General features: G+C 59.5%; 3 protein-coding genes across 5 annotated transcripts; all 3 read left to right on the top strand.

Moving 5' to 3' along the window:
- Positions 1-13,969: 13,969 nt before the first annotated feature.
- TMED4 (transmembrane p24 trafficking protein 4) lies at positions 13,970-17,925 on the top strand. Its single transcript, XM_065584288.1, has 5 exons — positions 13,970-14,322; positions 14,714-14,814; positions 15,112-15,237; positions 15,690-15,836; positions 16,517-17,925. Exons 1-5 carry the CDS (start codon positions 14,004-14,006, stop codon positions 16,664-16,666), a joined length of 843 nt encoding a protein of 280 aa, XP_065440360.1. The 5' UTR covers positions 13,970-14,003; the 3' UTR covers positions 16,667-17,925.
- A 2,918-nt stretch (positions 17,926-20,843) lies between these two features.
- Positions 20,844-29,583, top strand: DDX56 (DEAD-box helicase 56). Its single transcript, XM_008171918.4, has 14 exons — positions 20,844-21,004; positions 21,845-22,006; positions 22,620-22,780; positions 23,483-23,653; positions 24,048-24,138; positions 24,377-24,621; positions 25,129-25,257; positions 25,860-25,973; positions 26,621-26,715; positions 26,990-27,063; positions 27,444-27,533; positions 27,975-28,080; positions 28,593-28,693; positions 29,190-29,583. The coding sequence occupies exons 1-14, from the start codon at positions 20,951-20,953 to the stop codon at positions 29,274-29,276; spliced, it is 1,680 nt and encodes a 559-aa protein (XP_008170140.2). The 5' UTR covers positions 20,844-20,950; the 3' UTR covers positions 29,277-29,583.
- An 11,439-nt stretch (positions 29,584-41,022) lies between these two features.
- Positions 41,023-65,205, top strand: NPC1L1 (NPC1 like intracellular cholesterol transporter 1). 3 transcript variants are annotated; one of them, XM_005304421.3, is made up of 19 exons: positions 41,023-41,172; positions 45,603-47,140; positions 51,080-51,180; positions 52,502-52,674; positions 53,227-53,355; positions 53,983-54,165; positions 55,160-55,274; positions 55,541-55,668; positions 55,808-55,945; positions 56,365-56,454; positions 57,206-57,396; positions 57,999-58,117; positions 59,259-59,385; positions 60,254-60,309; positions 60,787-60,937; positions 61,677-61,908; positions 62,552-62,665; positions 62,780-62,942; positions 63,873-65,196. In XM_005304421.3, the coding sequence occupies exons 1-19, from the start codon at positions 41,047-41,049 to the stop codon at positions 64,034-64,036; spliced, it is 4,038 nt and encodes a 1,345-aa protein (XP_005304478.2). In that variant the 5' UTR covers positions 41,023-41,046; the 3' UTR covers positions 64,037-65,196. The 3 variants fall into 3 exon arrangements, 2 of the variants coding, with proteins under 2 accessions (XP_005304478.2, XP_065440357.1); XM_065584285.1 differs by lacking the exon at positions 62,780-62,942 and having other exon boundaries at positions 63,873-65,205; XR_010598581.1 differs by lacking the exons at positions 60,787-60,937; positions 62,780-62,942; positions 63,873-65,196.
- The last annotated feature ends 2,789 nt before the right edge of the window (positions 65,206-67,994 follow it).

Genomic DNA, 67,994 nt, shown 5'->3' with positions numbered 1-67,994 from the left:
GTTACCATACGTTCGAATTTTCCCGGACATGTCCGGCTTTTATGGTCCTCAAATCCCGTCTGGAGGAATTTCCAAAAAGACCGAACATGTCCGGGAAAATAGGGAGGCATGGTAAGGGGACCGCCTCCTCCCCGGGGTTCAACTTTCCCGGCTCCCGCTGCTCTCCACTGCGTGCCAGGGCCGAAGCAACTTCCCCAGTGCAGCAGCGGCCGGAGCCCGGGAAGGAGGCGGCTGCGCGCTCGGATGCCTCCCGCTGCCTCTGTGCCCCCGCAGATCCGGGGAGTTGTTAGTTTTGCTGCAGCCACTCGCACTCGGGTAAAATAGGGTTACCATACGTCCGGATTTTCCCGGACATGTCCGGCTTTTGGGGGCTCAAATCCCCGTCTGGGGGGAAATCCCCAAAAGCCAGGCATGTCCGGGAAAATCGGGAGGTCAGCCGGGCCGCGGGGAGCCGGTCAGCCGGGCCGGCGGGGAGCCGGGCCGGCGGGGAGCCGGGTCAGCCGGGCCGGCGGGGAGCCGGGCCGGCGGGGAGCCGGGTCAGCCGGGCCGGCGGGGAGCCGGGCCGGCGGGGAGCCGGGTCAGCCGGGCCCGCGGGGAGCCGGGCCCGCGGGGAGCCGGGCCGGCGGGGAGCCGGGTCAGCCGGGCCCGCGGGGAGCCGGTCAGCCGGGCCGGCGGGGAGCCGGGTCAGCCGGGCCCGCGGGGAGCCGGGCCGGCGGGGAGCCGGGTCAGCTGGGCCCGCGGGGAGCCGGTCAGCCGGGGAGCCGGGCCCGCGGGGAGCCGGTCAGCCGGGCCCACGGGGAGCCGGGTCAGCCGGGCCCGCGGGGAGCCGGTCAGCCGGGCCGGCGGGGAGCCGGGTCAGCCGGGCCCGCGGGGAGCCGGGCCGGCGGGGAGCCGGGTCAGCCGGGCCGGCGGGGAGCCGGGCCGGCGGGGAGCCGGGTCAGCCGGGCCCGCGGGGAGCCGGTCAGCCGGGGAGCCGGGCCCGCGGGGAGCCGGTCAGCCGGGGAGCCGGGCCCGCGGGGAGCCGGTCAGCCGGGCCGGCGGGGAGCCGGGTCAGCCGGGCCGGCGGGGAGCCGGGTCAGCCGGGCCCGCGGGGAGCCGGGCCGGCGGGGAGCCGGGTCAGCCGGGCCCGCGGGGAGCCGGGCCGGCGGGGAGCCGGGTCAGCCGGGCCGGCGGGGAGCCGGGTCAGCCGGGCCCGCGGGGAGCCGGTCAGCCGGGGAGCCGGGCCCGCGGGGAGCCGGTCAGCCGGGCCGGCGGGGAGCCGGGTCAGCCGGGCCGGCGGGGAGCCGGGTCAGCCGGGCCCGCGGGGAGCCGGGCCGGCGGGGAGCCGGGTCAGCCGGGCCCGTGGGGAGCTGGGCCGGCGGGGAGCCGGGTCAGCCGGGCCCGCGGGGAGCCGGGCCCGCGGGGAGCCGGTCAGCTGGGCCGGCGGGGAGCCGGGCCCGCGGGGCCGGGAGCCGGGGGGTGCGCCGGGCCGCCGGGGGCCGGCAGTGCTGGGCGGGCCGGGGGTGGTCGGCCGGGGCCGGCACCCCAGGGCCCGAGCTGACCCAGGCTGGAAACGCCGGGGGGCCAGCCTGGGCCGCGCCTCCTCCCCCCACACCCCCCTTACCTGCTTCAGGCTTCCCGCGAATCAAATATTCGCGGGAAGCAGGGGAGGGGGCGGAGACTTTGGGGAGGGGGCGGGGTTGGGCGGTGCTGGGGGCGGGGCCGGGGGCCGTGGAGTGTCCTCCATTTGGAGGCACAAAATATGGTAACCCTAGGGTAAAAGATGCTCGGGGGACCCCAAGTGCGAGTGGAGTGGCTGCAGCAAAACTAACAACTCCCCCAATCTGCAGGGGCACAGAGGCGGCTGGCGGCATCCGAGTGCGCAGCCGCCTCCTCCCCGGGCTCCAACTTTCCTGGCTCCCGCCGCTCTCCACCGCAGCGGGAGCCGAAGCAACTTCCCCAGCGCAGCAGCAGCCGGAGCCTGGGGGGCGGGAGGAAGGAGGGGGAATGCCGGGTGCTCAGGGGAGGGGGCGGAGTTTGGGCAGGGGCGGGGTTGGGGGGGGCCAGGGCCCCGTGGAGTGTCCTCTTTTTTCAGTATTGAAATATGGTAACCCTACTGAATCCTGTCCCAAAGAGACACAGTCACCCCTCAACAAGGCCTCACAGCCGATATCCTGGAGAACCCCAACTACCAGCCAGCCCGACCCCTCCTGTGTCTGCACAGGGATCCGGGCCATAGGCAGGGCGAGGGGCTTCATCCTGGGGACCTTCACCCAGGTCACACAGCCCCTCAGCATCTGCAGCTGCACCACCCAGGGCCTGACAACAGTTCTCTCTGTCCCAGGGTCACGCCACCCTAGGCATGTCTCCCCATTGATTCCCACCTTCCGCTCCCACTGGGGTTCTGAGGGGCCTGAGCTCAGGAGAGTCCACGCCAACATATAGGCCCGGGCCTGAGGTGGGAGCCTGTCCATCATCTCACCCATCTGGCTGACAGCGTCTATGGCCTTGGGACCCAGCAAGGGAGCTAGATACCGGGGCTTTTCCGCAGGGTCCCCCTGGTTCAAATCACCCACCTGCTTGAAGGCAGTGTGGTGGGCATCCACATCCCCGACCCCTTCTTAACCAGGGGCAGCAATTTAGTATCGAGGTTGTCTGCGGAACTGGCAGTCCGGGGTCTATCCCCACTCACCCCTGGGAAGCCCCCTATGCCTTTCGGCTCCACCATCGCCAGTCCATGCTGCTGCTGCTTCTCCTGCAGCTTTTTCTTGGGCTCTTGCTCTCTCTCACTGTCCTCTTGCTTTCTCGGACTCAGCTCCAGTCCCATCTGTGTCCGACCCCCCTGATGGGGAACCCGATCGTGAAGACCCCCGTCTGGTTGGGGACCAGACTCTTGGGGATGCCTGGCTACTGCTCCTGCTGCTTCCAGATCCTCTTGTAGCCCCATCTGGGTCAGGAATCTGCTTCTTAGAGCGGTCCTCGTCCTCCAGCTGCACGATTAACTGGGCCTTGGTGAACTTCCCAATGCGTAACCCTCTCTTTTTGCACAGGATTACAATGTCCTTCTTAAGGAGATGGTGATAGGCCATCACTCCATTGTTCCCAAGTTGCTTTGGACTCAGAGGCCTGTGTGCTCTCAGCTCCCCCATGGTTTCCAGGAAGAACCCCTAGTGTGCCAGCCCTTCTCGAGGTCACCACCTCTTTGCCAGGGTTGAGTTGCAGACTCCTCCACTCCTGGGACGCTCGCTGCAATCCCCAGGGGAACCCTGTCACTGCAAAAGTCCTTCTTTCTCCCAGGGTCGAGCGGCAGGCTTCTCCGCCCCTGAGACTGCTCGCTGCAGTCCTCAGGGGGACCCCGTTACTCCAACAGTCCTTCTCGCTGGTCACACACTACCAAAGGTTAATCGCCCCCTGAAACCGTCCCTCTCTGAGCCTTCAGCACGCCTGGTCCTCATTATCCCTCCTTTGTTTTACTGCTCCACAGTCACTTACAGCAAGCAGCGCCATTCACAGGGTGCTGTACATCCCACCGGTGCCACCAGTTGGCACGGAGTCCCCGGGCGATGCTCTGGAACTGCTCCCCACAAAGCCAGTCAGGACATTGGGGAGCCTCCTCTCCCTCGGAGCAGACTGTCTTCAGGGCAAGAAGCTCACACGGCTTCACCTCCTGGGTCTCTCCTTGGAGCATTCAGCATATGCCCCTCCGTGCGCTTCCCACAGCAAGTCCGCCCAAGCGGGGTTCTGGGGAAGCCAGAGGGTCCTGCACCCCCACTTCACAGTCAGATGTGACTCTCAGCCAGCCAGTAAAACAGAGGTTTATTAGATGACAGGAACACGGTCTAAAACAGAGCTTGTAGGTACAGAGAACCGACCTCTCAGCCGGGTCCATTCTGGGGCCCTGCGAGGCAGACACCCACGTTGTTGTACTTAAAGTACTGCACAGGATCTTTTCAGGGGGAATAAGACAAAACGCCACATTTATTAGTAATACATGTATTCATTAACACTGTATTATATGCATATAATATATTACACTTACACTTACACTCACACACTCACACACACACACAAACCCATTCCGTCTTGTTGTTACCAATTAGTTGCTCCCCTTAACTTCACTGGCCAGGTGAGTTAGATGGGGGAGGGGGTGGAGCCGGGCTTCTGCCGATCCGGATCGATGCTCCCATGTTGACAAGACGAGACCCGGGGTCCTCTGCAAGACACCTCACTTTTATAGCAGCTTTCCTCTTATGCAAATCTATACCAGATTCAAACTCTGTGTCTGTGTCCATTGGTCCTTTGTGCTGCTTTCTTTTGAGTGTTGTCCCAATGCTGCAAAGAGGGTGTTTCCAAAAGAAGGAGCTTGCTTCTAACCCCCGAGGCCGTCAGTATGTCTGCTTGTCTTTAATGAGCCCACTTGACACCTTTATTGTCCTTGGGTCTGGCTCCCAGCCCCTCTCCAACAGTTGAGGCTGTCTGGAGGTGCTGCCTTCCATGCCTTGCTCATTCACACCTCATTCATTCAACAGGGCAATTGATTAAGAGTGTGGGGGGGGGAGAGCTCTTGTTCTACTGCTAGCAAAAAGAAATTTTTCTTCTATCTTATTCTATCCTTAGGGACTATAATATTATACCAAGGGCAATGCAAAGTTTCTAAATGAGGCTTTGATACAAAGTTCCATGAAAACAGAGGTCACACGTGGGTAGACCCACCACAAGGTTGTATGAAGAGGCACAATGTAAAGTCATATGAAAATTATCAGAGATTGATCTACATTGTCCCCCTTTTGACCTCTCAAGAACAATTCTTGAGTGGTCACCATATAAATCTTTTGTATTTGTTGCAAACAAACCAAACAATTATAACCAGGTGAATATAACTAAAACCATTACAATTGACTAAACACCAGATATAACATAAACACAAATGCAAACAATTATAATTATAATATTTGGACTTAAACTAACATTCAGTTGCTAAAATGTTGTAGAATCTCCTGTTTTTAACAGTTGTTCTTAGAGGTTTCTGGGGACCTGAAAGATGGTGCACTACAATCATGGGCCAAGGTTTTACAGGTTATGGGGGCCCAAGAACTACCCTTCAGGGCTTGGGGAAATAGAATCAGAGTGCATAGAGGAAAGTGTGGAATTAATAATAATACAAGCAAATGTAACTAACAATACAAATGTATCAAGAACAAAAATTAACAACAAAATGATTATTAGAGAACCTAACAAAACAAAACAAAATAACCCTGATGCACTGGGGACCAAAGTCTTTTGGACACAAGGGGTGATTGATAAGTTGGATGGAGATGGGGGAAGTAGAGAGAGGAAAAGACATTTACCCTGTCTAGTGTAGTATTTCCTCTTTTTCTGGACCCAATGCTAGCACAGGACACCACTAGAGACAGACACAGAACATGCAACACAGAACACTGAACACAGACTTTGTCATGACACTATAACCATGGTATTTTATAACTCTTCAGCTGGTACCAGCTCTCCTGATGTTCCGGTTTAGAGCCTGAAAGATAGAAACTTGGAAACAAATTAGCACAGTGCTTTTACCCTGGCAGAACCTGCTTGGTCTCTGCCACAGTGTGTTTGGTACTTGGGGCTGCACAAATGCTAATTAAGTGGTGCATTTCTTGTGAGTGTAAATTCTCCCTTTCTCTCAGTAAAAGGGCGTTAACACTCCATCTAGAAAAAATAAAATTCTGTTTTAAAATTTTCAGCCATTTTGCCATGGCCTGGAGATCTGAGGCAGAAGCAGGCACTGTTGTTAACTGTTTCAATGGCATTTTGGCCCTGGGAGGAGGAATTTACCCAAATATTTCAAATATCCCCCTTCCCAATCTCCAGAGGGGTCCCAAAGGTCTGCCCCCTTCTGGGGTCTTAAATGTTTCTTCTCCTGATGTTACTGCTGCTGTAAGATTTGAGAGTGCTGTTTTAACTCTCTGTACCCAACCTGTTTTTCAGTTTCTCTATCTGTTGCTTGCCTGGGCCCAATCCTGCTTTTTCCAATAAACAGTTCCTTTCCATGGGCACAAGCCTTGTTCCACTAACAATTTAGCAAGGAGGGTGGGCTTTCCAACTAGCCCCCACCCTTCCTGGTCCCATTCCTTAAACATTTTCTTCAAAATTGTGAAATTACCACAATATTACTTACAAAAAACAAAACAAAACAAACAAACCACACTACACTGCCCAAACTCCTATATCCTTCAGAGTTTGGTTTAACAGAACAAGATCTGCATCTTATGTTTTTAACCCACTCTGGGCCAGAGGGAGAGACGCTAAGCTTCCCTCTGTATTACTCGGTCTGCTACCACCGAGGGTTCATACACCAATTATACAAATCCTTCCCCGGATTAGATCCTTCCCCGGATCAGAGTGAGAAACACTAAGTTCTCCTCTTTAGCTCAGTCATGAACACAATTTAAACCTAAACTCCTATATCCTTCAGAGTTTGGTTAATTAACTGAAAGTTTACGCTCTTTTTCCTCTAGTGCCAGGCTTGCTAAAGCTGGCAGTGTGCACACCAGTTTTATAATAACTGTGGGTTCTATGCTTGCTCCCCCTTTCGCATTCTCCACCAAAATGTTGTACTTAAAGTACTGCACAGGATCTTTTCAGGGGGAATAAGACAAAACGCCACATTTATTAGTAATACATGTATTCATTAACACTGTATTATATGCATATAATATATTACACTTACACTTACACTCACACACTCACACACACACACAAACCCATTCCGTCTTGTTGTTACCAATTAGTTGCTCCCCTTAACTTCACTGGCCAGGTGAGTTAGATGGGGGAGGGGGTGGAGCCGGGCTTCTGCCGATCCGGATCGATGCTCCCATGTTGACAAGACGAGACCCGGGGTCCTCTGCAAGACACCTCACTTTTATAGCAGCTTTCCTCTTATGCAAATCTATACCAGATTCAAACTCTGTGTCTGTGTCCATTGGTCCTTTGTGCTGCTTTCTTTTGAGTGTTGTCCCAATGCTGCAAAGAGGGTGTTTCCAAAAGAAGGAGCTTGCTTCTAACCCCCGAGGCCGTCAGTATGTCTGCTTGTCTTTAATGAGCCCACTTGACACCTTTATTGTCCTTGGGTCTGGCTCCCAGCCCCTCTCCAACAGTTGAGGCTGTCTGGAGGTGCTGCCTTCCATGCCTTGCTCATTCACACCTCATTCATTCAACAGGGCAATTGATTAAGAGTGTGGGGGGGGGAGAGCTCTTGTTCTACTGCTAGCAAAAAGAAATTTTTCTTCTATCTTATTCTATCCTTAGGGACTATAATATTATACCAAGGGCAATGCAAAGTTTCTAAATGAGGCTTTGATACAAAGTTCCATGAAAACAGAGGTCACACGTGGGTAGACCCACCACAAGGTTGTATGAAGAGGCACAATGTAAAGTCATATGAAAATTATCAGAGATTGATCTACAACGTCTGCACTCACTCCTAGTCCCCAGCCAGCTCCAAACTGAAACCCCCTCCAGCCCCTCCTTTCTGGCCTTTGTCTTTTTCCCGGGCCAGGAGGTCACCTGATCTCTTTGTTCATCTTTAGCTATTCCCTTGCAGGGGGGAAAGGCCCCAGCCATTTGTTGCCAGGATACAAAGTGTCAGCCATGTATGCACACTGGAGACTTAAGAAATGCATAGGGGAAACTGAGGCACCCACACAGTATTCAGAGGAAAGATTAAGAACAGTCCCACTTTGTCACACAAGGTTCCTCCAGAGGCAAGAAGCAGGATTGAAGACAAGATGGAGGGGTTTCCAAGGCCTTTTATATCCTCTGAAATGTGGAAGGACACCCCTTTATTCTTACTGTGGAAATTACAGCAGCAAGATGGAGTTTGGAGTCACATGGGCAAGTCACATGTTTATGCATGACTCAGTTCTTTACAGGCTGACGCCATTGTTTACATGTTAGTTTGACCGTTCCCAGGAAAGCTCAGATGTGGATTGGCGTCTCCCAAAGTCCATTATCAGTTAAGTGTTTCTTGTTTGGGCACTTACTGAGAATAGTCCTTTCTCAAGAAGCTGACCAAATGCTTCACTGAGGCTACTTAGAATCAAAACACATTGAGATACAAGTACATAGCCAATATTCATAATGTCAACTACAAAAATGATACACCCATACAGATAGCATAATCACAATCAGCAAATCATAACCTTTCCATAGACACCTTACATGACAACCTTTGTACAATATTTGCTGCAAATATATAACAGTGGTTGCAACAATGATCTATATGGTCATAGCTTATGTCAATAATGTCACACACTCCCCTTAACATGGACCACCTCCATATCGTAATCCTGCAGGAGCAGACTCCACCTCAGGAGCTTGGCGTTGGCTCCTTTCATCTGGTGTAGCCAGGTCAGGGGAGAGTGGTCAGTGTATACAGTGAAGTGTCACCCAAATAGACATGGCAGTAGTTTCTTAAGGGCCCACACCATGGCCAGGCATTCCTTCTCCATGGCTGCGTAGTTTTGCTCCCGAGGTAACAACTTCTTGCTCAAGTACATGATGGGGTGTCTTTCCCCTTTTTCATTAACCTGCATTAACACCGCACCCAGCGTCGGTGAACACCATAAAGGGCTTGTCAAAGTCTGGGTTTACCAGAATTGGGCCACTGACCAGAGCCTCCTTCAGCGCACATAGAGCCTTCTGGCACTGCTCAGTCCAGACCACCTTGTCTGGCTTTCCCTTCTTGCATAGCTCAGTGAGGGGGTGGCTATGGAGCTAAAGTGTGGCACAAATCTTCGATAATACCCCGCCATTCCAATAAGGGCTTGGACCTGCGTTTTGGTTTGGGGAGCGGGCCAGTCTCAGATCACCTCCATGTTGGCTGGTTCTGGCTTTAGGCAGCCCCTCCCCACCTGGTGGCCCAGGTAAGATATTTCAGCCATCCCCACCCTGCACTTCTCAGCTTTTATGGTCAGCCCAGCCTCCTGGAGTCTGTCCAGCACTGTTTAACCTGGGACACATGGTCCTCCCAGGTCTGGCTAAAGACACAGATGTCATTAATGTACACCACAGCAAAACTCTCCATCCCCCTCAGTAGCTGATCCAGCAGGTGCTGGAAGGTAGCAGGCGCCCCCTTGAGGCCGAAAGGCAGGGCCAGGAACTCATAGAGCCCCAGAGGAGTGATAAAGGCAGACTTCAGCCTGGCATCTGCATCCAGTGGCACTTGCCAGTAGCCCTTTGTAAGATCCATGGTGGTAAGGTACCGAGCTCCTCCCAGCTTGTCTAGGAGCTCGTCAGGCCTGGGCATGGGGTAGGCATCAGACACGGGGATGGCATTAAGCTTCCGATAGTCCACACAGAACCGGATTGACCCGTCCTTTTTGGGGACCAGCACCACCGGCGAGGCCCAAGGGCTGGAAGAGTGCTGGATCACCCCCAAAGTCAGCAAGTCACTGACCTCTCTTTCCAGGTCCTGAGCGGTTTTCCCTGTGACTCAGAAGGGGGAGCATCTTATAGGAGGATGTGATCCTGTCTCTACCCAGTGGACAGTCAGATTAGTGAGTCCAGGCTGGTTGGAAAACAGCTGTCGGTACAAATGCAGCACCCCTCTGATCTCAGCTTGCTGGGCAGGGGTTAGCCGATCCGAGAGGGGAATTGTTTCCAGGGAGGAGCCAGCTCCTGTCTCAGGGAATAGATCTACTAAAGGGTCATCTCCCTGCTCCTCCCAATGTCCACACATGGCCAACACCACATTCCCCCTGTCATAATATGGCTTCATCATATTAACATGGTACACCCGGTGGCGGAGTGCCCAGTTAGACAGTTCCACCACATAGTTTACCTCATTTAGTTGCTTGACAACCTTGAAAGGACCTTCCCAGGTGGCTTGTAGTTTGTTTTTTCTCACGGGGATGAGAACCATCACCCGGTCTCCGGTGGCATAGGCGCGGGCCTACGCCGTGCGGTCATACCAGACCTTCTGCTTCCTCTGGGCTCTGGCCAGATTCTCCTTGGCCAAGCCCATGAGCTCAGCAAGTCTTTCTTGGAAGGTCAAGACATACTCCACCACTGATTCTTCATTGGGAGTGGCCTTCCCCTCCCATTCATCTCTCATCAGGTCCAGGGCCCCCCTTATCCTTCTTCCATATAACAGTTCAAAAGGCGAAAACCCAGTAGACTCCTGGGGCACTTCCCTGTACGTGAACAGCAGGTGAGGTAAGTACTTGTCCCAATCCTGCGGGTGCTGGTTCCTAAAGCTTTTCAGCATCATCTTCCACTGAACCTCTCCACCAGCCCATTGGACTGGGGGTGATATGCTGAGATCCAGATGCGCAGGACCCCACATTTCTCCCACAAGTACCGGAGCAGGGCTGACATGAAGTTGGATCCTTGGTCTGTCAAGACTTCCTTGGGGAACCCCACTCAGCTGAAAATGGTCAGCAGTGCATCTCCCACTGTGTCTGCTTCGATAGAAGACAAGGCCACTGCCTCGGGGTAACGGGTTGCAAAATCTACCACCACCAGAATGTATTTCTTCCCCGACCAGGTTGTCTTGCTGAGAGGCCCCACTATGTCCACAGCCACCTTTTGAAAAGGCTCCTCTATGATGGACAAAGCTCTCAGAGCTGCTTTCCCCTTGTCCCGGGCCTTCCCCACCCTTTGACAGGAGTCACAGGATCGGCAATACTGATGGACAGTATTAAAGATTCCAGTCCAGTAAAAGTTCTGTAGCAGCCTCTGCCTGGTACGCCGGATTCCCTGGTGTTCTGAGAGAAGGATGTCATGGCCCAGGTACAGTAGCTTGCAGCGATACTTCTGGGGGACCACCAACTGCCTCCAGATCTCCCATGACTCCACTTCCCCAGGGGAGCCCATTCTCAGTACAGGAACCCCTTCTCCCACAGGAACCTCTCCTGGCAGCCTCTTCCCATGGTATGTACTGCACTGAGGCCAGCCAGGTTCTTAGCTTCTGCAAGGAGTGATCTTTCTGCAACTCGGTCTAGAACTCAGAGGCTGGGGAAAGGATGGGGACCTGCTCCCTCTCACTGCCTGGGTCTGAAGCCGCAGCCCCTCTGAGCCTTGTCCCTGGGTGCTCCCTCCCCACCAGGGTAGGGTCCTGTGGATATGGTTGGTGGACAAAAAGCCAGAGGACCTGCAGACCGCAGGGCAGCTGGCCGACGAGTTTGTGGACAGACGGTCAGAGGGTGGAACAGAGGAGTCCCAAAAGAATAAGCCCACCACGGCGCAAAGAGTATGTCACCCTGGGATCCCCCAAAGGGGGAATGTGGAGAACCCCGTCTCAAGGGGAACAACCAGCACCAGGATCAACCGACCAGCTCGAGGGGACCAACGGAACATGACTTGTTATTACTGTGGCCAGAGAGGCCACATACGGACCCAGTGCCCCAAACTCAAGGACAGACTGAGCAAACCAAACTCTCACAGGGTTAACTGGGTAGGGACCCAGCCAGAGGAGGGGCGGGCTTCCCAGGTGTGTGTGTGGGGGGGAGCTGGCAGCTTACCCACTGCTCAGGAGGGAGGAGTTTCCCAGACCAGCTCCCCGGGGGGGCTGGATGCTCCAGACTCAAGATTCTCAGTCTGGAGGGTGGGCGCAGGGCTGTCCCTGCCGAGTGAGTGCCTTGTTCCCCTGGAAGTGGATGGGAGAAAGGTCAATGGATACTGGGACACAGGTGCTGAGGTGACGCTGGCCCTCCCGGGCTGAGATGGTGGCCCCAGATCAGGTGGTGCCCGATGCCTACCTGACCCTGATGGGTGTAAGCGGGACCCCATTCAAGGTGCCCGTGGTGAGGGCACATCTGAAATGGGGGGCCAAGGAGGGCTCCAAGGACGTGGGGGTGCACCACCATTTGCCCACTGAGGTGTTGATGGGGGTGACCTAGAGGATTGGCCAAGCAACCCTCAGAACGCCCTAGTCATGATCCCTAGCCAGAGCCGGTGAGGGGCACTATGCCCTGACCTCGGGGAGGGTACCTCACCGGAGGCACAGGACCCCACCCCGGAGGGGAGGGAGTGCCCAGGGACAAGGCTCAGAGGGGCTGCGGCTTCAGACCCAGCTGGCGAGAGGGAGCAGGCCCCCATCCCTTTCCCAGCTGCTGAGTTCCAGGCCAAGTTGCAGAAAGATCCCTCCTTGCAGAAGATCCTCCATGACCCTCTCTGCTAAGGAAGGCAGTCTTGTTTTTTCCCCTGCCATAGGAGGCTTTCCCATGCTACTCTGCGACGTGCTGGGCCCATGCCACCGCAGCAAACAGGCAAGCAGCATAAGGGCTGGCCAGCTTCAGGATGCCAGTAGCAGCTGGGTCCTCTGGCTTGGTTACCCACACCAGAATCACCATGGCCTGCAAAACCAGTGCCAATATTTACTGCACTTGCCCTATGGCCGTACCCAGGTAGGGACGCCCAATGTTTACAGCTTCCATGCCATAGAACACTCCCACCACCCCGTCTGGCCATTCTCACCATGGTTTGAACTGCCCAGAGGACCATGGAGAGAACCGTTGCTGCAGGAAAGACAATAGGACCAATGGGAAACGCACCAGGACAAAGCCAAATATTGCACTCAAACGAATGTTCAACTCAGGATGGCCACTAAAGTGCTGTTAAGGTTTGGCCCTGAGGAGGCCAGGGCAGGAGTTTTGGGTTAAGACAGGAGACAAAAGCCAGGGGGAGGGATAGCTCAGTGGTTTGAGCATTAGCCTGCTAAAACCAGGGTTGTGAGTTCAATCCTTAGGGGGGCCATTTAGGGATCTGGGTCAAAAATCTGTCTGGTGATTGGTCCTGCTTTGAGAAGGGGGTTGGACTGATACTTCCTAACCTGTCCCAGCATCACCCAGAACAGGCCTAATTGACTTGTCCCTGTGTGACAGAGATAGGAATTATCTGTAAGATTTTTATGAGCTATTTGTGTGACTGTGCCTGTCATCTTGGCCTCATCATCCACTGACAGGGAGAACTGATTTGCTCCCTAGGACATGGGAGATCCAGTGTTTGAGACATGTAGCCACATCTGTGTCCACGTATCTAAAACCTATGACAACAGCACCTTGTGGTCATCCAGAGTTGAACATTCATTTGAGTGCTGTAAGGTCAGGCACTGGACACCCCACTGCCTCCCATGAACTACATCTTCCAGTTCACTCAGGGATCCTAGTGGACTGTTAGCCATGCAGGACCCATGCTGGATTGAACCCATTCCTTTCCAGAAATCCCCCAACCTCCATGTGACAATTTCCTGCCTGTACAGTTCCAACCCTGCGCCTCCTATCAGCTAGTTTTCTTCTTGTTCCTTCCAGGCTGGTCCTGTGTAATTCCACCCATCTGCATTTGGGCCATGCAGAATTTATAGCAGAGCCTCTCCTGGGCCATGTGTACTTCAAAAAGTCTGCACCAGCCTCTGTGGACTTTAACTGGGCCACACACCCTCCCCCGGTCCTGGTCAACGTCCCTCACCAGGAAGATCAAAATCAGAGTTTCCCAGCCACACAGCTTTGCCTGAGTCAATAAAACCTTGGGAAGAACTTCCAAAATGGAGCCCCCACCCCCCTTCTCGTTTGGCTCCAAGGGCTCAGGAATATTGGTTGGACTCTGGCAGGATATGAAAACAGCAGGGAAATCAGTGAGCAGCAGGCACCTCTCCAGAATAGAAACACCTTAACTCTGCCCTCCCCACAAGCCACCCCTCTGATAGCAGGCTACAGAGCAATAGCAGAGACTGGATGGGACCTAGGAGCCTTGTCCCAGTTGCAAACAGGACCCAGCCGTCCTGGCCGATAGCACCAGTCTCGAACCTCTAGCTCCCCCATTGTAAGCAATGGGCTATAGCCACTGAATCAACCCGCCAAGCAGCGAGGCTACAGGGCGCAGACACATTACATTCAGGCGCTAACAGACTCTACGCATGCGCGATCCCCTCCCTCAACAGGATTAGGGGCGGGGCTGAAGGATGCTCCGCATCCCCGCGCGCACCCGTACCTGTGGCGTGTGGCTGCGTGAGTGGTGGTTGTACGCTGCGCATGCTCAGAGCCCGTCTCCCAGGTATGGCGCGTGCGCAGTTCTCCTCCAGAGCCAGGCGTCCGAGTGGTTGCGCATGCGTGTCGTCCTTAATCCCCGGGGAGCCGCGGCAAGGCATGCGCGGTAGGCTGGGAGAGGGAGCGGGGCTGTCAATGGCCGGTGGCGGTGGGGAGCGGCTGCCCGGGATGCTGCGGACAGTGGCGGCCTTGGTGCTGCTGGCGCAGCTGGCGGGCCGGGGGGCGCATGCGCTCTACTTTCACATCGGGGAGACCGAGAAGCGCTGCTTCATCGAGGAGATCCCAGACGAGACCATGGTGATCGGTGAGAGGGGGGGGGGGGGATGGGAGAGACCAACCAGCGCAGGGGGCTGACACGAGGGGTGTGGGGGGAGCTGACACGAGGAAGCTGACATGGGGGGGTGAAGGGTACGGGGGGCTGACAGGAGGGGGGGAGTTGACATGACGAGGGTGGGCGGCTGACAGGGGAGGGGAGTGGCGTGGGGATGGGGGGCAGTGGGCTGGGTTTGATGGGGGGCAGGGTGTTTGGGGTGATGGGCAGTAGGGGTGGGGGTGTTGGGGTGACAGGTCAGTGGGGAGTGATGGGGGGTGGAGTAGTACAGGGAAGTGGAGGGTAATGGAGTGGGGGGCGGGGGGCAGGGCCAGCTGGGGGTATGAGGGCAGGCCCCACCCTGATCCCCATCTCTGTCATGTAGGGAATTACCGCACCCAGCTGTGGGACAAGCAGTCGGAGTCGTTCCTGCCCTCCACGCCGGGGCTGGGCATGCATGTGGAAGTGAAGGACCCTGATGGAAAGGTAATGCTGGGGGTGGCTGTGCCTCCTGCCCAGACTTGCCCTGCTGCTTCAGGCAGAGCCCAGTTATCCTGCACAGGGGCACCTTCGTGTGTCCTCTTCCTTTCTGCTGCCCAGATCCTGGTGCCTCCCTTTGGTAAGGCCTCTGCTGCCCTTTGGGGCCAGATCTCATGGGCTGCGGGCTTTGCTGGCCCAAGGTTTCCCTTGCCCTAGGAAAGTACCATCAGCAGCTCGCTGGCACTGTGGGGTGGGATGGCGGGGCTTGCTCAGCACTCACGACTCTGTCGCTGGCGGTTCCAGGTGATTCTGTCCCGGCAGTATGGCTCAGAGGGCCGCTTCACCTTCACCTCGCACACCCCGGGTGAGCACCAGATCTGCCTGCACTCCAACTCCACGCGCATGGCGCTCTTTGCAGGCGGCAAGCTGGTAAGAGAATCCCCCAGTGCTTCACCCCAGCTCTGCCTCTAAACCCGGCGGGGCGGAGGGCTCAGGGTGCGGGTTGTCCGTTTCTTGAGAGAGAGCAGTTGAAACACTGCCTGTTGGGTATGGGGAAGGGCTGTCTGCCTAACGTGCCTGACTGGGCTCCCTGGGCTCCAATCCTGGCTCTGCCACTTTCTCCCAGGATGATCACCATGGGCCATTGCCTGCCTTCTCTGTGCCTCAGTTTCTCCAGCTGTAGCACAGGGGTAATACCTACTGCTTGTGGGAAGGGGAAGTGGGTCTCTCTGATATGTGTAAAGTGCTCTCAGATCCTGGGGGGGGGGAGGCGGAGGGTGCGTGGAAGCTGAAGGACAGATTCCCTGGGGCTTTAACCTGTAACTGCATGTGCCATGTTGTTGGAAGTCCTGTGCCTCTGACCCCATGTGTGCCATGTGCAGCGTGTGCACCTGGATATCCAGGTCGGGGAGCACACCAATAACTACCCTGAGATTGCAGCCAAGGACAAGCTGACAGAGCTGCAGCTCCGAGCCCGGCAGCTGCTAGACCAAGTGGAGCAGATCCAGAAGGAGCAGAACTACCAAAGGGTAAGGGGCCATGGGGTATGTGGGTGTGGGGCTCTTGAGGGTTACTGAGGTGACTGTCCATCCCCCCCACAACTCTCCCCAGAGAGTTCAGGGTTGTAATACCTGCTCGCTGAGTGCTGATTGGCATTCTTGGAATCTGCATAGGGCTGGGACAGGGAACTGTGTCAGGAAAGCCAGCCCAGTGGCCATGGCAGAGAGGGCTCATTAGGGGGACGTACATGTTTTGCCAAAGGGGCAATGCGAGATGTGCTTCGGATTGTGGCTGGATGAGGTGGGATTCATTAGGAGTGGGGGAGACATGAGGCAGCTGGGCATAGGATGGCAGTGCCTGCCCTCTCTGCTTCACCTGATCCTGGTCTGTGCCACACCTGGGACCATTGGGAACTGAGTGGGTTGGTGCCTGCCTAATCAGGAAGCTGTTGGCAGGGGATGTAAGTGTGCATGTGGGAGACCTGCCCAGTATGGAAGCCATTGGTGGGGGGCAGTAAGTGTGGGGGTGCCTGCTTGTGCACGTGAAGAGGGCGCCATATGCTGGCTGCGCAGTAGCAGGGGCAGTGATCTCCTTTGGGGCGAGATGGAGAGGGGCCTGCCGAGGGCAGGTTGCGTTGTGCTTGGGGGGCAGGGATTGGGGAGGGTTCCCCATCCGTTCTGACTCCTCTTCCCATTTGCTTCCCCCACAGTACCGGGAGGAGCGGTTCCGCATGACCAGCGAGAGCACCAACCAGCGGGTGCTTTGGTGGTCCATTGCCCAGACCATCATCCTCATCCTCACTGGCATCTGGCAGATGAGACACCTCAAGAGCTTCTTTGAGGCCAAGAAACTGGTTTAATCCCCGACCTCCCCAATTCCCACTGCAGCGCCCTCCACTCCCCTGCCACGCCCCCCCCCCCACGCTGGCATGCCCTTCGCTGCCCCTCCCCCTCTGGGCATAGGTAGGCACTGAATCGCACTGGAGCTGGGAAGCACGGGTACCCGCTGGTTGTCGCAGCACCATGCTCCCAAGCCCCTTGGGGGCCATGATTAGCCATCCTGGCCACCAAGCATCTTGCTGGGTTGCCAGCAGGGCAGCAGGAGGCCAGATCCTGGCTGTCTTGCTGCCTCTGGTGCTTTGCCAGCTGGGGCTAGCAGCTCCTCCTGGGGGCTTGGCACTGATCTGCCTTGCTACTGGCAGGGCATCAGGGGTGTGCCAGCCTGGGCAGAGGTCGCTCTGTCCTCGCACAGGGGTGCCATCTGTGCTGCTCTCCCTCCAGTTGCTAGGGCCCTGATGCCCTGTCCTTTACACACCTGGCACCTGTTTCGCTCTGGTTCATCCCGCCTGTTGCCGATAGCTGAGGCATTAGGGAGTGGGGTGCGTCTGGTGCGTTTGGTCGGCGGCTTCGCACCCGGTGTGTGTATTTCAGCCCTTGGGTGCGAGGAGAGGTGAGGGGCAGCCGCTATTTTATACCAGAATCTATTTTGATAACTGCAGCCCAGGACAGTGGCACGGCCTCTTCTTTCCCCTGGCGCCCTGCCCCTTACCTGCAGGGGAGGTCAGACTCCACTTCCTCTCTCCCAGGTCATCTGCTCCAGTCCCCCATAAGAGACTAGAGATGCTCTGACTGTTGCCAGGAGTGCTCAGGAAGGAAGAGCTGAATTTAGCCCTCTAGGGCTGGCCCCATGCCAAGGTGTATTGGCCTGTTTCGCCCCCGGCACATGACCTGTTCAGTTTCATCTGAGTTCCCAGGCTCCTTGCACTGTCCCTCAGCTGGGTTGGCACTGGGTCTACTCAGGGGGTGAAGTACATTGTAGTGGATGCTTTCCCCTGTAGTTTCTTCCCAGCTTTGTTGCGTGGCAGGGGGAAGCGGCCAGTGTCAGTGGACACACCCCTCCCTTTTGATATTTATGGTGGTGAAGGCAGATGGGTGTGGGGCCACCCTGGTATAGTTAAGATGCAGTAAATCTGAAATGCAGTTTGATGTTTTCTCCTTCCCCCATGGTACAACCGAATTGGGTTGGTTCTGTCTGGACCTAGCCCCCATGCTGCAGGGAGAATTCATAACAGATGTTCTTTGTTACGATTTTGGAGTGAAATAAAACCTCTTCTGGTAACTCGCGTGCTGGGGGATGGTTATTGGACTGGGGCCGGTTTCTGAGCTCTCTGTCTGGCTGTTACTACTGCTGGGGAAATGGGGGAGACCCTAGAAAAACAACCCCAGTAAATTCTTTGGGGAGGCCCGTGTGTACAGTGCCTAGCACCGAGCCCCACCCCAACATGCTGTGAAGAAAATGGATTTAGGTTTTGTAAATGGTCTTGTTTTCACACTAAATCGAAGTTTATCAAAAACGTGAGATTGAGGTGACAGTGAACAAATGGTTACACACACAACACAATCATTACCTGCTTTCTCGAGCATCCCACCAGATTAACTTCCTCTCTAGAGAAGTTTCTCACCCAAAGCCCTCTGCAGCGTTTCAGCCAAGGTTGGCTGAGCCAGTTTTCATGAATGCAACCGCGCAGTCTGTTTACTTCCTGGGTGGAGGGTATTCTCCGCCTTATAGAAATCCTCCCCCAAGTTAGTTGTCTTTGCTTATGGACAGGATAATCCCCTCCTGCCTTGCCTCCAGGCTTGCATGCTCCATTCCTGTTGACTTCACATCTCTTTGTTAACATTTGAGTGCGTTTAGCGAGGGGAATAAATCTCTTGTCTGACAGAAAACCTGCTTTTCACCTCTGCCGGTGCCTCGTACTTTGCTGCAGACTCTGACAACATATTTTCAGTCTCTGTACATAACTCGTTACAGGTTATACAGATATACATTTCACGCTGATGCTAAGGAGCAGTGTGACCCTGGCTTTCATATAAAACCTCACCTGACATCCATTGGGGAACCAGCCTGTACAGACCAGTCAGGATATACCTGTAAGCCCCTTGTCAGTGCCATTATGAAGGTCTTGGGTCACAACAGGAGCTGTTCTGAGCTCAACAGCTAGCCCACAAAGCATGTGGGAAGAGAGGGGAGATGCCTGTGCTCACCTACGGACATGACCCCAGAATGTAGACACAATCGCAGCCACAGTGACCCCGAGTGAATCACTCACAACTGACATGTAAGAATAGCAAAAGGGGTATGTGATGAGGTACATGCTAGAGTACATCCTCCCCCTGGGGGAATCACTCTCTGGTGTTTCCTGTGGGGTCCTGCAGGGATCAGTTCTTGGCCCTGGGCTGTTTCATATTTTTATCAATGGCCTGGAAAAGAATAAAATCACTGATGAAGTTTGCAGGTGCTCCAAACGGTGGGGGAGTGGTAAGTAACGAAGAGGACAGGTCACTGATACAGAGCCAGCTGGATCGCTTGGTAAGCTGGGCGCAAGCAATACACATTTTAATATGAGTGAATATAAAGTTCTACATCTAGCAACAAAGAATGCAGGCTATACTTACATGACAGGAGACTTCATCCTGGGAAGCAGTGACTGAAAAGGACTTGTGGAGGTGTCAGCTGAACATGAGCTCCCAGTGACACACTGGGGCCAAAAGAGCTAATGTGAACCTGGGATGCATAAACATTATCTGGAGCACAGAGTTTATTTTATCTCTGTAACCGGCGCTGGTGTGAGCGCTGCTGGAATCCAGTGCCCAGTTCTGGTGCCCACAGTTCAAGAAGGATGGTGATTAATTGGAGCGGGGGCAGAGAAAAGCCAAGACAATGATTAAAGGATTAGAAAACCTGCTTCATAATGAGAGACTCAAGGAGCTCAGTCTATTTAGCTCAACAAAGAGAAGGCTAAGGGGTGATTGGATCATAGTCTATAAGCACCTACATGGGGAACAAATTCAGCGGGGCTTGTCAGTCTAGCGGGTAAAGTGTAGCAGCGCAATGGCTGGAAGCTGAAGCTAGGCAAATTCAGACTGGAAATAAGTTGCACATTTTGAATAGGGAGGGTAATTAACCACTAGAACAATTTCCCAAGGCTCGTGGTGCATTCTCCATCACCGGCAATGTTTAAAAACAGACTGGATGTGTTTCTACAAGATCTGCTCTACTTCAAACATGAATTAATTCAGGGAAGTTTTAGGGCCTGGGTTATGCAGGGGTCAGCATAGCTGCTCACATTGGTTCCTTCTGGCCTTGAAATCTATAAAACAGTGGGGACCCTGATCTGTAATGGCATTTGGGTGCTGCCACAATACATGTAAACTAGTTGTAAAATGGCCTGGATCCACGTGGAGTCAGCCCATGGTGCCTAAACACCATGAATCTGGCCCCAGCTTAACCACAATGCTCTAAGTTGGTTCTTTTTCTTTGCCTTCATGTCTCTGAGCTGCTAGGCAAGGGATTTCCCAGCTCTTCTCTACCAACATGACTGGTAGAAACTTACACAATCACCTGACTCCAGGAGCAGGTGCTTTATTAAACATCAGGTATCATCAGACTGCTGAGAGTTGGCAACACTGGAGTGAAGAGTTGCTGTGCTGCAGCTGGGCATCGGAACTGGCCCGGGGGTGGTGGGACAGCTGGGTCAGAACCAGCCCCGGGGAGCGGCTGGGGTGGAGCCAGGCGTCAGAACTAGCCACCATCCTGTGGTTTCTCCCTGCGCGGCCCCTGGCTTGTAGCGATGCCTTTGATGCCACCCTGGCTAGCTAGGTGGGTGGAACCCGGCATCCCTGGATCTCAAAGCTTGAGCCAAAAGGTCATTAATGGCCCTTTTGTCTCCTGAGCCCTGCTCTGGGGACTGAGGCCAAGAAGGGCCAAGCCCCACTATCCCAGCTTGGGGAGGGGGGGGGTCTAGTGGTTAGAGCAGGGGAGGCAGGACTCCTGGGTTCTGTCCTTGGCTCTGAGAGGGGAGTGGGGGCCAGGGGTCAGAGCAGGGGGCTCCCCCTCCCTGGCCAATGGGCCCTCGCTAGCGCTCTGCTCCTGCCCCCTCCCGCCCCAGGCAGGGGCTGGCGGGCGGTGGGGGTGAGGGTGGGGCTCCCCCGCCGGGTGCAGAACTCACCTCCTGCCCAGGGGGCAGCAGACGGAAGACGGGGGACGCTCTAGTCGCGTGGTTGCGCCTTTATGGTGCTTCCGCGCTGCAAGTGGCGCATGCGCCCTGAGTCGGGGGCGGCCAGGCGGGCAGCGTAGGCTGGAGATGGAGCCGGAGCCGAGCTTCGCGCACATGGGGCTGGATGGGCGGCTGCTGCAGGTACCGGCCCCGGGCCGGGGGGGGGGAACTCAGGAGTCCTGGCTCCCCCCCCCAATCACTAGATTGCCCCCGGACCCGCCCCCTCCCGACACCCCTGGGCTGGGGAGGGAACCCAGGAGTCCTGCCCCCCCCCCCAATCCCTAGCCCCTCCCAGAGCCAGGAGAGGACCATGGGGTCCAGCCTGTGCCGCCCCCAGGGCAGGGTGGGAGGCACGAAGCCGGGAGGCCCTTCTCCCTACAGAGGCCACAGGAGACCCCCGCCCTCCCTGTGTCCGTGGGGGGTGTCTCAGCGAGGGACCAGGCGCGTCCCACCAATTGCATCCCTCTCGGTGCCTGGGTCCCCTGGCAATGCCCAGCTGCAGCCCAGGGTGGGTGATGATGTGACCCCCCCGCTCTTCTTGGCATCCCCCCCAGCTGTGCTGTGGGGAGCATGGCCTAGTGGCTAGAGTGCTGGCCTGGCTGTCAGGGTGCTGGGGTTCTGTTCCTGGCCCTGCCACCCAGGTGTGTGGAGCTGGGGGCGCGTCCCCTGCTCTATGGCATGGGGTGATGGGGCTGGGGTGAAATTCATCCCCTTGGTAAAGCTCCGTGCGATCTCGGCTGCCAGCTGCTGGCTGTGGTGGGGGCCTTAAGACTTGGGCATAGAGCCTGGCTACTTGCGTGCCCTCCCACCCCCCCAGTGGGAAGAGCCCAGGGCACTGAGCGCTCTAGTCTGAGACGACCGAGGGGCTGGAAGGGCCCTGCAGCGCCACCTCCTCCCCTCCCCTCCCCCCCCCCGTTGTGCCCCAGATGCTTTGGTTGCTCTCTGGGGTTCCTACCAGGCTCCCTCCATTCATCCCCGCAGGCCATCGCTGAGCTGGGCTGGGCCAAGCCCACACTGATCCAGGAGAAGGCCATTCCGCTGGCCCTGGAGGGCAAGGACCTGCTGGCCCGGGCTAGGACTGGCTCTGGGAAGACGGCCGCCTATGCCATTCCCCTCCTCCAGCACTTGCTCCAAGTGAAGATGGTACGTCTGTCCCTGGGGGCACAACTAACGGCTCGGGCAGGGCTCCCTTCTTGGGGAAGCCCCTCACTGCACTGGGTCCAGGCCTGATCCTGTTAGGAACCCCACTGGCTTAGGCAGGGGGCACAACTAATGGCTCGGGCAGGGCCCCCTTCTTGGGGGAGCTCCTCACTGCACTGGGTCCAGGCCTGATCCTGTTAGGAGCCCCACTGGCTTGGGCAGCGGGAACCCTGAGTCCCTGGGAGAGCAGCTTGGGTCCTTCTGCCCCTCAGCCTGCATGGACCCCTTTTGCTGCTCATGCCAAGGTGCCCTGGGTGGAGGGACGGGGACGGTCTCTGCTGCGGGCAGCCTGGGTGCCCTGGTGCATCAGATCAGCACCTGGCTCTCCAGCAGCTTGGTGCCCTCTTGAGCCCCAAGACCGTTGCTGTGTAACAGGAGATGGTAACGCCTGGCGGGGGCTGCCCTGGAATGGGGGCAGTGCCTGGCTCGGGGCAGTGTCCATTCCTGGGGCACAGGCATTGTATCCTCTCCAGCGAGATACCCCGGGACATCCCACTGAGTGCATGGCAGGCCGTGGATGCCCAGCTGGTGTCTGACCCTGACCCTTATCCTCCAGTCCCCCTTGGTGACGGAGCAGGCAGTGCGTGGGCTGGTCCTGGTGCCCACCAAGGAGCTGGGCCAGCAGGTGCTGCAGATGATCCGGCAGCTGACGGCGTACTGCTCCCGCGATGTCCGTGTCGCCGATGTCTCCGGGCAGGTGGACATGTCTGCACAGAGGTGAGAGCCCCAGGGAGAAGGGGCGGGCTAGGGCAGACTTGAGGGGGAGTGGGCTGGGGGCTGGGGAGGGGGAAGATAGGAACTTAGGGGGCCTGGTGCCCACTCATAGTCAGTGGTCAAAGCTGCCCGCTCCCTGGGAGCAGCCTGTGACCCGAGTGCCAGCCGCTCGCAGGACCCGATGCACCCCGGTCCACCATGGAGCCAAAGAGCCGGCTGCTTCTGACCAGCTGTGGGGAGCAGCCAGGCCTTGAGAGCTGTGTCGTCCTTGGGGAAAGGAGTGGGACCTGTCTGGCTCCCTGCAAACCCAGGCAGCTGCTGTCCCAGTTGCACTGGAATCCTGGGCTACAAGATTTTCTTTGCAACCGTAAGAGCGGGGGCCCGGCCCAGGGGAGAGCGTGTGCGCGCGGGGGGCCCGGCCCGGGGGAGGGCGTGTGTGCCCTGGCTGGCTCTTGGCTGCACTCTGGGGAATGCTGCTGTATTAGAACCCTGCAGGAAGGCAGCAAGAGCTAGTGTTTGGGGTAGGGGACAAGGAGCAGGACTCCTGGGTTCTTTTCCTGGCTGTCCCTGACTTGCTGTGCGACCATGGATAGTTCCGGTCCCCCACGCCACGTAGGAGGCGCTGGCGATCGCTGTGTATCTGGCCTGGTGGTGACCCCGGCCCCGTGTGGCCCAGCCCCTCACGCCGCTCTGTGCCCCTGGCAGGCCCATCCTGATGGAGAAGCCGGATGTGGTGGTGGGGACGCCCTCACGGGTCCTGGCTCACCTGCAGGGCCACAGCCTGAGCTTGCGCCACTCCCTGGAGGTGCTGGTCCTGGATGAGGCCGACCTACTCTTCTCCTTTGGCTTTGAGGAGGATCTGAAGAACCTGCTATGGTGAGCTGCTGGGGCTGGCCAGCCCTGCCCCCAGCCTGAGCAAGGGGGCCCTGGGGAGCAGGTATGATCTGGTAGGGTGGAGGGTCCATTCGGGAGAGGGAGTGATCTGGGGGGGGACCCAATGGGTGGGGTTGATTGGGGAGGGAAGATTTGCTTTGCTGCCTGTCGCCTGAGGGTCCATACTGCCTATAAGGCCCAGCCAGGGCTCCCCTGTCCTGGCTGAGGCTCAAGGCTGGGAGACAGTGACTACTGTTGTGGGGAGGATCATACCCCTCTTATGTGGGCTGTGGACAGAGCCCTCAGCAGTAGGGTGGCCAGCCTCTCCTGGAGCCCGTGGGGGGTGTCGCTCCGGGGCCGGGGGGAGGCTCTGAGCTAGTCTCTGGTTCCTTGGCAGCCACTTCCCCAAGATCTACCAAAGCTTCCTGATGTCGGCCACCTTCAGCGAGGAGGTGCAGGCGCTGAAGGAGCTCGTGCTGCACAACCCGGTAAGGGGGGACCTGGGGGCAGCTCGGCGGGTTCGGCGTCTTCCCCCATGGCTCTGGGCAGCTCTGCTCTGCGGCCTTGGGGCGGGCTCCTCACTGAACCATCCTGGCCTGTTATCCTTGGGGTCCCTGGGATTGGAGGGGGGAATGAGATCCCCCAGCCCCACTGCTGCGTGGGGGCTAGGCCCCCTCCCCAAGGGGCGGGGTTTGAGCTGAGCGCTAAGCCCCGCCCCGCTCGCAGGTGACCCTGAAGCTGCAGGAGTCCCAGCTGCCGGAGGCGGCCCAGCTGTGCCAGTACCAGATCCGCTGCGCAGGTGAGGAGGACAAGTTCCTGCTGCTCTACGCGCTGCTCAAGCTGGGGCTGGTGCGGGGCAAGGCCATCCTCTTCGTCAGCACCGTGGAGCGCGGCTACCGCCTCAAGCTCTTCCTGGAGCAGTTCAGCATCCCAGCCTGCGTACTCAACGCCGAGCTGCCCGTGCAGTCCCGGTGAGCGGAGGAACGAGCCCTGGGGGGTCGGAGGGGTGACCCATTGGGGCAAGAGAGATTGCGGGGGGGGGGGGTGTCCATGCAGTCTGGGAGGGGGAGGAGTCCTGGGGATGGGGAGGGGTGACCCATTGGGGCAGGAGAGTTCGGGGGAAGGGGGGGTCCATGCAGTCCATGGGGGGAAGAGCCCTGGGGGGGTTGGGAATGACCCCTGGGGAGTGGGGAAGGGCAGCCCATTGGGGGGTGGTCCCTGCTGTCCATGTGGAGGGGATGGGCATTCTGCCTTCCCTCATCCCCAGTGGATCCACACACACCGTGCAATGCCCGGCCCTAGCACTGCCGTGCGGAGAGGCCCTGACTGAGGGTTAGCACTCGCCAGCCCCGAGCTGCCACTGGACCCACGGGGACCCCAATAGTGCTGGGCAAGCCCCCCAAGAAGGGAGGGCAGCACCTGTCGCCCTCCAGGGCGGGTCCCTGCGCCTCTCACTGACGCCTCTGCTTGGACTCCAGGTGCCACATCATCAGCCAGTTCAACCGGGGCTTCTACGACTACATCGTCGCCACCGACGAGCAGGTGCTGGCGGAGCCCACGGTGCGGGCCAAGAGGAGGAAGGGCGCGAAGGGCGCCAAGGCAGAGAAGTAAGGACCCATCAGGACCCCCGGGCTGGCCGGCGTTGGCAACAGAAACCAGGCACTTGGTCCGTGTCCGCGGTAGCCAGGCCCGGCAGCGCCAGCCTCTGTCACCAGCAGGGGGCACCTGACTGCTCCATATTGCCCCTGCCTTATTCTGAGCCTCGCCCCCAGGCTCTGCCGGGGCCCCTCACCCCCAGCCAGCCCCTCAGCTCTGCCGGGGCCCCTCGCTCCCAGCCCCTCAGCACTGCTGGGGCCCTTTTCTCCCAGCCCCACCTCCGCCCTCCCCCCCAGTTCTGCCGGGGCCCCTCACTCCCAGCCCCCTGCAATCCCAGCCCCAGCCCTGCCCCGCCCCCCCCTCCCCCTGCCCCTGCCGGGGCCCCACCCCCCACTCCCAGCTCTGCCGGGGCCCCTCACTCCTAACCCCAGCCCTTCCCTCCAGCTCTGCTGGGGCCCCTCGCTCCCTGCAATCCCAGCCCTGCCCTGGAAGAAGAGCTCTAGGGAGCTGTCCTGCACTGGCAGCGCTGGCTGCTCTCCTGGGTCTCTGGTTTGGCTGGCTGGGGCTCGGGCTGGTGGGTTTGCCTGTGCCCTGAGGTCCCCTTCCCCTGCAGGGGCAAAGACCCAGAGTACGGCGTGGCACGGGGCATCGACTTCCAGAATGTCGCCACCATCATCAACTTCGACCCGCCACCCTCAGTCGAGTCCTACATCCACCGGGCCGGCAGGTAGGGGCTCGGGCTGCGGGGAGGGGTGGGAGGTTCTGCTCTGGTCCATATGGGCTGGTAGCACCCAGCTGGCTGGCTGTGGAGCCCCAGGGTGTCCCCAAGGGGCACTGCCCCATGCCTGGGTCTCCAGCCAGAGGCACCAGGCTGGGCTCCTCTGGCTCTCCCTGCAGTGTCCGCGTGTGTAAGGCACCTGGCTGGCACCGAGCTTGCTGGGGCCACGCCAGCAGCAGCCCCCAAGTCAGGGGGTTCTGTCTCTAGGCTCTTGGGTCAGGTGGGGTTGGGGGGACATCAGGTGGGCCCATGGACATGGGAGCCAGCGCTGAGGCCTCTTGAAGTCCCTGGGGCTGTCTCCTGTGACCCAGGCCCTGCCCCCTCCCATCGGCGAAGCCAGGACACCCAGCTAATCAGGCCCAATCCGGGACAGTGCCATGGGGAGGGCACAGCCCTGGCCTGGCCTCGGTACCTTCCACGGCCGGGTCCCAGCCCCTGGGGCCAATTGCCCACCCATGGGTCTGGGGGGGCAGGGCGGGCGGTAGGGCTCCTCTGCGCAGCAGGGCAGGTGGAAGCTGCTGAGTCCCAGGCATGGCAGGAGAACGCCCTCTGCCAATCCCGCCTGCCCCCAACGCTCTCCCCTCTGCCCCCTGCAGGACGGCCCGTGCTGACAACCCCGGCACAGCCCTGACTTTCGTGACACACCCAGAGTGCCCCCTGCTGGCCGAGATTGAGGAGGCTCTCGCAGGAGGTCAGTGAGTGGGGCTGGGGTCCAATGGGGGTGGGGAGATCTGGGCACACGGCTTGACTGACTGCCTGGCTGGGAAAGGGTTTGAGCCATTCTTGGGGAAGGCACAGCCAGTGTGGTGGGGGCTGTGTGGAAGAGGGGGTTCCCTGTATCTCCTGCACAGGTTGTGTCCTGCCCCAGCCCCGCCCCCACTCCTCAGGATGTGGGGGCTGCGGGTCCCCTCCTGGGCCATGGTGCCGAGGTCCCTGGCCCTGACAGGCCCCTTCTGTCCCCACAGAGAGCACCGAGCCTGTGCTGCGCCCCTACCAGTTCCGGATGGAGGAAGTCGAGGGGCTCCGCTACAGATGCCGGGTCAGTGGAGGGGGGCAGGCGGGCGGGAGATGGGCACGGGCAAAGCTACCAACCCAAAACAGCGCCCAGTCTGCCAAGTAGCCAGGGGCCGGGTGGGAAACACCCCTTCCCTCCCCCTGGGTCCCCAGCACCTGGGGGACCCTCCCCATTCAGCGCTGGGGAAGGGACAGTGGGGCCCAAGGCAGCTTGCCCAGAGCGGGGGTGCTTGGAGCAGGTGCCAGGCCCTGGGGGAGTTGGGGGAGTTGCCAGGGCCTATGGGGTTGAAGTTCCACCGGAGGGCAGGAGCCGTGGGGGAGGGACGTGCTGGGGCCTGGGGGGCCGAGTTCTGGCCCTGTCTGTGCAGGGGGCTCTGACCTCCCCGCTCTAACCTCCCTCCCCAGGATGCCATGCGCTCCGTCACCAAGCAGGCCATCAAGGAGGCGCGGCTGCGGGAGATCAAGGAGGAGCTACTCAACTCGGAGAAGCTGAAGGTGGGGGGCAGCAGTGAGGGGGCTGGGAACAAAGCTGAGTGCGGCCCCTCCCTCTGCAGGGAGTGAACCCTACTGCCCTGGGGGATTGGCTCCCCAGTGCGCACAGATGGGCTGGCTGCAGTGGGGCATGCCTAGGCATGGCCTTGTCTCTGGCCTGGGGAGTGGGGGCCTGGCCCTACATGGGGTGGGGCAGGACCCGAGCGTGACTCCTGCTGAAGGGAACAGGCATTGGGGGTGTGTGGGGGCTGGGGGCACGGAACCCCGGGGGCGGGGTGAGCTGCAGGGGGGCATGGAACCCTTGGGGGGGGCACTGACTCCTGTGATGGGCTCTGGGCAGGGGGCACTGAACCACGGGGCAGGCTGGTGGGGGGTGGGGGGCAGTTCAGAGGGGCCCTGTCTCTCTGCAGCTGGGTCTGGGCTCAACCCTCCCCCTCCCCCCAGACGTACTTCGAGGACAATCCCCACGACCTGCGGCTGCTGCGCCACGACCGGCCCCTGCACCCGGCCATCATCAAACCGCACCTGCGCAACGTGCCTGAGTACCTGGGTCAGTGCCACCCGCCAGGGCTGGGCTCGCAGACTTCCAGCTGCGGGGGAGGGACGGGAGCAGGGACAGGGGCACTTCTGGGGTCCCTTGTTGCCTCTCTAGCGCCTTTCACCCAGCATGATCCCAAAGGTCCTCCAGACCCTTTATAGAGCCCCCTTGTCCGGCGCTGAGATGCGCTTCTGTGGGGCAGGGTGCGGGGGCTGGTTATACAATGACCCCTTACCTGGCACTGAGACCCGGCTCCTCTGGGATGGGGCATGGGAGCTGGTTATACAGGGACCAGTCACCGAGTCGCAGCCCATCTGGGGTGGGGCGCAGGGGCTGTTAGCCCCAGGGCACAGTCTCCTGCCAGTTTGGGGCAGGATTTGGGGGGCCTGGCCCTGCAGGAGGGATATCCAGGGTGTTGGGTTCCTCCAGCTCTGTCCTGGCCTCGCTGGGTGGGGCAGGGAGTCCCAGGTTCAGGGCCCAGCCAGCCCCAGCCGCAGCTCCTGACCTGTCTTCTCCCCTGGCAGTGCCCCCCACTCTGCGCGCCATTGCCCAGCCCCTGCTCAACAAGCGCAAGCGACGGAAACACTTGGTCCCCAGCAGCAGCCGCCCCAGGGGGGGCTTCCAGGTGGGTGCCTGGGCTGGGCTCCTCTCCGAACCCCAGAGCACTGATGGCTGGGGGAGGGTGGGGGTGATGGCTGGAGGCGGGGTTCCTCACAAAGCCTCCAGTCCCCAGCATGGAGCTGAGGCCAAGGCAGAGGGCCCAGGAGCGGGAGGGGCTGTGATGGTACCCACCCAACCCCAGGGGGCCTTATCCTAGGGGCTCGGTAGCTGGCACCACCATGTGCTGGACGGGGGGGGTCAGACCCACATTGTAGAGGGTGGGGGAGTATTCGGGGGGGACCCAAGACAGCGGGAGATTCTGGGAGCCAGTGGGTCGCAACAGCCCACGTTCTTCTTGATCCAGTGAGGCAGAGCCGCATCCGGCCAGCAGGGGTCACTGGGGAGCCAGCCCCACTGCATTGCCTAGGTATGGGGCCCCAATGCAGGGGAGGCAGCCGGTGGGGGGAGGGAGGTGGAGCCCTCCCAACTGCTGCCCCTAACCCCCGCTGCTTCTCTCCTAGGCCCGGGGGGGGCGCAACCCTCTGCGGAGCTTCCAGTACATGGGGAGGAGACCCCGGCGCCCAGCTAACAAGGGGAAGACGTCCTGAGCCGTCAGCGACAGCACCTGGCTGGACTCAGAATGGACAATGTCCCGTGTGGCTGGGGCCGATTCCCCCGCTGGGCCAAGAGGAGACAAACGCTGCCCCCTGCGCCCTGCTGCCCCTGCTTGGCTCTGCTGTCTGAACAGGGGTCTTATGGGGCACCTGTGGCTAGGCGTGGGCATTTCCTGCTGCTGGCGTCAGCCACGCCCCAGTGCCAGGCCCCAGGCGCCTGAGTGTGGCTGTGGGGAGGGGGGGCTGGGGCCAAAGGGTTGCAGACGGCAGCTGACCCCAATAAAACTCAGTGCTGGCTCCACATGGTTGGGTCTCTCTCCTGGGGCTGGGCTGCCCCCTGCTCCCATGGAGGCACCGGCCAGGACACAGGTGGGGGGTGCTCTGAGCAGCCTGGAGGAGGGGGAACTGCTCCGTCCTCTCACCCCTGGCCTGCTCTGGGTGGGATGCTGGGCTGGATGGGTGGGGGCTGGATGTGAATGTTGGGGCGTGGGGGGTGTCTAGCCAGGCCTGGTGCAGTGCTGGCCCCTCTGCCTAGCTAAGAGTGCCAATGCTCATCCCACGGGCTGCTGTAGGGGGTGGAACCGTGTCTGGCTCCCGGGGGGACATGCCTGGAGTCTGGCTCAGTTCAAACCCCAGGTGCATGCTGGCCCCTCCAGGGGACACTGCTGTGGCCGTGTCCAGCAGCACACGTCACTGGGGGCTTTGGCAAACCCACTTTGCACGGTGGCCTCGGGTTTCATGCCCTGGTGTCGGGGGTGGCAAAGGAGCCAACACTCAGCCTTGGGACTCTCAAGTCCTCAGCTGGTTGTGGCAGCCTCCAGTAGGAGGCAGCCATGAGCCATAGGGGTAGGATTCCACGTTTAGTTACAGCCAAGGATTGTGTTTCTGTGTGGCCACAGAGAATGCCCCCCCCCCCCCCACACACACACACACCTTTTCAAGCAAGTTCTCTTCTCCTTTCAAAGTCAGAAACACATCAGGTGCTTGTATCTCCCCTGGGCCGGTCAGTGCCATCACCCCCAATACAGCGGGCCTGGGGGAGCTGGAGCTGAGCTGAATTTCTTGGGGAAATCAGGGCATTGAACCTTTCAGTTCTCTGGCTCAGGCAGGGGTTGTTCCTACCGCGTTGAAAGTGCGCGTCCCACGCTCCCCCGGGACAAGTGGGTACCTCTAACGGTTACAGAGACGGGGGGTGTTCTGTGGAGTTTAGACGGGATGCTCCGTCTGCCCTGCCTGGCCTTTATGCCCCCCAGCCATGCTGCTCTTAGGGAAATTATTGCTGCCTGCCCCCAGCCACGCCGACAGGGCCCCAGTCATGCATCAATCCATGCCTACAGGGCCCATGGGCATAGGATGGGCTAATGCCCCAGGGCCATGTTGCCTAGTTATTTCACTCCTGGTTTAGGCGGAGAGGCTGGGGGCACCCGTCTGGGATCCCAGCAGGCGCTCCATGTCCTGAGCAGGCCCCGGGCCTTGTTCCTCGCTGGGGATCAAGGTGAAGGCACTGTCTTGCTGGGGATTTTGTGGTCAGAGTGACTCCCTGGGGTGGCCAGTACAACTGCAGCCTGGAACTGGGCCCTGCCCAGGGGTGTCCAGGGGGGCAGGAGCCAGCTCACCAACTGCCATGCGTCTGACAAAGTGGGCATTCACCCCCGAAAGCTTATGCTCCAATATGTCTGTTAGTCTATAAGGTGCCACAGGACTCTCTCGCTTTTTACAGATCCAGACTAACATGGCTACCCCTCTGATACTTCTCACCAACTGTGAGCATCCTCCGGGGCCCTCTCCCTGCCAAGGGAAAGTCCCTGCCTGTGCCAGGGGTATGCTGGCTTCATGGCCTGGCTCAGCCCCATGCGCCCCAGGGCTCAGGCTGGGGGCACTCTGCTGCAAGCGCTGAGCAGGGCTTAACAGCCCCAGACACCAGGGCTTGGACGATCTATGGGGGTTTCTGAGTCCATATTGCAGTTTGGGGTGACTGGTAGATCCCAGACATCAATGGGTCTCGCGGGGGAGAGGGGCCAAGTGTGCTGGGGGCCAGGGCCGGCTCCAGGCACCCGCAGACCAAGTACGTGCTTGGGGAGGCGCCTGGTAAGGGGTGGCCAATATTGGGTTTGGCGGGGGCGCTCAGGGTTTTTTGATTTTGGGGGGGGGGATTCGGTCGGGCGGTGCTGGGGGTGGGGTGGGTTGTTTTTGTTTTGGTGGCTGGGGGGGGATTTGGCAGCGGCGCTCTGGGGGGGGTGACGGTGCGGTGGGGCGCTCCGCGGGGGGGGTGTGTGTTCGGCAGCGCAGCTCGATGGTGGGGGTGTTTAGTGGCACTCAGTGGGAGGTGTGTGTGGGGGCGGGAGGGTTCGGCTGCGTGGCGTTCCGCGGGGGGGGGGTGTTCAGGAGCGCCACGGGGGGCTGTGGGGTTCTGTGGCGCTCCGTGGGGGGTTGTGAGGTTCAGCGGCACTCCGCGGGGGGTTTCAGCTGGCGGGTTCAGTGGTGCTCCGCGGGGGGCTGGTGTATTTGGCAGCGCGGGGGGCTGGGAGGGTTCGGCGGCGTGGTGCTCCGTGGGGGGCTGGGGGAGGTCGGTGGGGGGGTTTGGCGGTGCGGCGCTCTGCGGCGGGGGTGGCGGTGCGGTGCTGAGGGGGTGTGTTATGGCGGCACTATGGAGGATGGCACTCTTTTTTTTTTTTTTTTTTTTGCTTGGGGTGGCAAAAAAGTTAGAGCTGGCCCTGCTGGGGGCACAAAGGTGGGGTTGGAGTCGCGTGGGGTCCTCTTACCTGGGGGACAGGAGGATGGGGTCCTGTTACCTTGGGAACGGGAGGGTGGAGTCAGGGTTGCCTGGGGAATAGCAGGGTGGGGTCAGGATTGCCCAGGGCCCTTGCCTGTACGTTCACAGGCTGCCTGACAGAGCAAGCAGGTGTCCTTGGCACATCGACCAGGCTCCCCGTATCTGCTGCTGCATCAGCCTTATTGGGGCCTGGGACTGTGATCCAAGGCCGTAGGCGTCGGTTAGCCGGGCGATAACGGGATGGGGCAGAGGGCACCCACAGTCCCTGACACGCAGCGCCAGATTAACAAATAAACTAACTAAACTACAGCTTGGGACCTCGAAACAAGAAAAACCTGACTCCATTTCCAATTTTCTCAAAATCGCTTGATAACTAAAGGAGAGATGGGGGAAAGAAGATTCTCTCTAAATACAGACATTTTCATGCAAATATGACACAAATTTACATATCTGGTACAAATACCCTTACCTTACCCTCACCCTTCACTAATGGTTCATTACTGACAGGCGGGAGGCCAGGGCTGAGAAAAATGCCATAACTGCACTTGTAAAATTAGTATTTCTATACGTAAGTCTGCTATCAGTCTCCTAAGGCAGCGTTTTGTTGGCCAGCTGCTACGGGTGAAATTCTGACCGTGCCTTCAGAACTTATTTAAATAAATAAATAATCTCACTGCCGATAAAATCAGGAAAAATGTGAGATTGGAGACAGCAGTGTCGTGTAGCAATCCTGCTAAGCTCATACTCGTATGGGACTCGTCCTAGGAGTGACATCACGTAGAGCATCCCCCTTGGCTGGTGAGAGCCAGAAGGCCGCCATCTTTTGTTTATGGTCCTGCACGCTCAGTCATATAGTGTCTTCGCTCCTGTTTTTCTTCATTTTCTTAAACGTTAGTGTGTTTGTTCCTCTTCTGATCTGTACATACGGACCATTGTGTGTTTTAGTGCGCACGCCACTTGCTGCTCCATGTGCTATCCAGGCTTCACGTGACTGAGTTTGCAGGTGATCGTCTTATGGACTATGGTCAAGTGGATCTTGAGGAGGATAAATTTGGGTTGGCTTCCCTCCATCAGTTTTGGGAACCTTCCCAATAAACATCAGATAGTGCTGATGAAAGGATAAATAGAGGGTTTTGAGAGAAGTGAAGGCAGATATACATATATATCAAAATATTCTGAGCACTTGATGAGCAAGTTATTTCAAACTATGTGCATATATGATTTATAGACTATTAAATATTCATTATATTTGCTTGAATATAGGCTAGTTTTTCCTCACTTTCTCAATGCCTGGCTAGAGATTACCAGTCTTTTTTTCTGGTAAATTCTTTCTCTTTCACGCATATAGCGTGTTGTCACTTTGTGTGTCCGAGGTGTTTACTCAAGATTAATTAGTGGTCCTGGGGGAGACAGAGGATAGAGAAGTGAACGCGAAGAGAGAGATCTGCCTAGAAAAAAGACTGGGATATTCTGCTCAGCGGGTTTGGAGTACACAAGATATTTTCTTATAGGTAGTATGTTATGTAAAAATTCATATATAGACTTCTAAATCACATATCATATGCATAATACATTGTATTTTTATAGTATGGCAAAAGAAAAATCCCAACAATTCATTGTTTCATAGCGAAAATTAATCAGAATAAACATTTGTAAATATATTTTATAGAGCGTCTGGATAAACTTTGTAATAACAAAATTAATCAAATGTTTTTTTAATTTATTCATATGAAAAGAAGGATAATTTTCCTTATTCATGGTGTAAAAAAAATGATATATCCTCTCGTTTTCCTGTGAGAACATAGACAAAATAGCACTAACTTTCACAGAAATATCCTGGTAAAATAACAGGTTTTAGGCATATATCTATATTAATAAAGATATTATTTGTTGTTGTTTAGATATATAAATCTCAATATTTATAATATAAAATTAAATTTTTTACTGGTTTTTGGAAGCGATTTTGCAGCTTTTTTTAGTCCAAGGGTAACAAACTGCTCAGGCGAGAGGTCATTTTTGCAACTGAAATATATCAAGAATGAATCCAGGGAACCAATTGGCTAAGATGGAGATGATCAGTGAAAATGCAAATGACCTGGCTGGCAGGAGGGAGGGGCTGCTGGGCTCAGGATACCTGCCTACCTGTAACCAGACCCCTGGGGCTGAGTGGGACAGAGAGATGCTCCCCGCCCCCCTGCACACCAGAGAGGGGGCTCACGCTGGCTCTGATGCTGTGACCAGAGCAGAGAGCTCCCTGCCTGCCCCACTGGGACAGCAAGGGCAGCGCAGAGCATGGTGGGAGCTGAGACCCCAGCTGGGTGGGGGGAACACAGGCAGGGCAGGTCTGCTGCCAACCAGGTTTGCCTGGTCCAGAGGTGCTGCTGGGAAGTGATTACACAGCAGGGAGGAAGCTACCAGGGACAGGGTTCAGAGGGGCTGTGACCCCAGGCCCAGCCAGCGAGAGGGAACAGGTCCCACTCCCTTCCCCAGCAGCTGAATTTCAGACCGAGCTGTGGAAGGATCCCTCCTTGGAAAAGCTAAGGGAACTTGCTGGCCACAGCGCTGGGGAAGGCTGCAGGGACAGAGTCCTGTGGGAGAACGGATTCCTGTACCAGGAATGGGCTCCCCAAGGGGAAGTAAAACTATGGGGAATCGGGAGGCAGCTGGTGGTGCGCCAGGAATCCACAGGGTTCTTCCTGTTTGAGCTGCTGTATGGGAGGAAAGTGAGGGGACCCCTGGATCTGGAAGGGGAGGATTGGGAGGTGAAGGGGGAAGACCACCTGGTGGATCTCTTCCCTGAGGTGGGAGCCAATCTCCCCATCAGGTGTTCCCCATTCAGAGTCACTGGAAAAGCAGCCCAGAACCTGGAGAGAGAGGTCAAGGACATGCTGGATTTAGATGTGATCCAGCTGTTGAACAGCCCACGGGCCTCACCCGTGGGGCTGGTCCCCAAGGGAGACAGGATGTGGTTCTGTGGGGACTATCGGAAGCTTAAAGCCATCACTGTGTCCGATGCCTACCCCATGCCTAGACCTGGGGAGATTCTAGCCAAGCTGAGGGGGATGGGGAACTTGGCCCTGGCGTACATCGATGACCTGTGTCTTTAGCCAGACCTGGGAGGAACATGTGTCCCAGGTGAAGAGGGGGCTGGGCTGCCTCCAGGAGACAGGATTGATGGTAAAAGCTGAAAAGTGCAAGGTGGAGATGATCAGAAATTGGCCCATTCCCCAGACCAAGAAACAAGTCCAGGCCTTTATCAGGAAGGCGGGGGGCTACTGGAGGTTTGTACCTCACGTTAGCTCCCTAGCTGCCCCCATCCCTGAGCTATGTGAGAGAGGTAAGCCAGACAAGGTGGTCTGGACTGAGCAGTGCCAGAGGGCTCTCTGTATACTTAAGGAGGCTCTAATCCAGGGCCCGGTAAATCTGGTAAACCCAGAGTTTGCCAAGCCTTTTGCAGTGTTCACCGATGCAAGGCTGAGCACGGTGCTGATGCAAGCCAATGCTGAGGGGAGGAGACACCCTATCGGGTACCTGAGCAAGAAACTGCTGCCCCGGGAGCCTGAATTGCCTGAATTGCAGCCCTCCAAACTGGAGTGCTGGGAAAAGACCCAATCCCAGTTTAAACCCCAGGGGTATTGGGGTTGCAAAAGGGCACGGGCTGCATAAACCTTCCCACATGCAGCCTGCAAGCGCCATCAAGCACAACAGACCCACGGGAGGGTGTGAAACTGGAATGTCCTGGTGTAACTCCCACGCAGGAATGGGAGAGGTGCTGGGGCATCCATGGGAACGTTGGTGGGTTCGAACTTCCCCAGGTCACCAGCTAAAGTGACCTCGCTCAGTTCAGTCTCGAAGGGGGGCGAGATGTGACGAAGTGGGACTGTTCTTAATGTTTCCTCTGAATACTGTGTGGGTGCCTCAGTTTCCCCTATGCATTTCTTAAGTCTCCAGTGTGCATAAATGGCCGACAATCTGTCTCCTAGCAACAAATGGCCGGGGCCCTTCCCCCTCCAAGGGGATAGCTAAAGGTGAACAAAGAGATTAGGTGACCTCCTGGCCCGGGAAAGAGACAAAGGACAGAAAGGAGGGGCTGGAGGGGGTTTTCAGTTTGGAGCTGGCTGGGGATGGGAAGTGAGGGCAGACGGGGTTGTCTGGCTCGCTGGGCCCCAGAATGGACCCGGCTGAGGGGTCCCGTTCTCTGTACCTACAAGCTCTGTTTTAGACCATGTTCCTGTCATCTAATAAACCTCTGCTTTACTGGCTGGCTAAGAGTCACATCTGACTGCGAAGTGGGGGTGCGTTCAGGACCCTCTGGCTTCCCCAGGACCCCGCCGGGTGGACTTGCTGTGGGAAGCGCACGGAGGGGCATATGCTGAATGCTTCAAGGTCAGACCCAGGAGGTAAAGCCGTGTGAGCTTCTTGCCCTGAAGACAGTCTGCTCCAAGGGAGAGGAGGCTCCGCAAAGTCCTGACTGTCTTTGTGGGGAGCAGTTCCAGAGCATCGCCCGGGGACTCCGTGACAGTCAGTATTAAAATGAATGTGATGTGCAGACAGACATACTGCAGGTTGTCCTGCCTCCATTAAGTAAGCTGGTCTGTGTAACTGTAACTGCTTTTGTGTTGCTGTAGCTATAAAGTTTTCATATCTACTAATTAAGAAATTATAGATGAAAATATGTTAATTTGAAACTATTTTATAATGCAAACAGGAATACTGCAAGACGTGTTTTAGTTTGATTATTATTCTATTTTTACAGTTTCGCCTTTGTATATATGCTACTATAAAGCGTTCGTGTTTATATATTCAATGTCCTTTCTGTGAAAATAATATATATATATTTTTTAATAGTATGGGCCTTCTCACTTGACATAGTTTAGGGCCTCAGAATGTCCTAATCTGGCCCTGCTGACATGGGGGGGCCCAGTGCATCACACCCAAGGAGGGGCATGAACCATAGACCAGCACCAGCCCTGGGCAAGAGGGCAACCAACCCCCACCCTCCAACATGGTCCCACCACAGCCCCACACCCACCCACCATACAACAAACCAACCCCCCATAGCCGCACACACCGTACAACAAACCATCCCCCCAGCCCCAGACCTGTACGGGGGCCATTGTGAACACATTATGTGGACTCCCCAAAGCTGCAAACCCTGTTGGGAATGTGGGGCAGGGGGCTCCATGTTGGATGGGGATCTAGGGTTGCCAGGTGTCCAGTTTTTGACCCGAATGCCTGGTCGAAAAGGGACCCTGGCGGCTCTGGTCAGCGGCGGGTCTAAAGCAGGCTTCCTGACTGCCGTGGCTCTGCGTGGCTCCCAGAAGCAGCGGCATGTCCCCACTCCGGCTCCTGTGCATAGGGGCAGCCAGGGGGCTCCGCATGCTGCCCCCACCCCAAGCGCTGCCCCCACAGGGGGCGGGGTGGCGGGAAGGGACTGCTTCCGGGAGCTGCCTGAGGTAACCGCCACCCGGCGCCTGCACCCCGACCTTGTCCCATGCCCAAACCCCCAGCCCTGATCGCCATTCCACCCTCCGAATAGGGATAGCTAAAGGTGAACAAAGAGATCAGGTGACCTCCTGGCCCAAGGATGTTTAGTTTTGTGCAAGTAGAAAGCTGGCAAACCTATGGAGACCCCCAAGGCTGGTGGCAAAGGGCTAACGAAAGAGAGTCGTTGACTTAAGTGCTCGCCCTTTGCAATGCAACTGTGGAGCCGGGTTGCAAGAGGAGGACGTCTGTGGGGACTGTCCTGGGGTGGCAGGGCCTGGAGGGCCTCCATCTCTTCAGCCATTCTCCCCTGCCCAAGCTGAGTGCAGGAGCTGGATGGGGAGGGGCGTCACAGCTGGCCCCCCCGCACTGCCCAGGGAAGGGGGGCAAGGTGGGGCCCTGTGTGAGGCAGGTTCAGGTGATCTCTCTGGTTCGCTGTTAAGTGAAGAGCAATGACAGGCTAGGCTCTGTGCAAAGCATCTGGCTAGGTGCTCCGGGGGCCCCAGGACATTCTGCAAGACGGTGCTCGGCCACCGGGGAGGCTGATGGTCAGCGCAGGGGCCCATGTGCTCTGTGCAATCAGGTCAGATGGCTCGCACACCGTGCATGTGCAGGGGACCCCACGAGACGCCGGGCTGGGGCTCTGCACAGACACCAGAGGGGAGAAGCGCCCGGGGACTCAGCCGCTGGATCCCTCAGCAGTGTGGGGAGCTGCCAGCTGTACACCAACCCCCCACAGCCACTACAACCAGACAACTCACCCCCAGCCACTCACCCCCACACACACAGTGCACACGCCCGGCCCCACACCTACCCCCAGCCACCACAACCACCCACCCCACCCCCACACTGCGCACCCCCAGCCCCACACCTACCCCCAGCCACCACAACCACACCCCCCACCCCCACACCTACCCCCAGGCACCACAACCACCACCCCCACCTCCACACTGCGCACCCCCAGCCTCACACCTACCCCCAGCCACCACAACCACACACCCACCCCCACACTGCGCACCCCCAGCCCCACACCTACCCCCAGCCACCACAACCACCCACCCCCCCTCACACTGCGCACCCCCAGCCCCACACCTACCCCCAGCCACCACAACCACACCCCCCACCCCCACACCTACCCCCAGGCACCACAACCACACCCCCCACCCCCACACTGCGCACCCCCAGCCCCACACCTACCCTCAGCCACCACAACCACACACTCCACCCCCACATTGCGCACCCCCAGCCCCACACCTACCCCCAGCCACCACAACCACCCACCCCACCCTCACACTGTGCACCCCCAGCCTCACACCTACACCCAGCCACCACAACCAGCCACTCCACCCCCAGCCACTCACACCCCAACTACACATCAATCCCAACACCCCCAACTCCCTCACCTACTACCAGCCACCACAACCACCCACCACAACCCCAGCCACTCACCCCCCAACCTCACACCTATCACCAGCCACTACAACCAGACATCTCCACGCCCACATCACACACCTACCCCTACCCTGCCACCACAACCAGCCACCCCACCCCCACGTGCCAACTCCTCACCTACCCCCCCCACCACACATCTACATCACACATTGACCCCAGCCCACCAGCCACCACACACCCCAGCCACCTACCAGCCCACGCTCAAAGCCACTGCCCTCCCCCACCCACCTACCCCTTCAGCCATGGGCCAGGCCCTTCCCCCACTTAGAACCCACTGACTTGGCACTCGGCGGGGGAGGGGAGTTCCTGCTCTGTTCAGGGAAACACTTTGCGTTGCCCTCGAACCCTGATCTAATTTCTCCGTGATAGCCTTTATCTCGACGGCTTTTATTGCCAACGTGCAAGGCTACGTGCGCTGCTCAATTCCACCTGGGGCAGATGCGCTGCGGTGAATCAGACCGAGCCACACCGGGCTCACACCCTTCTTTATCACAGGCAGAGCCGGTAGCAGCATCTCTCCTCAAAGTTGCCCAGCGCCTGCTTGCAGCTGCTTTGGCTCAAGTTGGGCTTTTGGGTGGAAATTTTCCAGCATCTGCCTCGAGCTGCGTGTTCAGAAAAGTTTCAGCCCAGATGTTTCCAAGAAGATCGGCGGAAAAATACATTATTTTGCCCATGTTAAAAAAAACCTGCTTATAACCTTTGGGTGAGAAGCTCTAGCATCCCCCAGCTTTGGAGCCCCGGTGGCTGGGAGAGGCCTTTTGCTGCTCTCCTGAAAATACACCCACATTTGGCCAAGTTACGAGCCTTTGAAAAATCTTGGCAGCAAGTGCCCAGTAGAGACTTGTTAGAGTTTGGCTGCTAACTTCTGATGATTCTGAATGCACTGAGCATACTCTGTCCCCGCAGAGTGACTGAGCGTGCTCTGTCCCAGGGCTGCAGGGACTGAGCAGGACGTGCCCTGCAATCGATCCTCCGGAGATTGGGGTAGTGGCCAGCCTGAGGGCAGGCCGGGAGCCTGGCTCTCCAGTGCAGATTGGGACAAGGAGTCTGGGATGGGAGGGGAGCAGCGAGACAGAGCACTAACGAAGAGGCTCTCTGCCTGGGAACTGGCACACTCCCGGCGATCGCTGCACATTAGCTGCACCTCACGCACAACTAATACGAAACTCATCACCCAAACCTGCAGTATCCCTGGAGAGATCCCTGGGGTCGGCAAGATGAGCAGCCAAAGCCAACTTGTGTTGGGTCAGGACAGCTGGGGCGGATGAGCGGAGGGCAAGTTTTGCAGGGGGTGCCTGGGGGAGGTGGTTTGACGATGCAGCTGGCTGTAAAGGAGGCAGCATGGCCTGATTCTCAAATCTATGTGGAGACCACAAAACGCAGAGGACAATTGCTGCCCGAGGAATCCTTGTGCTGGTCAGTATGATGTGACTGTGGGGCTTCCCCCTATGAGGGTGGCTGGATGGAAGGGGAAGACTGGGGCTGGGACGTGGAGCCGGGCGGGGTGGGGGAGACAGGCCTGGGCCGAGAACAAGTTGGAGTGGGTGGGGCTGTGAGGGTCAAATCTGATCTGGGAGAAACGGGCAGAAGTGTCTGTGCCCACTATAGACCCTCCCCTCCAGAGCCTGGCATGGAATCCAGGAGTCCTGAGTCTCACCCTTCCTCTGCTGTCAGCAAAAAATGTGAACCCCCCTGGCAGAGTGTTTGTCCCGTCCCCCGCTAGTGCTGGTCCATGCAGAGGATGACAACCTACTACTGCTGTCGCTTCCTGCAGTAGCTCAGGTGGCAGAGATCTGAAGGGTGCAGCTCGGCTGTTGACCCAGAGGGGTGTCAGCATGACCCCACATGCTGGGATTTCTAGTTTTCAGTTTGACACTCTCCCGCTCCAAAAAATCCCCGTTAGAATATGTGTAACAGCAGCTGCTGTTGGCCCAGACGGCCTGCCCCCAAGTTAATGATACAAGGGATTTACGGCTGTGGCGCAGTCTGATTGGCTTTCTGGCCATCAGGCCAGCCGGGCTAATAGCAGGCAGTAGCTGCATTAATGCAGGGCCCATGGGGGTGGGACAGACCTGGCCCTGGGCTCCCACTGCCACCTGCTCCTCCAGGGCTGGCAACACTGAGAGGATGCTGGGCCGCTTCCCGCTCACCCTGGTGCTGCTCAGCGCCACCCTGGGCCTGGTGAGTGAGTCCTGGGCATGGCCAGTCACTCCCCACTGCACCAGCTGTTTGGCAGGGTCTGGGGAGTACGGGGAGGGCAGGGGACCCTTATACAGAACAGCTGCTGAAGGGCTCCTGGAGCCACCCAGGGAACTGGGCTGGGCTGGCGTCTCTGGCATCGTCTCTTCCAAAAACAGGGTGATTGTGCCAGTCTGGGGCAGCTTCAAGGATGGGCAGGGAATGGGCAGGCTCCGATCCACCCACAGGGCAGGGACTGGCTGGCTCAGGGGGGCAGGGGAGGGAACACGGGGCCTTTCCCCCCTAGGGGGCACTGGCCCCGATCCGGCCAACGCTTTCAGTGTCCAAAGGTCTGATGGAGTTGAGGGATCCCTACGTAAGGGTCTGAGCCCATAGCCTGTGGGCAGGGGGTGATCACAGGCCCGCTGGCCGAAGATGCCTGCTTCTTCCCCCAGTGGGGATCTCTCCGACAGCAATGGCGGGGGTGCTGTGTTCTGTGGTTAAGGGGTGCCCAGTTTCTGGGCTGGTAGGACTGGCATTGTCCCCAGTACCAGGTGGGACTCACGTTGGCATCGGCAAGGATGGTTGTGGGCAGGTGCATTGATGTGTGTGTGGGGTGCATTCATAGAATCCTAGGACTGGAAGGGTCCCCGAGAGGTCATCTAGTCCAGTCCCCTGCCTCATGGCAGGACTAAATATTATCTAGACCATCCCTGACAGGTGTTTGTCCAACCTGCTCTTAAAAATCTCCAGTGATGTAGATTCCACAATCTCCCTGGGCAATTTATTCAAGCACTCAAGCACCCTGACAGTTAGGAACTTTTTTCTAATGTCCAACCTAAATCGCCCTTGCTGCAATTTAAGCCCATTGCTTCTTGTCCTGTCCTCAGAGGTTAAGAAAAACAATTTTTCTCCCTCCTCCTTGAAACAACTTTTTATGTAACTGAAAACTGTCATCATGTCCCCTCTCAGTCTTCTCTTCCTCAGACTAAACAAACCCAATGTTTTCAATCTTCCCTCATAGCTCATGTTTTCTAGACCTTTCATCATTTTTGTTGCTCTTCTCTGGATTTTCTCTAATTTGTCCACATCTTTCCTGAAATGTGGCACCCAGAACTGGACACACTACTCCAGTTGAGGGCTAATCAGCGTGGAGTAGAGCAGAAGAATGACTTCTTGTGTCTTGCTTACAACATTCTTGCTAATCCAGCCCAGAATGATGTTTGCTTTTTTTGCAGCAGCGTTACACTGTTGACTCATATTTAGCTTGTGATCCACTATGACCCCCAGATCCCTTTCCACGGGACTCCTTCCTAGGCAGTCATTGCCCATTTTGTGTGTGTGCAACTGATTGTTCCTTCCTAAGCGGAGTACTGCGCATTTGTCCTTATTGAATTTCATCCTAGTTACTTCACACCATTTCTCCAGTTTGTCCAGATCATTTTGAAATTTTAATCCTATCCTCCAAAGCACTTGCAACCCCGTCCAGCTTGGTATCGTCTGCAAACTTTATAAGTGTACTCTTGTTATACCAATAAAAATTAGCAAGAGCTTATTAAAGGGGACAAGATAAAGATGCCACATTTATTATTATAACAATTTGATTTATGACCAATAACTTAATATCTTAATCCTTATACACACACATTATACCTAATACCTATACACACACACACATTCACACACACACACATCCATCAGATGTTCTGCAGCTGCTGCATAGTTACCAGTCCTGCTTGAGTCTGTGGCTTGAGTTTGCAGCTTGGGTTCGTAGCTTGTGGCGGCTAACTGGCCAGGAAAGCCAGGCACAAGGACGAGCTGGGTCTCTGTTGGGCATGCACCGATACCCTTCCATGTTGGCAGCAGAATGTTACCCTCCTCCAAAGTTTTCCATCTCACCCATCCTTTCTGTAGGCTTTAGTTTGAATCCAGAGTCTATATGTCTTGCTGTGTCACGCTGCCTCTGGGTTTGGTGATTGATCACCCGTCAATTGCAGACATGACTTTCAGCCTTGGACCGGGCTTTGATCTTCCTTCTATTGTACCTTTTCTTTTTAGGGTGGATTCTTCTTACTTTGTTCGGGCTCTTGTCTGCATCTTCAGCCGTTGGTGTTTGAACTCTATTTAATCAGGACAGGCTGGGGCTGGAGGTTGATTCCATCATCCATACATACCTCATTCACACATCTAAACTAAACTAATAAGATTACAGCAGGGTTTGCAAAAATGAAGGTTGCAGCAAGCCCTTACAAAATGGAGTAAGCGTTTTAAACTGGGGTTTGAATTACAATATGGCAAACAGTGAAGAGAAGTTACAATATAGACAAGTCTAATGGATGGCAAACAGTGAACAGAAGTTCCACTGTAGGCAAGTGTAATAAATGGTGAACAGAAATTACAATACTGAAACAGTGCAAGTCTTAGTGATTTAAGCAGGAATTGGATTGATAGTGAAACTTACAAAGGCAGCTGACTGAACAGCTATGGCTCTTAACAAGCATCTTAATTGTTAATTAGCCAGTTATTGGGATAACCGGTTTTATGAATGAATATTGTTTCATTCATAAAACTTTACTTATGAAGTTACATTAATAAAGTGAACAATTAAAAACAATTTCATTCATCAGTCCTACACTCTCTGTGCCATTATCTAAATCATTGATGAAGATATTGAACAGAACCAGACTCAGATCCAATCCCTGTGGGACCCCACTGATTATGCCCTTCCAGCCTGACTGTGAACCACTGATAACTACTCTCTGGGAACGGTTTTCCAACCAGTTATGCACCCACCTTATAGTAGCTCCATCTAGGCTGCATTTCCCTAGTTTGTTTATGAGAAGGTCATGTGAGATAGAATCAAAAGCTTTACTAAAGTCAAAATATACCACCTCTACCGCTTCCCCCATATCCACAAGGCTTGTTGCCCTGTCAAAGAAAGCTATCAGGTTGGTTTCACACGATTTGTTCTTGACAAATCCATGCTGACTGTTACTTATCACGTCATTATCTTCTAGATATTTAAAAATTGATTGTTTAATTATTTGCTCCATTATCTTTCTGGGTACAGAAGTTAAGTTGACTGGTCTGTAATTAGGGTGACCAGATGTCCCGATTTTATAGGGACATTCCCGATTTTTGGGTCTTTTTCTTATATAGGCTCCTATTACCCCCCACCCCAGTCCCGATTTTTCACACTTGCTATCTGGTCACCCTATCTGTAATTCCCCAGGGTTCTCCTTATTTCCCTTTTTGTAGATGGGCACTATATTTGCCCTTTTCCAGTCTTCTGGACTCTCTCCCGTCTTCCATGAGTTTTCAAAGATAATCACTAATGGCTCAGATATCTCCTCAGGCAGCTCCTTGAGTATTCTAGGATGCATTTCATTAGGCCCTGGTGGCTTGAAGACATCTAACTTGTCTAAATAATTTTTAACTTGTTCTTTCCCTGTTTTAGCCTCTGATCCTACCTCATTTTCACTGGCATTCGCTATGTTAGACATCCAATCACCACCAATCTTCTTGGTGAAAACTGAAACAAAGAAGTCATTAAGCATCTCACCAGGGCCAGCTCCTAGCTGTGCCCGAATCCTGCCGGGGGTCCAGGGCTGGGCACAGTGGGGCTGCTGCCAGTTTGATTGGTCAGCTCAGGCACCCGACAGTTTTCCAAACTCAAACTTGCTTGATCTGGAAAATTCCCCATTTTAAAGTTCAGAAAGATGTTGGGTGAAAAAACGATCTTGAGGGGGTTGAAAAGAATTCAGAGGCAGTTTGGAAATAGGGGGGCGCTGGGAGCAGCTGGCCAGGCGGTATGAAAGCTCTCAGCGGGGTGGGAGGGCAGGGCAGGTGCAGGGCCTGGTGCTGATCTCATGCTGTGGGGGGGTGTCACAGTGTTGGGGGTTGGGGTGAGGAGGATGGTCTCATTAAGTTGGGGGTTGTGTGGTTGGGGGTCAGTCGCACTCTAGGAGAGGTCATGTGGTGCTGTCAAGGCACTGGGGGTCAGGGTGGGGGGGTCGGTCTCCCACTGGGAGGGTTTCTGGGTTGGGGGTTGGGGTGCAGGTGGTCGGCTCACACTGGGGTGTCCCAGGGTTGGGGGTCGGGGTGCAGGTGGTTGGCTCACACTGGGGGTGTCCCCGAGTTGGGGGTCGGGATGCAGGTGGTTGGCTCACACTGGGGGTGTCCCCAAGTTGGGGGTCGGGATGCAGGTGGTTGGCTCACACTGGGGGTTTCCCCGAGTTGGGGGTCGGGATGCAGGTGGTTGGCTCACACTAGGGGTGCCCCCAGGTTGGGGGTTGGGTCGTGGGGGTCAGTCTTGCACTGGGGTGTCCCTGGGTCGTGGGGCTGAGGGCTTAGGGTGGGTCCCATCCCCAGTGACTCCCAGCTCCCCAGCCGCGCTGCTGGTAACCTGTCTCCTTTCTTTCCTGTGGGGACAGGCTGCAGCGGCGCTGACAGAAACCCACCAAGCTGGGTACTGCTCCTTCTACGGCGAGTGCGGGCGGAACCCCGAGATCAACGTGAGCCTGCTGTGGTCGCCGGTGCCCTGCCTCTCCAACACACCGGCCCGGCTGCTCAAAGACGCCACCCTCAGCAAGCTGAAGGAGGTGTGCCCCCAGCTGTACACGGGCGAGAATGCCACGTACGCCTGCTGCTCCTACACTCAGCTGGTGGCCCTGCAGCTCAGCCTGGCCATCTCTCAGGCCGTCTTGACTCGCTGCCCCGCCTGCTCCGAGAACTTCGCCAACATCTACTGCCAGAACATCTGTAGCCCCAACCAGAGCCTCTTCACCAACGTCACCCGCTTCTTCAACCGCACCACCATCCTGGGCAGGCAGGTGGGCGTGCTGGAGTACCAGTGCTTCTACAACCAGAGCTTCGCTGACCAGTCCTATGACTCCTGCAAGGGCGTCCGGATCCCCGCCACTGGTGGCTACGCCATCACTGCCATGTGCGGCAAGTACGGTGCCACCCTGTGCACCAGCCAGCGCTGGCTGGACTTCCAGGGGGACAGCAGCAACGGGCTGGCCCCGCTGGATATCGACTTCCAGCTGGTGCCCACCAATGGTGCCATCGGGGAGGGCATTGTGCCGCTCAACAGCAAGACTTGGAGCTGCGGCAAGGCCATCAGTGCCGACGGGGAGCCGTGCTCCTGCCTGGACTGTGCCGAATCCTGCCCACAGATCCCCGCCCCCACGCCCCAGCCCCCGCCCTTCAAGGTGGGCAGCCTAGATGGAGTCTTGTTTGTGTGCTGCCTGCTCTTCTGCCTGCTGACCGTGCTCTTCGGAGCCTTCCTTGTGTGGCGCTGTGTCTCCAGATCCAGGCAGGCCAGCGGCGAGGGGCGGCAGCGCCAGAGGGACCAGCTGACACGCTCGGAGAAGCTCAGCCAGGCCACCCACCGCGTCCTGGGGGAGATGTTCAGGAGATGGGGCACCATGGTGGCTTCCCACCCAGTCTCGGTCATCTTGGTCTCAGCCGTGGTGGTGGTGGGGCTCTCCTGCGGGATGGTCTTTATCCAGCTCACCACTGACCCCGTGGAACTCTGGTCCTCGCCCGACAGCCAGGCCCGACAGGAGAAGGACTTCTATGACCAGAACTTCGGGCCCTTCTTCAGGACCAACCAGGTGATCCTCACAGCCAAGGGCCGCCCCAGCTACACCTACGACTCCCTCCTCCTAGGCAGGAAGAACTTCAGCGGGATCCTCTCCATGGCTGTCCTGCTGGACCTGCTGGAGCTGCAGACGCGGCTGCAGGAGATCGAGGTCTGGTCGGAGAAGGACGGCAGGAATGTGACGCTCAAGGACGTCTGCTACGCCCCCCTGAACCCCAACAATGCCAGCGCCACCGACTGCTGCGTCAACAGCCTGGCGCAGTACTTCCAGAACAACCGCACCCGCCTGGAGATGACGGCCAGCCAGACGCAGGGGAGCCAGACGGGCATGGTGGACTGGAAAGACCACTTCCTCTACTGCGTCAAGTAAGTGCCAGACCCCGGTGTGGGAGAACAGGGGGCGTGCACACTTCCCGCACGGCTCTGCCAATGCCCCTCATTCCCGACCTGCAGCCCCCTGCTAGCCCAGCCCTGGGCTCCCCGCACAGCTCTCCCCTTTGGCTCAGGGGGTAGGAGTCAACACAGAAGGTCGTGGTTCCATACCCGCTAATGGTCTGTAGAGACTTGGACTTGACTGATGCCCCTTTATTCCATGTCCCCCTTAGCCCCCCATCTGTGGCCTTTTCCTTCCGGAGCAGGACTGATCGCTTTCCACTCTGCTTCTCTCGTGCGTTTCCAAGCCCTCCTCGGTCCGCCCCGTCGCCTGTCGGCCTCGGGATTCTGGCCCAGCTCCTGCCTCGTTCCCTGGCTCAGCTGTTCCTTCCACACATGTTCTACCACCTCTGTTTTCACCCAGCATTTCCTGGCCCATCACTTTCCTTTTCATCCTCTCCCCGGGTTCTGCGTTTGGGAGCTTTGCTGGCCATCTGCTAGTGTGGATTTGTCCTAGGCAGCTGGGCCCAGCATGTGGCATTTGGTTTGGGTTGCGAATCATGTCTGGCTTCGCTATTCTGGTTTTAATGTCTCCGTCTGGCCGCCTCTTGTGCTTACAGCGCTGCCGAGTTCGGCTAAGTGTCAGACGCCACAGTCAATCCAATGACAGTTCAGTGTCAGCTCTTCGGTGCCTCTCTCCTTTCCCAGTCCATCCCCGGGAGGAAGCTCCCTGACATCTTAGTGTCACGGATCCCCAGGACCGGGGCTATGGCCCCAGCTGCGGCACAGTCTCTGGGAGGCCCCCTTCAGCGAGCCAGACCCCCGGCAGTCTCTCTGTTCCACCAGGACAAGCCCTGCAGCTTCACCACCTCCTTAGGCCGTCAGCCCCCGAGCTTCCCACCGTGAGCTCCGCTCAGCAAGTCCCACCCAGGCAGCCCCTGAGGGAGACTGGGACGATCTCGGGGAGCAGCACACGCCCCTCCACCAGCCTCTGCAGGGACACCCAGTCAGCATGGGCACTCGGCTGGACACAGCACAGGGAGGCCTTGGAAAGAAAAGAAAAGAGAAAAGAAAGATCCAGCCCTGTCCATCCTGGTTAGCCCAGAGCCCTCAGCCCCGTCCCTCTGACCTCCCTTTGTCCCAGGTCAGGTGCCCCAACTACTTCCCACAGCCCACTTTGAGCTCCCCGAGCTGCAGCTCAGACCCTGGGAGAGGCGGGCAGTGCTGCTCTCTGGGGCTCCATGCCCAGGCAATCGGATTTGCGTGCTCTTCTCCAGAGCTCCACTGATGTGGGACCGAAGGCCCCAGACAGCTAGGAGCCATTCACACCTGTGTCGTAGCTGTCACGGACTCACAAATCGTGCCCACTCTTGGCCCCATGCGGTCCATGGGGGGTACTCCTGTTAGGGAGACAGCCCTTCGCGGGGGTCCACTCTCTCTCGGGATCAGGCCCCTCCACCTCCTGGAGCCACACCTCTCGGAGCCTTAGCACACCTGTTTCTCGCCGTGGGCCCCCTCAGGGAGTCCACTCGCTCTGGACCCCCCAGGCCTCCACAACCCGAAGGGGTTGATGCCACCCTGTTCTCTAGACCGGAGTGACTCTCATCCAGCATAAAACAGGAGGGTTTATTGAGGGTTGAACACAACACAGGAAACTCTCAGGGCCTCAGGCCTGGCCTCCCTCAGCCCAGCACATCCCAGTCTCTCTGCACCCAGGTAGGCCCTGCCTGTTCCCCCTCTCCAGCCCAGAGCCGCCCTGCTTCCCAGCTGGGCATCTGATATCACCGGCCCCAGGCCCCGCCTCTGTCCATTGTCTTCTCTCCAGGTAAACAGGGTCATAAACTGGGGCCTCCTCTCCTTGCTTCTGTCCTCTGGCTGGAACCGGCTGGTTAGGTCACTGGATCCTCACTCTGCAGCCCATTGTCCACCCACTGGCCAGAACCGGCTGCATCTCCTCAGCTGGGCCTCCGGGTCACCAGGTCACCAGGTCACCGGTCGCTGGGGTATCCATCCTCCCGGCCATCGGCTGGGTCCCCGAGTCCTCTCTCCGGTCCTCTGCAAAACAAACTCCCTCTCCCCTCACCTCGTTAAACCAGTAACCCCCAGGGAAACTGAGTCCCACCCCCTCCACATGCAAACCATTGAAACTCCACAGAAAACAAGAAACCCCCCACTTCATCACAGTAGCCTGCCAGAGAGCACACAGCCCTTCCTCCCACAGCATACAGGGGAAACTGAGGCACATAAAAATACTACCAAAAATTCCCACTTGTCTGATGCTGGGAGTCACCTGGATTGGCTTAGTCAATCCCCTCCCCCATGGGGTGCATACCAGGGGCCGTCAGGCTGGCATTTGCTGCCAGGCTGGTCCAGGTGCCGCACCCCTTGCTGTTGTGTTCAGGCGCCGAGCAGCAGGTCCTGAGGCTGGCATTGCTGTGGCATCTGGTTTCCATGGGGACATGGTTACTTTCCAAGCCAATAGCCACATCACAAATGTCTGGTGTGGCTGGGCACTTGGAGGGAGAGAGTCCAGCAGTGCCACTGCCTGTCGCCCCCTGGAGCCCACCCAGAGGAAAGGCGTGTAATGGCACCAGGTCCCCACGGAGCATGGCGGTGTTCCAGGGCGCTCGAGCCAGTCATCTGGGGGAGGGAGCGACAGGGGCGGCCTGGGGCGGGTGGGACTGGTGGTGCACACTGGGCTAGCGCTGGTGGGGGCCACCGGCCTGGCAATGGCAGTGGGGGTAGCTGGACTGATGTTGGGGACGAGGGGGTTATCATGGGTGCACCCCAGCTTTTAAACAGCCCCGGGGACCCCTTCAGCTTGCCAGCCCCCCAGGGGTCCCCCTCTTCCTTCAGGGTGGGCCATGGCATCCCAGCCCTCCTGCGTCGCACCCGGAGCTCTGCCTGGGTGCGCGGCCAAGCCAGCCAGGAGTGCAGGGACCCCAGGCAGCCTGTCCCAGCAGAGCAGGGTTTATTGGTCAGCTGGGCGCAGGCTGGTGTGAGTTCAGCACAGAGACGTGGTGCTGGCCAAGCCGGTGCCCCCCAGCCACGCGGCCACGGGCGCCTGCCAGGCTCTGCCTCGCCGCCCCGTTGCCTGTCCCCGAAGCCGGCTCTGTATCCCCAGGCCCCTTGGGCTTTGTTCTCCAGCTGCCTCTGCTCAGCATCCCTGGTGAGAGCTGGGGGAACCCACCCCTTGCCCCCTCCAGCCCCGGGCCTGTTATGCACCACTCCCTGCCTGGATTTCCCATACACCTGGGTCAGCCTCGGCTACTCCCACCTCCCCGGCTCCTGCCCAGCCCCAAGGGCAGACTTAACTCTTTCGCCCCCATAGGGTTGCATGAAAAGTACGGGGGAAACTGAGTCACAGGTAGGCATCACAAGAATACTTCCAAAAATTCCCACTTCCTCACAGGGTGACTCTGGGGGACTCCCTGCTGGGATGTGTGCTGGGAGGCTCTGGATCTACACTGGGGGGCTCTCCCTGGAGGGCTGTGGGGGACGGGCAGCGGCTCAGCCCTGGGGTGGGGAGCTCCCTGTGGGGCAGTAGCTCTGCCATGCTGGGCGCCCCCTGCAGAAAGGCTGGAGATGGGGGTGGTTAGAGGCTGCCAACCTTCCTTTCCTGCTGCTCCTGCCGTGCCCACCGCCAGCTCCTCCCCTGTCACTGGCTTCCTCCGTCTCTGATCTCTCCACCCTTCCGCTTCGCAGTTCCCCTCCCCGCCCTGTGGTCTGCCTCCAGCCCCCCTTCTCTCTGCCGCCACCCTGGGTCCATCCCTAGGGGGAGCTCCTGGCACAGGCTACAGCTCGCAGAGCGCTGTGCATGGGCACAGTGCCGCAGAGCCAATGGGACTGTGGCACCAGGAGGACCAGGGAACGGGGGCCCTGCAGTGCCCCCGGCAGGCATCCCGCCCTCACTCACTCCTTCTGCCTCCCCAGCTCGCCTCTCTCCTTCAAGGACATCACCAACCTGCAGCTGAGCTGCATGGCTGACTACGGCGCGCCCGTCTTCCCCTTCCTGGCCGTGGGTGGCTACACAGGTAAGGGGCACCAGCGCCAGGAGGGCACCCAGCCCTGCGGCTTCGCGGGCAGTGACCGCCCTCCTCCTCCACCAGCTCACAGCTCCGTGGGGGTGGGGGTCACAAGGGAAGCATGTGGTGGGTCGGCCTGGCGGGTGTTGGGCACAGCGCCCCAGCAGCCTGGCACCGCGGCCGGGGGCACAGTGACGGAGGGGCTGAAAGGTGGATAATGAGGCAGCTCTGGGGATGTTCGCAGGGAGCTTCTCCCCAGCGTGAGGGGCAGCTGGTGCCCAGTGGTATTTGTTGGGCATGTACCACGTGAGCGGTGCCAGCTGGCATGACTGGCGAAGCACAGCGGGGCTCACCAGCGCAGGAGAGGCGATGGGCAGGGTGGGGACAGCCAAGCGGGACCTAGTGAGAGAAGACCAGCGGCGGGTGTCTGATGCGCCGAAGGTGTGAGGCAAAGAGAGCAGCAGCAGCGTCCGAGCGGGGCAGGACCGAGCAGTGGCAGTGCCAGCCGCTGAGGGGCCAAGGTCCAGCCAGAGACGGGCTGTAGAAAGAGATGGCTGAGCCTCGGGGACACCCCATTCCAGGGCCGGATCATGGGGTAGCTGGTGGTGGGGCTGGCGTGGGGGGCAGCAGGGAGCCATGGAGCTGCTTGCCTGCATCTGGCCTGGTGGGACCGAGCAGGGATTGTGCCCATCCAGCCAGGGTGACTCCAGGTCCGCTCTGGAGCATCAGCCCTGCGGGGCTCCCGGCATCTGGGTGAGAAGCCCCCAGCCCCGGCACATGACTTAGCTGGTTCAGTCCAGTGGGGGCGCTATGCTCCTGGAGGTGCTGTCTGGAAGAGGAGACAGGAACTGAGGCCCTGGCTGCTTGGGGCAATATGAGATCCCAGGACCCTGTGCTAAGGATCCTGGCCAGTGCTCCAGGGACTCCAGCCTGCCTCCCTGACCTCCCTCCACCCTGTGGCAGTATCAGCTGGGTACAGAACTGTTACTTCCTGTCCTAAATGGTCAGCAGGCGTCGCGGTGCGGGGTTAGCCAGCTACCACGCTGCAGCCCAGAGGTGGTTGCCTGTCAGTGATGCTGGAAGGCTCCATGCCACTCCTGCACTGATCCCGGGGGCTGGTATTCGGGAAGTGGCCCTCGATCCTGAGCTGGAAGGTGCCCAGGTAGGGCGGGGTGGCAAAGTCTGGATATTTACAATCTCCCTTACCAGACCCGCTCCTTTCCTGTGGACTGGTGCTGCCGTGGGTGGGGGCAGGAGGCTTTCTGCCAGGGGCTGGCGGGAGGAGGGGGATGTCTGTGCCTGCTGGCTCTCAGTGCCCTCCCCCCGCCAGGTGAAGATTATTCGGAGGCCCAGGCACTGATCCTCACCTTCTCGCTGAACAACTACCCGCGCAGTGACCCGCGCTACGCCTGGGTGCTGCTGTGGGAGCAGCGCTTCCTGCAGGTGGTGGGGGAGTTCCAGCGGGCCCACGCCCACACCTACACCATCGCCTACATGGCCGAGGTACCGGGGGCAGCGCCAAGCCATTGCAGAGACCCGGCTGGAGGCCAGCCCTGCACAATGGGGGCTCAAACAATTCTCTTATGGCTCAGGGCTGTTCAGCCCCCACTGCTCTCTGGAGCCGGGACCCCCAACACTGCACAGCCCGGAGCAGCCCCCAGCTCGGAGTGACTCCCCCCATCCTGTTGCCCCCTCTCCTTGCCCCATTAAAGGCCAACGATGAGCCTCTGCTGCTGGCATAGTGGGCAAGCTCTGGTTTGGGGGCATATGCGGGGAGACGGTGACAGGCACGGGGCATTTCCTGATGCCAGACTGGGGCTGGGAGGAGAGGGGGGACAGCAGTAAGGGATGGGGGAGGGACAGCCGCAGTCAGGGCAGGGGCAAATAGAGGGCACCCCAGGGTGCATGGGGACAGCCCAGCCCTCTAGCCCCATAGGAGGCCCCTGGGCACAGCTCTTGGCTCCAGCGGGCACAGTTCCAGCCAGTGGCAGCGGGAAGCAGGCACTGACCCTGCCCCATGTGGCACTGCCTGCCTCTAACCCCCGGCCCCCACAGCGCTCCCTGGAGGACGAGATTAACCGCACCACGGCCGAGGACATCCCCATCTTCGCCATCAGCTACCTGGTGATCTTCCTCTACATCGCGCTGGCCCTGGGCGAGTACTCCAGCTGCAGGCGAATCCTGGTACGGGGGCAGCGGGGCTGGCGGGAGGCTATGGGGCTTGCTTTGGGAAGCAGGGGACTGGGGTGGGGCCCTGGCATGAGCTTGTGGTGAGGGCAGTGCCTGTCTGCTGGCCTGTCTCATGCCAGTCTCTAGTAGCCAAGCAGCCTTGTGCCCACCCCTCGCTGGCACCCCCTGGGGCTGAGCGGGCCCTGGAGAGGGGGCTGCCTTCTCCCTGAAGAGTGGGGGGCTGGGGCTGCCTGTTGGGGACCCTCAGTCTCTAGAGCCGGTTGGGTCCTTTGCCCAGCTTGGAACAGACTCAACCAGCCGCCACAGAACGACCAGGGTCCACTGCATGTATCCTGCACCTCTGCAGAGCCCCGGCTCGCTCACCCCACAGCCCAGCGCACACAACCCCACCCCATAGCCTGCCCTGAGCGCCAGGGGAGAGCGCCACCCACTAACCCCACAACCAGCCCCTGGCACTGCCATGCACAGCCCCAGGCCCATAGCCTGGCCGAGCCCCCCACCCCGCTCCCTGCAACCCCTAGAAGGTCTCTGTAGCATCTCACCCAGGCTCCACGTCAGTCCTGAGAGGCCCTGCCCCGCACAGGTGTGAGCCGCCCTGACCCACCGCGCTGCCTCCTGCAGGTGGACTCCAAGGTGACGCTGGGCCTGGGCGGGATTCTGGTGGTGCTGGGCGCCGTGTTCTCCTCCATGGGCTTCTACGCCTATGTGGGGCTGCCCTCCTCCCTCGTCATCATTGAGGTGGTTCCCTTCCTCGTGCTGGCTGTGGGCGCTGACAACATCTTCATCTTCGTGCTGGAATACCAGGTGAGCTGGGGCACCCAGCCCCCCCACCCAGAACACCCAGCCCAGCCCCCCTCCCCCCCCAGAGTATCCAGCCCCCCCAGAACACCCAGCACAGCCCAACCCCCGGAGTACCCAGCCCCCCCAAACACCCAGCCCAGCCCTTCCCCCCCAGAGTACCCAGCCCCCCCAGAATGCCCAGCCCCCCGCAGAATCCCTTCTATCCCCCACCCCCCAGGGCAGTGCCCCCTCCTGGCATATCCTACTGGGCAACATCCCATCGGCTCCTGGGGCCCACTGGGAAACATCTCATCGGTCATGGGCTGGGGCGTCCCACTGGGGCCCAGCTGAGGGGGCTGGGATCAGGGGCTGACACTCATGAACGTGGGGGTCAGAGGGGCCCTTCCCACAGCAGCAGGGGTGGGGGTGGGGGGAATCAACACTGTCTGGCTGTGGGAGCAAGTGATGAAAGGAAGAAAAACAGGCTGGGGGCGGTTCTGTGGGGTGGGATCTACTAGCAGGACATGGGGGAGGGGCAATAGGCAAGGGGTGTGCCCCTGCCAGGGCAGGGCAGGTGGGGGGCAGCAGGCTGGGTGTGGGTGCCCCTGGCAGGGCAATTGAGGGGCAGGTGGCCAGGTGGGGGTACCCCGGCAGGGTGGGGCAGTTGTGGGGCAGGTGGCCAGGTGGGGTGCCCCTGGCAGGCAGGGCAGGCAGGGGGCTGGGTGGGGGTGCCCCCGGTGGAGCCAGGCAGTTCGGGGGCAGCAGGCCAAGTGGGGGTGCCCCTGGCATGGCAGTGGGGGCACTGGGGGGGGCCCAGAAGAGCGAGGCAGTTGGGGGGCAGGCGGCTGGGTGGGGGTGCCCCAGCAGGGCAAGGCAGTTGGGGAGCAGCAGGCTGGGTGGAGGTGCCCCTGGCAGGGCAATGCGGGGGCCGGGGGCCGGGTGGGGGTGCTCCTGGCAGGGCGAGGCAGTTGGGGGGCATCACCCAGCCCCTCCCCTCACCCTGGTGGGTGCTTTGCAGAGGTCGGTGCGGGAGCCGGGCGAGCGGCGTGAGCAGCACATCGGGCGGGTGCTGGGCACCGTGGCACCCAGCATGCTCTTGTGCAGCTTCTCCGAGGCCACCTGCTTCTTCCTGGGTGAGTGCCTGTGGCGCAGGACAAGGGGGCCTGAGCTGGGAGAGGGCTGGGCCCAGGTATGGGGCACCTGAGGGTGCCCAGCACCATTGCTGCTTGTGCCCTTCTGGCATGCCGCCAGACCATGGCTGGGGCGTCGGGACCCGCGCCCGGAAAATGCCAGTCTGGGCAGGGTAGCTCCAGGTGCACACAGGGCCCCTCCCCCACACTCACGAGCTGCTTCCCCTGGGCACAAGGACCCCCCCACTCACGAGCTCTCGTGCCCACAGGCTCCCTGACGCGGATGCCAGCGGTTCGCACCTTTGCTCTCAACGCCGCCCTGGCCGTGCTCTTTGACTTCCTGCTCCAGATGTCCATGTTCGTGGCGCTGGTCTCCCTCGATGCCCGCAGGCAGGAGGTGAGAGGTGCCCGCCGGGGGGCACGGGGCTGGGGGGCAGGAGGGGAGGGGCTCCTGCCAGGGGGCACAGGGACGGAGGGGGCGGGGCCATTCCCCAGCTGCACCAAGCAGGTAGATTTGACGGTTCTTTTGCCCCCAGGCCGCCCGCCTTGACCTCTGCTGCTGCCACCGCCTGAGCAAGGCGGGGTGCCCGGTGCGGAGTGAGGGGCTGCTGCGTCCCTTCATGCGGCGCATCTACACCCCCGTGCTGCTGAACCGTGCTGTCAGGGCCCTGGTGGTGAGTGGGGGGGGAGAGGGGAAGGGAGGGGGCCCGGGTGCCAGGGCAGGGGAAAGTAGGGTGTTGGGTCCAAGGTTGGGGGAGGGGGCCTGGGTGCCAGGGCGGGGGAGGGGCAGGTAGGGTGTTGGGTCCAAGGTTGGGGGGAGGGAGCCTGGGTGCCAGGGCGGGGGAGGGGCAGGTAGGGTGTTGGGTCCAAGGTTGGGGGAGGGGGCCCGGGTGCCAGGGCGGGGGAGGGGCAGGTAGGGTGTTGGGTCTAAGGTTGGGGGAGGGGGCCCGGGTGCCAGGATGGGGGAGCCTCTACGCAGGCGGGGTTGGGCCCTTGTGCTGGGGCTGGGGTGCTCTGTGGCAGGGAGGGGAGGGGGCTGGGGTGGGGGAGGGGCGGTAGAGCTGTCCTCACCATGGTGCCCCCTACCTCCCAGATGCTGCTTTTCCTGTTCATGTTCTGCGCTGGGATCTACCTGGCGCTGCAGGTGCCCGTGGGGCTGGACCAGGAGCTGGCGATGCCCAAGGTGAGAACCCCCCCCCCCCCCGCATGCCCCCCGTGTCTGCCCGGGCAGCGCGGCTCTCACAGGGCGCCCGGAGCCTGGGCTGCAGGCCCTGTCCAGGCGCTGCCTGGCCCTGACGCCCCTTGGCCGTTGGGCAGTCGCGCCCCACTGCGGCCATGATGGCAGCTTCCCAGGAGCCCCAAGAGGGCAGCTCGGTCTTGCTCCGCCCAGGCCTTTCTGCCACCCCATAACCAGGGTATCTGGGCACCTCCCCATCGTGCCCTCAGCGCCTGGGTGGGTTCCAGCCTTGCTCTCCCCTGGGGGCATTGCCCTGGGCTGGGCTCCAAGGAGGCTGGCTGGAGGCGGGCACCCAGTGGGTTGGGCGGGGGCTAGGGAGGTGTGGGGTGCCCCTTAGCCCTGAGGTTGCTCCATCTCCCGCTCAAAGACACCAGCTTGCCCTGGGGCAGGAGGTTCCAGGGGCTGCAGCCCCACTGGGAGCTCTGGGCCTGGCATCTCTGTGGGGCCCAGGCTGGGGGGTGCCTGGGAGGGCAGGCCACATCTTGGCACTGCCCTCTGTTCTGTGGTGCCAGTGGAGGGGGCTGACACGCTAGCCACGGCTCGTGCCCAGGTCAGTGCCAGCGTGAGGTGGGGAGATGACGGTGGGTAAGGCCATGGCTGGGTGGGGCACCGTTTCTGAGCCAACCTAGCTACCCCCGCCCCCCCGGGGTGGCAGGGGCAGGGAGCTGGCATGACGGGTCCTGCGGTGTCTCCTTAGGACTCCTACATGGTGCAATACTTCCAGTACCTGAACCAATACTTCATGGTGGGCCTGCCCACCTACTTTGTCACCACCGGCGGTTACAACTTCTCCACCGGGCCCGGCATGGACGGCGTCTGCTCCAGCACCGGCTGTGACAACAACTCCCTGACCCAGAAGATCCAGTATGCCACAAAGTTCTCCAACGTGTGAGTGCCCCTGGGGCCGGGAGAGGGGCGCCCAGCCATGGGGCCACACACAGCTCTGCAGGGCCGTTGCTCCAACCCACAGTCCCTGCCCCCCGGCTCTGCGGGGCCTTCGCTCCGACCCACAGCCCCTGACCCCTGGCTCTGCAGGGCCCCTCGCTCTGCCCTGACACCCCTGCCCCCCAAGCTCTGCCAGGGCCCTCGCTCTGACCTGCCACCCCTGCCCTCCCAGCTCTGCCAGGACCCCTTGGTCTGCCCCGATGCCCCTGCCCCGCAATTCTGCCGGTGCCCCTCACTCCCGACCTGCAGGCCATCGCCCCCAAGCTCTGGGCGTCTTCTGGGCACCTCGCTGTGTTGATTTGTTGTTTGGACAAAGACGAGCACCTCTGATGGTCTCTTGGGACCTAAGTCATTATCTGAGCCCGGGTCGCCCAGCCCACACAGCGCCTCCTGCCCAGCTCTGTCCCTAGCCTGACCTGGGTGGGCCCGTGGTGCCCTACAGCAAGGCCTGCAACCCCCTGCCAGGTCTCCTCCATGCTGCATCCCAGCAGGCAGGGCTCCCCAATGCCCAGCGTCTAACCGTCCACCCCCTGCTCCTCTTGCAGATCCTACCTGGCCATCCCTGCCTCGTCCTGGGTGGATGACTTCATTGACTGGCTCCACCCGCTGTCGAGATGCTGCCGCATCAGCTCCGAGGACAGCCAGTTCTGCCCGTCCACCAACAGTAGGTCTCGCCCATAGGGCACGGGGGGTTAACCTGACAGTGCTGCCCAGGGCTCGGCACAGAAAGGGCTTCCCCGGCAGGTGTGGCACTGTGACCCCCAACCAAGGGGGCAGGAGAGAGGGGTTAGAGATGGGCTGGGGGCCCCTGGAGGCAGGGCAAGGCAGGGACCCTGCAGTCTGGGGATGGGGAGGGCTGGAGAAGAGGGCTCGCCCCTCAGCGAGACAGGACCACACCTCGGACAGAGGGGCTCTGCGCGCCCCAATGGCGTCTGGCTCCCATTGCTGAATGCCGCGGCCAGGTGATTCCAATGCCAGGGGCCAGCCAGAGCCCCAGGGGTTTGGGGCAGGGCGGAAAAGCCGGATTTCCCCTCAGATCGGCGTGAGATCCTGGTGGGGGCAGGCTGGGGCAGAGAGCTCGGTGGTAGGATCAGTGGGGTCTGGCCAGCCCCCCAGCCACACTGGAAAGCTGGTTTCAGCCAAAAGTGACTTTGCCAGCGCTTGCCAGACTCAGCTCTGATCAGTGTGTTTTTGGGGGGGCGGGAGTGAGAGGCAAAGGGGGAGGGGAGGAGTCTGGCCGTAGTGGGATGGCAAAGGGCATGGCTGGGTGCACAGCTCATCCTGCAAAAAGAACTGGAGTACTTGTGGCACCTTAGAGATTAACAAATTGATTTGAGCATAAGCTTTCATGGGCTACAGCCCACTTCATCAGATGCAAGCAATAAAAGGCACAACCCCCTGGTTTTCAATCCAGCGGTGCCTGCGGAACTCCCAGCCACTAGATCTCCAAGGCCAAGAGCTGAGCAGAGCCCTGCATTGATCTGGGCAGAAAAGCAGTTGGAGCTCCCTGGAGGGATAAAGCAACAGCAGGAATCTGAGCTCTCCCACCCCTGGCCATGAGCCGGCCCTGGCCTAATGGGGTCTGGGAGAAACAGCTCCAAGGGGCCGGTGATTCCAGAAGAGCCATGGGATGGGGGCTCTGGCACGTCCCTGGGACTGGCCCTGTGGGAGAGGAGACAGGTCCAGGCAGAGCCAGGTCTGATCCACCCTGGGAATTCCTCTGGGTGAGCAGAGCCCCCCATGCCCTCCTGCCCCAGGATTCACACCCTGTGGCCCCCTCACCGTGCCAGCCTCTTGCCCCACAGCCACCACCAGCTGCCCGTTCAGCTGCATGAGGAGCCTGAGCGAGGTCATTCGCCCCTCGGTGGAGCAGTTCAACCGCTTCCTGCCCTGGTTCCTGCACGACATGCCCAACCTCAACTGCCCCAAGGGGTAGGTGCTGGCAGGGGCAGGGCCTGGCGCTAGAATGGCAGCGGGGGAGGGGTCAGGCACGGGGCAGTCCTTGGGGGCTGGAAACATGCCCTGCGGGCATGGGGGCTGGGACTAGGGTGCAGCACATGCCCCACACAGCGCCCCCTGCTGGTGAGAGGTGAGACATACACACATGCAGCACCCCCTGCTGGTGAGGGGTCAGACAGACAGACAGCGCACCCTGCTGGTGAGAGGTGAGACATACACACACCCACGCAGCGCCCCCTGCTGGCGAGGGGGTCAGACAGACAGCGCCCCCTGCTGGCCAGGGGTGTCTCACACACACAGAGAGTAACTGACTGTCCCAGGGGCCTGTAGCTCACCAGGCCCTCGCTGTGCCCATGGCTGTGCTGGGTGGGTGGGGCACAGGCTCCTGGCAGGACCCGGGGGCGCTGGCCATGAGCGCTGGCCTGACCTATGGGGAAAAGTTTCCAACTGACCCCTCCCCCCCCAAGTTTGCCATTCTAGGGGCGTTCTGCCCTGGGAAGCCACCACCTCGGGGGGGGGGGTGTCCCCTGCCCTTTCTGGGACCAGCTAGCAGCACCCCCCCAGCCACCCCTCTGTCCCCAGCCTGGCTAGCAGTGCAGGACACACGTACCCTGGCTGATGGGGCTGGACTCAGAGCCCCATGCTGGCACCCTGGGGCCCAGCATTGCCCCACACGGGGACCCCACGTCTGCCCCGCTGGGAACCTCTCCAGGCACACCTTGCCCCATAGCGGGCAGCTCAGGCTGTTGGCAGACTCAGCTGGGGGGAGGGCTTCCCATGGAGCGGGGGGGTTCACCCTGCCCCTCCCCGCTCTCACTCACCCCTCTCCTGTCCCCGCCAGGGGGCTGGGAGCCTACGACACCGCTGTGAAGCTGGGCCCAGACGGCGAGATCCAGGGTAAGTGCCAGTCGCGCTGGGGACACCCTCACGGGGGGCAGGGGAGACCCCCTCTGCAGTGAGACGGCGGGGAGGGCCTGGCCCCCAGGGGAGGGGGGAATGGCACACAGCACTCTGCCCCCTGCAGGCGCCAGGACCGCACTGCCCTCCCGCACCGCACAGCGCTGGGGGTCCAGGCCCATTGTCTGTCGCATGCTGGGGAAAGAGTGGGCACAAAGGGGCCCCGTGGGTGTGGGGCGGGGGGTGGGGGATACTGGGAGGGCATAGTGGGGGGGGAGTCCCAGGATATGGGGGACAGGGCAGGGAGAGGGCACAGTGGGGGAGAGGGTCCCAGGATTTCGGGGAGGGGAACAGTGGGAGGGCACAGTGGGGGAGGGGATCCCAGGATGTGGGGGGAGGGGAGCACTGGGAGGGGTGGGGGTCCCAGGGGAGCTCTCCAGGCCAGGGGGCAGTGGTCTTACCCCCACATCTCCCCAGCCTCGCGGTTCATGGCCTACCACACGCCCCTCACTAACTCCCAGGAGTACACGGCCGCGCTGCGGGCGGCACGGGCGCTGGCAACCAACATCACCCACTCCATGCGGCGGGTGCCGGGCACCGACCCCAACTTCCGGGTCTTCCCTTATACGTGAGGGGGCAGATGGCACGGAGGGGTTCCTGGGCGTCGGGGGGGCGCTGGGGGGTGTTTCCCATAAGGATGTCACTGCCTTGTCCCATGAGGAGAAGGGGGAGGGGATGCCCATTGGGTCCCCTGTGAGGGGCAGCCTGGATGGGCCCATGTCTGCAGGGATTGGGGCTGAGGCCAGTCCAATCGGAGTAGAGACAGAGGGGCAGCACAATGGGGCCCATGTCCCTGAGGCAGGGAGGGGATGGTCCCGGGGAACGTCCAGGGGCCCATGTCCCAGGCACAGAGGGATGGGTCCGGGGGGTCTGTGGAAGGGACCCGTGTTCCAGGGGAAGGCAGGGGAGGGTCCCGGGGGGCCCGTGTCCCGGAGGCCATCCAGGGGCCCATGTCCTGGGCACGGGTGGGGGTCCCAAGGGCAGTCTGAGGGTCCATGTCCCAGGCACAGGGGAATGGGTCCCGGGGCGGCCATCCCAGGGGGAGGCGCGGGGGGGCTGTCCAAGGGCCTGTGTCCCAGAGGGGAGGCAGGGGAGGATCCGGGCAGGGGGCTGTCCAAGGACCTGTGTCCCGGGGGGAGGTGGGGAAGGTCCTGGGGGGGGGGGGGGGGCTGTCCAGAGGCCTGTGTCCCGGGGGAAAGCAGGGGAGGATCCAGGCAGGGGGCTGTCCAGGGGCCCATGTCCCAGGGGAGAGGCAGGGAGGGTCCTGGGGTGGGGCGTTGCTGTCTCACGCTGTGCCCGGCTCCCAGGGTCACCTACGTGTTCTACGAGCAGTACCTCACCATTGTCAACGAGGGGCTCTTCAACCTGGCGCTCTGCCTGGTGCCCACCTTCGCCGTCTGCTGTGTGCTGCTGGGCATGGACCTGCGCTCGGGCCTCATAAACCTGCTCACCATCGTCATGATCCTGGTGGACACCGTGGGCGCTATGACGCTCTGGGACATCAGCTACAATGCCATCTCCCTCATCAATCTGGTGACGGTGCGTGCCAGCCCCGGGCTCCCAGCCCTGGGCACCCAATACCCAGCCACTCAGCCTCCAGCTCTGGGCACCCAGCCTCCAGCCCTGGGCACCTAGCATTCAGCCCCAGGCATCCAGCCTCCAGCACCTGGAACCCAGACCTGGGCACCCAGCTTCCAGCCTCCATCACCAGGAGCCCAACACCAAGCCCCAGGTGCCTGGCATCCAGCCCCCGAATCCCACCCCTGGGCCCCCAAATCACAGCCCCAGCCGCCCAGCACCCGCACCCAACCTCCAGCCCCAGGTGCCTGCTTCCCAGCATCCCCCATCCCTGCCCCAGGTGCCATTCACAGATGCCCACAGGACCCAGACAAGGCAGGGGAGGGCATGGCTGTGATGCTCCGAAACCCATTGCATGCTGGGACAGGACTTCATGGGTAGGTGGGTCCTTGATTCAGTGCTGCATGGAGAACCCATTACCCAGCAGGCCCAGTGATCTCTCGCTGCCCTCTGCCACTGTGTCCCACGGGGCGGGGTCTCTGATCCCAGGCATGGGGTTTGGGTGCTGTGGGCAGATGGTGCAGGTGCTGGGGGGCCACAGAGTGCTGTGGGGGGGCGCTTTGAGCCTGCCCCAGCCCTGCTAACTACCCTGTGCCCCTTGCAGGCCGTGGGCATCTCGGTGGAGTTCGTGTCCCACCTGACCCGGGCCTTTGCCGTCAGCACTCAGCCCACTCGGCTAGAGAGGGCCAAGGAGGCCACCATCAACATGGGCAGCGCGGTGAGTGGGGGGCCGCAGGGCAAGGCAGGGGGGTCAGGGGCCGGCCAGCCCCAGGGAGGGAGGGGCAGGGTGGGGGTGACCGGGGTCATCTCTGACCAACCCCCTTCGCTGCAGGTCTTCGCGGGCGTGGCCATGACCAACCTGCCGGGCATCGTGGTGCTGGCATTCGCCAAGGCCCAGCTCATCCAGATCTTCTTCTTCCGCCTGAACCTGCTTATCACGCTGCTGGGCCTGCTGCACGGCCTGGTCTTCCTGCCTGTGCTGCTCAGCTACTTCGGTGCCTGCCGCCTGCGTCCTGGCCGCCCATGCTGCCCGCCTCCCCAGCGCCCGCCCCACTACCCTGCGCTGCCCTCCCCCAGCGCCCGCGCTGCCTGCCTGCCCCAGCGCCCGCCTGTGCTGCCCGCCTCCTCAGCGCCCGCCCCACTACCCTGCACTGCCCACCTCCCCCAGTGCCCGCCCCGGCCCCCACGCTGTCCGCCTCCCCCAGCGCCTGCCCTGGCCACCTGCGCTGCATGCCTCACCCAGCGCCCGCCCCACTACCCTGCACTGCCCACCTCCCCCAGCGCCTGCTCCGGCCGCCCACCTCCCACAGCGCCCGCCCCACTACCCTGCGCTGCCCGCCTCCCCCAGCGCCCGTCCCCCGACTGCCCGCCTCCCCCAGCGCCCGTCCCCCACCTGCCCGCCTGCCCCAGCACCCGTCTCCTGGCCGCCCGCACTGCCCCCCCAGCACCCACACACTGCTCACCTATCCCCCCTAGTGCCCCCCGCACCCCTCGCTGCCCCCATCCCATCTCCTCCAGCACCTCAGCCACCCCTGGCTGCTTGCCCACCCTTCCAGTGCCCCTGCCTGTCCACCACCTCCCGGCTTCCCCCAGCACCCCTTGCCCCCGTCCCTTCAGGCTCTGCCAGTATGCTTCGCTGCCCGGCTCCCCTCACTGCCCCCCGCCACCCTCCCCCAGCTCCATCTCTGAGGGGAGCCGCCCCCCAGCCCCAACCTCCTCCCCAGGGACCCCCTCATGCAGCCCCATGGAGGAGCAAATCTTCAGGAACGCAGTCCAACAGCCAGGGATCCTGCCCCAGAGCTGGAAGGAAGGGGGCAGGGCACGGGGGCACCATGGTTGGCAGGGGGGGGGAAGCTGCCTGTTATACCCCTAGCCATGGCACCCGCCATCCCACCCGGCTCTAACCTGCCCCTCCTGTACCCTAGGGCCCAGCCGCAGCTCCGCCGCAGCCCGGGCCGAGGCCCCACAGCTGGAGAAGAGGAGCCCTGAGGGTAGTCTGACCATGAGGAACCCCAGCTTCCAGAACAAGGAAGAGCAGAGCAAGGGCCATGGGCCCGGAGACCCTCCAGTGGCCTCCTGCCACTTCTGAGGGGTAGAGCCAGGAGGCACCGAGCTGCTGCTACTGCCGGGGGTCACTCCTCTCTCACTCAATGCGGGTCGGGGGGTTCTGCTGCCGGACAGCCCCCCCTTTGCATCTTCAAATCTCCTCCCCTACCGCCTCGGAGGGCCCCCATGCACTCAGTGCCAGCCCCAGGGCAGAGCCAGGGGGTGCTGTGCTGCAGGGAGTGGAGTGGGATTCCCCACCTCCAGCACTGACCTCGAAGCCCTAGCTCAGCACTAGGGGGCGCTGTCTCCTCACACTCAGTGCTCCCCAGCAAGACGCCCCGTCACTCGGTCCCCTGGGGGGGGGGGGGGGGGGCGGGCGCATGCACTTTCCTTGCCCAGCGAGTTGTCCGCCCCTAGGATGGGCCGAGCTGGGGGGGGCTGCATCTCTCTGATTCCCGGAAGTCTGGGGGCTCTGATTTGCTGTGTTTAATTCCAGGCAGATTCTGGCCCTGGGGCCAGGCGGAACCCACCTCTCAGTGTTTACATAACAATTTACTACCTGAATTATATTTAAACCTTGTTCTCACCCTTCCACCTTTGTCTGCATTTAACCTTGCAAAGGGGAAACCCTGGTGTGGGGTTCCTCCGTCTCCACCCCACATTGGCATGTTGGTGCAGGCTGCTGGGCTCCACCCCAGAGGCAGCTGCATTTCAGTGCAAAGGATTCCTGCCTCTGCTAAGCTCTTGGGAATGAAATTGTTTCATTGACTCTTGGGCCAGAAGGGCCCCTGTTCAGCACAGGCCAGTAATTTTCACCCAGTTACCCAGTCTAAACCCAGACCAGGAGAGACTGAGGGGCTGTAACGATGCTGCCCTTGGTGGGACAGAGTGTCAATTGAGGACAGATTGCTCAGAGCAGGGCAATTACAGCCCCAGGCTGGGGTCCTTTGCACACCAAGGCACCAAACCAGCCAAACAGAGAAGACTTTGGTTTTACCCCACTGGCTAACCACAAATCACACCAGCAATTCCCTTAAGACACTCCAGTTTCCCAGTATCACCACCAGTGCCACTTGTTTTTTGGTTTTATGAAAACCAATGCCCCAGTAAAAGAAAAAAGGTTCTCCAGATCCCAAAGGACCAAGCCCCAGACCCAGGTCAATATACAAGTCAGATCTTACCCACCAATCACGCTGTTGCCAATCCTTTAGAACAGGGGTGGGCAAACTTTTTGGGCCGAGGGCCACATCTGGGTGGGGAAATTGTATGCAGGGCTGGGGCAGGGGGTTGGGGTGCGGGAGGGAGTGTGGGGTGTGGGACGGGGTGCGGTATGCAGGAAAGGGCTCAGGGCTAGAGATTGGGGCAGAGGAGGGGTGCATGGTGTATGAAGGGGCTCAGGGCAGGGGGTTGGGGTGCAGGAGGGGTGTGAGGTCCACAAGGGGGCTCAGGGCAGGAGGTTGGGGTGCAGGCGGTATGAGGGGGCTCAGGGTAGGGGGTTGGGGTTCAGGAGGGGTGTGGGGTGTATGAGGGGGCTCAGGGCAGGGGATTGGGGTGCAGGAGGTATGAGGGGGCTCAGGGTAGGGGGTTGGGGTGTAGGAGGGGAGTGGGGTGTAGGAGGGGGCTCAGGACAGGGGGTTGGGGTGCAGGAGGTATGAGGGGGCTCAGGGTAGGGGATTGGGGTGCAGGAGGGGTGTGGGGTTTAGGAGGGGGCTCAGGGCAGGGGGTTGGGGTACAGGAGGGGTTTGAGCTCCGGCCTGGTGCTGCTTACCTAAAGCGGCTCCGATAGGGTGAGCAGACAGCAAGTGTGAAAAATCGGGACAAGGGTGGGGGGTAATAGGAGCCTATATAAGAAAAAGACCCAAAAAACGGGACTGTCCCTATTAAATTGGGACATCTGGTCACCCTAGGCTCCAGGGTGGTGGGTCCCTGGGGGAGGGAGGGCAGAGGGCTCCGTGTGTGCTACCCTTGCCACACCTCCAGGTACCTCCCCCGAAGCTCCCATTGGGTGCGGTTCCCTGTTCCAGGCCAATGGGAGCTGTGGGGGGCAATGTATGGAGCCCTCTACCTCCCCCCGCCTGGGGGCCACAGGGACGTGGGCCGGATCCCTCAGGGCTTTGGGTCTGGTCCGTGGGCTATAGTTTGCCCACCCCTGCTTTAGAATCTAAAATCTAAAGGTTTATTCATAAAAGAAAGAAATACAGATGAGAGCTAGAATTGGTGAAATGGAATCAATTCCATACAGTAATGGCCAAGTTCTTGGTTCAGGCTTGTAGCACTGATAGAATAAACTGCAGGTTCAAATCAAGTCTCTGGAACATCCCCAGCTGGGATGGGTCATTCAGTCCTTTGTTCAGAACTTCCGTTTGTAGCAAGGTTCCTCCAGAGGTATGAAGCAGGATTGAAGACAAGATGGAAGAGATGCAGCCGCCTTTTATAGTCTCTTGCCATGTGGTCTCTGCTTTCTTTGTCCCAAACACAAGCTATCCAGCAAGTGGCATAGAAAAACCTTGAAGTTCTGTCCATAGGCTTGCCCCATGCTGAGTCACGTGGTGTATCTGCCTTCTCTCAATGGGTCAGTTGTATAGCTGATAGTCCTTAATGGGCCATCAAGTAAGCTAGGCAGAGCTGACACCAACTTGTTGGGGGTGTCACCCAAGAAGCATAGCACAAGTTTGAAATAGACAGGATAGAGCCAATACTTATAACTTTAAATACAAAAATGATACATGCATACAGACAGCATAATCATAACCAAAGCATAACCTTGTCTTAGACACCTTATTTGACCCCCTTTATACAAGATTTGGTGCCACTACAGGACCTTGGTTGCAACAATGATGTATACAGTCCCAGTTCATATTAATAACGTCACAGGGGCGCCCATGCCCGAGGCCCCTGAGAGGGCAGGGACTTAACCATGTGCAACATGCCCAGATGATGCCAGCAGGCGATCTGCTCCCCCAACTGCAGGGGAAGGCGATATTCCTCCCCCCCCCCCCCCCCGAGGTCCCTGCCAGTCTGACCTGGGGGAAAGGCACATGTGCTAGGCATCTAGAACGGATTCTCTGTGCCACCTCCAAACACTTGCCACCCACCCCCTCTGCCACAGGGTCCTGGCTTCACCGTGGGCAAGCTCTGATGGGTCTGACCAGTTCGGAACTGGGCGAAAGATTCCTTCCTGACCCCTGCAGGTGATCAACTGCAGCCCTGAAGCATGCCATTGGATTACCATTGTTATCTTGGTGCAGGGCGTTTTGCACGTGCTGAGGGCCACAATGGAGGGCAACAGCCAGGGAGACACAGCTTTGCAGACTCCGGGGCCAGAAGGGATCCCCCCAGCCCAACCTGACCCATGGGCTGTAGAGTTCCTCTCAGGAGCCGGCTTACAGCCTAGCCCTTATAAAGCGATCAGCTTGAGGTGTTGAGACTCCAGGATGTGGCGATTCCAGCACCTTCTCACTGAGCTGTCCCGGTGTTTAACCGTCACTGCCAGGAATGTGGGAAAAACTCAGACCCTCGTCCATGCGGCCGGACCTGGGCACGGCGCCCCGTCACCTCTCGGCCTCCTCATCCATAGGCTGAGTTAGTCGTGCTCTGTGGTGATTGTTGGGATGCCCTCCAGTAGCTCCCCACCCTTCCTGGGGTGTGGACCCCAGCACTGGACTTGGGATTCCTGTAACGGTCTCAGCCAGCCTGTGTCCTGCAGGAAGCTCATGGCCTTCAACTGGGAGCCCTGTTAGCTGCAGCATTGCACCGAGCGCTCATTAGCCACAACCCCCCTGTCCTTCTCAGAGTCCCTGCTCACCACGGCGCCATCTCCCACCCTGCAGGGAAAACCCGGAGTTTGGGTTCCCTGCAGTGCTGCCTGGCCTCGGGCTGGGTTCAGATGCTGCTGGTCAATGGGCGCAGCAGGTCTCTCCGTCGTCGCAGGAACCCAGCCTGTCAGGACTTACACCCGCCCCAGCCTTCCACTTGCCTGCTAACTGCGCCAGCAAAGATCT

This window comes from Chrysemys picta, chromosome 2 (genome assembly GCF_011386835.1).
Source record: "Chrysemys picta bellii isolate R12L10 chromosome 2, ASM1138683v2, whole genome shotgun sequence".
In the NCBI taxonomy this organism is placed as follows: Eukaryota; Metazoa; Chordata; order Testudines; family Emydidae; genus Chrysemys; species Chrysemys picta.
The sequence above is the reverse complement of the archived record's forward strand: the minus strand, read 5'-3'. Positions and strand labels throughout refer to the sequence as shown.

Bases quoted from the DNA above. Each gene is read 5' to 3' on its own strand.
- TMED4 (XM_065584288.1), top strand. From the start codon at position 14,004: ATGCTCAGAGCCCGTCTCCCAGGTATGGCGCGTGCGCAGTTCTCCTCC. The intron at 14,815-15,111 runs GTAATGCTGGGG...TGGCGGTTCCAG, and splicing joins TGAAGGACCCTGATGGAAAG to GTGATTCTGTCCCGGCAGTA. The intron at 15,837-16,516 runs GTAAGGGGCCAT...CTTCCCCCACAG, and splicing joins AGGAGCAGAACTACCAAAGG to TACCGGGAGGAGCGGTTCCG.
- DDX56 (XM_008171918.4), top strand. From the start codon at position 20,951: ATGGAGCCGGAGCCGAGCTTCGCGCACATGGGGCTGGATGGGCGGCTG. The intron at 25,974-26,620 runs GTAGGGGCTCGG...TGCCCCCTGCAG, and splicing joins TACATCCACCGGGCCGGCAG to GACGGCCCGTGCTGACAACC. The intron at 26,716-26,989 runs GTCAGTGAGTGG...CTGTCCCCACAG, and splicing joins TGAGGAGGCTCTCGCAGGAG to AGAGCACCGAGCCTGTGCTG.
- NPC1L1 (XM_005304421.3), top strand. From the start codon at position 41,047: ATGGGGGTGGGACAGACCTGGCCCTGGGCTCCCACTGCCACCTGCTCC. The intron at 59,386-60,253 runs GTAGGTGCTGGC...TGTCCCCGCCAG, and splicing joins AACCTCAACTGCCCCAAGGG to GGGGCTGGGAGCCTACGACA. The intron at 62,943-63,872 runs GTGCCTGCCGCC...CCTGTACCCTAG, and splicing joins TGTGCTGCTCAGCTACTTCG to GGCCCAGCCGCAGCTCCGCC.